This window comes from Myxocyprinus asiaticus, chromosome 47 (genome assembly GCF_019703515.2).
Source record: "Myxocyprinus asiaticus isolate MX2 ecotype Aquarium Trade chromosome 47, UBuf_Myxa_2, whole genome shotgun sequence".
Lineage (NCBI taxonomy): Eukaryota > Metazoa > Chordata > Actinopteri > Cypriniformes > Catostomidae > Myxocyprinus > Myxocyprinus asiaticus.
In genome coordinates this window covers 29,179,714-29,251,727 of record NC_059390.1, presented here as the reverse complement: position 1 = coordinate 29,251,727, position 72,014 = coordinate 29,179,714, and the positions used below count along the sequence as shown (strand labels likewise).

At 39.7% G+C, this 72,014-nt stretch overlaps 1 protein-coding gene across 8 annotated transcripts; it reads right to left on the bottom strand.

Moving 5' to 3' along the window:
• Positions 1–26,194: 26,194 nt before the first annotated feature.
• Positions 26,195–69,335, bottom strand: LOC127437017 (rab-3A-interacting protein-like). 8 transcript variants are annotated; one of them, XM_051691640.1, is made up of 13 exons: positions 69,040–69,335; positions 56,336–56,431; positions 55,473–55,729; positions 50,334–50,502; positions 48,088–48,183; positions 47,580–47,657; positions 46,516–46,716; positions 45,227–45,355; positions 38,224–38,336; positions 31,524–31,541; positions 31,193–31,292; positions 30,206–30,275; positions 26,196–26,819 (listed from the first exon to the last, which is right to left on the bottom strand). In XM_051691640.1, exons 3-13 carry the CDS (start codon positions 55,700–55,702, stop codon positions 26,737–26,739), a joined length of 1,287 nt encoding a protein of 428 aa, XP_051547600.1. In that variant the 5' UTR covers positions 55,703–55,729; positions 56,336–56,431; positions 69,040–69,335; the 3' UTR covers positions 26,196–26,736. The 8 variants fall into 8 exon arrangements, 6 of the variants coding, with proteins under 6 accessions (XP_051547604.1, XP_051547600.1, XP_051547601.1 ...); XM_051691641.1 differs by having other exon boundaries at positions 26,196–26,816; XR_007896498.1 differs by lacking the exons at positions 26,196–26,819; positions 31,524–31,541 and adding exons at positions 35,234–35,347; positions 35,449–35,906 and having other exon boundaries at positions 30,237–30,275.
• Between the last annotated feature and the right edge of the window lie 2,679 nt (positions 69,336–72,014).

Here is a 72,014-nt window from a genome sequence, read left to right as displayed (position 1 = left end):
TCTATATACAGACTTGACATTTTTTAGAATCCTAGCCCACACTCCCTCCTCCAATACCAAGTTAAAATCTTTCTCCCATAATCTCTTGATAGAAGTTAAAGCTCCGTCCCCCAGACTCTGAATTAGCAGGGAGTAATAAACTGATGCCTCATGACCTTTTCCAAATGCAGTAATCACCTCTCCCAGAGTATCTGCCACTTTAGGGGGGTGTATACTACTCCCAAACAAACAGTACAGAGCAGATGGTGCAGCTGTAAATACCTAAAGAACTGAGGTCTGGGAATCCCAAAATGTTGAACCAAATTTTCAAAGATTCTCAACACTCCACTCTCATATAGTTCAACAAGCATATTAACCTCCCTCACAATCCACTCTGACCAGCAGAAAGGGGACATAATTTTGGGTTCAGCCATATGCTCGAGGCAACATTTAAATAAATGTCCGAATTAAATACTCTGGACACTTTTGTCCATACCAAGTGCAAATGCGAGATAACAGGGTGTAACATAACTTCTCCGATTAGTTTGATAGAAAGGCTTTGCAATGGCAAAATAGGGGCAAGAACTTCCTGTTCAATACAAAACCAGGGAAGGGCTCTCTCTCAGGTGGAAGCGACCAATGAGCCAAATGTCTGAGACCGAATGCATAATAATAAAACAAAATCTTGGGTAGGCCTAGCCCACATTTGTCAATCAGCCTTTGTAACTTATTGAAATGCAATCTGGAACACTTACCATTCCAAATGAAGGACTTCGCTATGCAATCAAATTGCTTGAAATAAGAGAGGAGAGAGATTGTAGCAGGTAGCTGAATTTTGGAATACAATTCATTTAATAACATTAACCTTCCCAATCATAGTTACATGTAATGAAGCCCACCTGCCCACATCACTCGAAAAACTTTTTAGTAAGGGGTCAAAAATAACACACAAATTTGCTGGGAATAAAATGCCCAAATACTTAATGCTATGTTTGGGCCACTGGAAGACCCCGGCTGAAAAGCCTTCATTGGGCAGTACGCTGTCAGAGCCAAAGCGTCAGATTTAGACCAATTGACTCCTGAGAACTTAGAAAAGGAATTAATAATTCTGTCGAGGCAAGGCATAGATCTAGTGGGGTCGGAGACGAATAATAAAATATCATCTTCATAGAGCAAAAGCTTACTCATGGCTACTAATGGTTCCAGGGCAAGACAGAACAATAATGGGGAAAGAGGGCAACCCTGCCAGGTGCCCGTATGCAGAGTAAAATAATCTGAAATTAATCCATTTGTTTGTACCGCCGCTATTTGGGTGTCTATAAAGTAACTTAATCCATCCAATAAAAGTATTCCCGAACCCGTATATTTCCAAAATCTTAAAAAGATAATCCCATTCTACCATATCAAACGCATTTTCGGCGTCAAGTGAGATGGCAGCGACCGGAGTCTGATCATTAGCCACTGACCACATGATACTGATGAAACGTCTAATGTTATCAGAAGAGCTGCGGCTCCGAATAAACCCCACCTGATCTATATGTATAAGAGATGTCATAACCTTACTTAATCGGTTAGGGGAAATTGGGACGGTAACTCTTACACTCATTTGGATCTTTGTCCATTTTAAGAATCAGACTGATCTGGGCTTGTGTCATGGTTGGCGGAAACTTTCCATTCTTTAATGATTCAGCAGCAGCCATCTGGCCCCAGAGACTTGCCTGTAGGCAAGTCCTTAATTACCTCGCCAAGCTCCTCCAAGGTTATCTCAGAATCAAAAGGAATTTTTTTGCTCCATCATCAGTTTAGGGAGTTCTAATTGTTCCACAAAGTTTCTAATATCTTCATCAGTAGACGAAGACGTGGAACTATAGAGATCAAGATAGAATTCTTTAAAAGCATTATTTTACCACCAGCAGATTTCACTGAAGGAATGGTAGAAAAAGACTCTCTCTGCTTTATATATCTAGCCAAAATCTTCCCTGCTTTGTCCACCGACTCAAAATGCCCTGAATAGCCAAATATCCACCTTCCACGACAAAATAGTGTTATATCTGTTTTTCAATCAGGTCAATTCTCTGAGGCCATCAGACGACATTCGGCACTTCAGCTCTGCCTCAACACTTTTAATATTCCCTTCCAACTCCACGAGTTCTCATGCTTTGGATTTTTTGGTGAATGAGGCATGCTGTATGATCCAACCCCTAAGAACTGCCTTAAGTGCCTCCAAAGCCATGCCCACAGAGGATACTGAGGACCAGTTGGTCTCCATATAAACATTGATTTCAGCCTTTAACATTTGTTGGAATTCAGGATTTTGCAAAAGGGATACATTAAAGTGCCAACTATATGATTTCTTTTTCTCCATATGTGGCAACATCTCTAAACTCACCAGGGCATGATTTGAGACTAAGATGTTTCCAATTGAGCAATCAACAACAGATGAAATGAGGGACTTAGTTATATAAAAAAATCTATTTAAGAATAAATCTTATGGACTGATGAAAAAATGTATAGTCCCTACCAAATGGGTTCAAAAGTCTCCAAATATCTGTAAGACCAAGATTTTTACACATCCTGTGAAGCGTCAATATTGCTCTAGGGTGCTTATACATTTTTCTTCACTATGACCAAGGACTGAGTCCATCAATAGATTAAAGTCTCCTCCCAATATTATACCATGAGGGGTGCCAGCAGCTTGCAACATCACTTCAAGATCTATAAAAAAGCCCTGATCATCAGCTTTAGGTGCGTAAATATTAGTCAAAATCAGGCGTTGCCCCTGAATTTCTGCTAAAACAATAATGACTCTTCCTAATTTATCTTTAATCTGTTTGAGACATTTGAACTATAGATGCTTACTTGTCAGTGTAATGCCTCCCCTGCTCTTACTTGAGCCAGCACTAAAGAAAACATGTCCACTGCATATCTTCCCAAATTTTTCAGTTTCCTGTGGGGAAAGATGCGTTTCTTGAAGAAATACTATATCATATTTCTTATGTTTAAGAAGAGAAATAACCTTCCTTTTATGGGGTGCCCCAATCCATTCACATTCCATGTGGAGAGAGACAATCCACTCATATTAACATGTGACATTTTGACATATGAGAAAAAATAGATTGTGTCAAAAATACAATTTTAAAGACCACATTCCAACATTAGTGCAACAATCAAACCCCAAACTTCCCCCCGAACCAAACAAACAGAACAAAGAAAAACATGCGCATTAACCCAGCGCACGGCAGCACCAACTGGCATCCATCCCTCTAAACTCAAACAGTCCATGTATGCCTACGAGAGCCCCCGCAACAACTTTGCTGTCGGATTGCTCAAGTCCGGTGTTTTTATAAAGATTTTGAGACAGAATTACACAACAGAAGATAATCTATAAAACAAACCCAGCCAATAGCTTTCCTCGGTCAATCAAGCAAATTCGAATTCAGCACATTCGACTGCTACATGAGTGCAAGAAATGACCCTATCATTCCAGTGTCCTGCAAGAAATACTTCACAAAACAAACTCCAACCAATAGGAGGCATAAGCACAAAGAACATGCAGACTCATCCACAACACTGTCCTGAAGGAGTGTTACTACACAAAACAAACTCCAGCTGCTAGGCCGAACAGCACAAAAAGAAACAAAACAGGTGCTCAGTTTCCTCTGACGGTCAAGTGAATGTTCAGCGAGTCGGATCACTTGGCTGCAATGTGAGTACCACAAAATAATTTACCCAGTCCACTGACTTTATGAAGGACATCGCTTGCTGGGGGCATGTAAATATTCTGCTGCCATCCTTAGCATCTATTCTAAATTTGGCTGGGAACATCAGTGCAAAAGTGACACTCCGTTGATGTAAGAGTTTACAGAGTTACGTTTCTCTCTTGTCAAATTCGCAAAGTCTGGGAACAAGAAAATTAAGTGGTTCTTCCAAGAAAGCCTTCCTTTACTCCTCGCCTCATGTAACATGAGATCTTTATCGGATGATCTCAGAAATTTGGCCAGAATTGATCGGGGCCTGTCTCCCTCAGTGGATCGCCGAGCCGGAACCCTGTGAGCTTGCTCGATTTCCAGCTTATGGCCTGTTATGTCGAGCAGAATCGGGAAGAGCCCATCCAGGAATTTCACCATATCCCGACCTTCTTTGTCCTCAGGAATTCCAACAATTCGGACATTATTCCGCCGGTTATGATTCCCCAAATCCTCCAACTTCTTCCAGACGCACTCCAAATCCACCTTGGTCGCTAGCGGATTAGCAGCTAATTCCCTCTCTGGTGACTCCAGATAATTGATCCGTTTCTTCATATCCCCCACTTTTGTAACCACCTCAGTGAATCTCCATGGCAGTGATTGATCGATGTATTACAGCAAGATCCTCCAAGTCAGCAACAACCTTCGTCAGCATTGCCGACACGTTCAACAATTCTTGCCGAATTTCCTTCACTTCTCCGGCCAAATCGGCTCCTGGGCTTGCGGTCTGCTGCTCGGGGGTGTCAGCTTGAGCACGTAAGTGTCTTTTAGTGTCTCCAGAGCCCGAGGATTTTGAATTCTTTGACATTTTGTCTTCCTAGAATAGTTAAGGATCAGGGTGTATCGAATCTCACCGGTTTATGACATAAAAAGTATTAAAACTAGCAAAGTGCGCAGAGCTCGCCGCTCACACATCCAAACCCCACATGGCATCACATGACTCCTCTCATTATATTTTTTGACCATAAGCTAGTGTTGTCCTGAAGCTTGTTGAGCACCTTCAGGGCATTGTGCCGATGATACATACAGAGTTTCGTAACGATACGCCAATACGTTTGTAAAATACAGCATTTTAAAACTAAATTAAAAATAACCAACGCCCAAAATGGCAGACATAGGCTAAATAGATATAATTCGACATGGTATGCCACAGAATCTAAAGTTTTCGTTTTGTGATTTTAGGACAAACCATTCAGAATTTATAAGCAAAAATAGCCGTGTTTTATACTGACCCATAGGGGACACTGCACCAAAATGCTGCAGGTCAACTCAGAGCATAATGGCTATGACACTGTGGTGATGGGGGCGTGGTCATGTATCTGTCTGCGGGAGAGAGCGGTAAGGCTTGTCACCTGGGTTATTATCTCTAACTCCTGTTTCTTGTTGTAGTGATGGCAGTAGGAGACATAAAAAGGCACACGAGGCGTCAGAGTGGCAGAGAGAGACTGTACCTGTGTGTGCTCGATAAGAAGCCTTTACTCGTTTGTGTGTTTGACTAATTGGCCACTGAGTGCCTTTTTTGTTTAAGTTTTGTGAATGACGCTGAAGAGTAATAAAAGTATTTTTTTTCAAGTCATTTTTATTTGTATAGCGCCTTTCACAACACACATCATTTCAAAGCAGCTTTACAGAAGATCATGCATTAACAGAAAATGAAACTGTAATATCTATAATGTCTTAGAGTCATCATTGTGTAGTTTGATAAAATACAATTGTGAAATGTTTAAAAATAAGTAATTAAATAATAATTGTATTTATAACCCCAGTGAGCAAGCCGTAGGCGACTGTGGCAAGGAACACAAAACTCCATAAGATGTTGGTTAATGGAGAAAAATAACCTTGGGAGAAACCAGACTCCCTGTGGGGGCCAGTTCCCCTTTGGCTAACATCATGAATATAATGCCAATATTACTTATGTATAGTGCAAGTCATGGTTTATAATTATTAAACTAAGTAAGTGTTAAGGGTCAGTGTTTAAACAAAGATTTTGTATGAACTGTAAGATTAATGATTAATGTCTTTGAAGTTCATCCTGGATTAACTGCAGAAGTTCACATAGATGCAATTGTCCATATGAGTTGGCTGATGAAGGGTTTTGTTGGCAATTAATTGGTAGTCTATGTATTCCATTTCAAGAGTGTAATCCATCATTAGACCGAGGTGATGCAGGCAGAGATCAGTTAGGTGCATCGCAGTTCAAACTGGCCGGTAATTTCGGTGAGGTCTATCCTAAATCCAAGTTTCAGGCAATGGCATATGAGGTATCCCATGTCTTATGGTTGGAGTTGGCATCAGTTCATCCTCTGAAGTCCATCGTTATAGGGTTAGGAGTGGGCTGAGAACACAGCCCTGTGGGGCTCCAGTGTTGAGGGTCAGTGATGAGGAGATGTTGCTGCCCATTCTAACCACCTGGCGTCTGCTTGACAGGAAGTCCAGGATCCAGCTGCACAGCGAGCTGTTTAAGCCCAGTGCCCGGAGTTTCACATCAAGCTTGGAGGGCACTATGGTGTTGAATGCTGAGCTGTAGTCTACAAACAGCATTCTCACATAAGTGTTCCTTTTTTCCAGGTGGGAGCGAGCAGTGTGTAGTGTAGATGCAATGGTATCATCAGTGGAGCGGTTGTTACGGTAAGCAAACTGCAATGGGTCCAGTGAGGGAGGCAGCACAGAGCAGATGTAATCTCTGATTAGTCTCTCAAAGCATTTGCTGATGATGGGGGTCAGAGCAACAGGACGGCAGTCATTTAAGCAAGTGATTTTGGATTGCTTTGGTACAGGCACAATGGTGTATGTTCTAAAGCATGTGGGGACCACAGACAAGGAGAGGGAAAGGTTGAAATTGCCCATAAATCACCTGCCAGTTGGTTCACGCATGCTCTGATGACGCGGCCCGGAATGCCGTCTGGACCAGTGGCTTTGCGGATATTCACCCGTCGGAAGGATCGGGTTACATTTGCTACAAAGACGGAGAGTGAACTAACCTCTGTTGCTTTGGCTGCAAGAGCTCTCTCCACGAGGGCAGTGTTATTTCCCTTGAAACGATCACAAAAAGTATTTAGCTCATCCGGGAGAGAGGCAGCGATGTTCACGGTGGAGTTTTTATTCCCTTTGAAGTCTGTGATGATATTAATTCCCTGCCACATGCTTCTAGAATTGGTGGTGTTAAACTGTCCTTCAATCTTGTCCCTGTACTGGGGTTTTGCTGCTCTGATAGTTTTGCAGAGGGCATAACTGGCTTGTTTATGCTCCTCCGCGTTCCTGGAATTAAAAGCGGAGGTCCGCACATCAAGTGCCGCGCAAACATCGCTATTTATCCATGGCTTCTTGTTGGGGTAGATCCGTATTGTTTTGGTTAGAACAACATCCTCTACGCACTTTCTGATGAAACACGTTACGCTATCAGCATAAATCTTGATGTCTTCATCGGAAGCGGACCGGAACATCTCCCAGTCCACGTGATCAAAACAGTCTTGTAGCATAGAATCTGATTGGCTGTGAACTCCCTCGGTAGCCAGAATGGTCAACACAGAAGCATGAGAAATTCCAGATCAGGAGAGCAGAAAGACTTGATAGAATGTACGTTCCTCTGATCACACCAGGATTTGTTGATCATAAAACATACACCACCACCTCTGCTTTTACCTGAGAGGACTTTTGCTCTGTCTGCTTGGTGCACGGAGAACCCCGCGGGTTCGATGGCTGAATCTGGAATCTCAGCAGACATCCAAGTTTCTGTAAGGAAGATAATGCAGCAGTCCCTCGTCTCTCGTTGGAAAGAGATCCGCGCTCTCAGCTCGCAGAGCTTGTTGTCCAGAGACTGAACATTTGCCAGTAGAATACTGTGTAGTGGGGGTCGATTTGCGCGATGTCTTACTCTGATGAGAACGCTGGCTCAATTTCCCCTTTTCCTTCTGCGTTTCCATGGCCGGGCTGCCCAGACAAAGGGCTCCGCTGTAGTGTTTGTAAACGGCAGGTCGGCATTGAGGAATTTGAAGTCCGGTTTATGGTGTGCAATTGCAGAACCAATGTCCAAAAGTGTTTTTCTGTCATAGACAATAAGGCAGACAACATTCAAGACAAAAAACATAAGAAACAAAAGAAACAAAAAACTGCAATGATGTGTCGGAGCCCGCAACGCAGCAGCCATACTCGGCGCCATCTTGAGTCCAAAAATATATACTGTATATATAATATATACTGTATATATTGAGTCTATATACTGTAGCAAGGGTAAAAGATGACAGAGTTTTTTTTATTTATATCTATATCTGACAGTATCACATTAAGCATTAGTTCAAAAGACTTACATTTATATCCTGTCCTCTGAGTAACACCAAAAACTTCACTGTATATTGTAGCAACACCTCCTCCACGACCCTTCAGACGAGGCTCATGTTTATAACAATAACCTGGGGGAGCAGATTCATTTAAACTAATATATTCATCCGGTTTAAGCCAGGTTTCAGTCAAACAGAGCACATCCAAACTATGATCTGTAATCATTTCATTTACAATTAGTGCTTTGGTAGAAAGAGACATGTTTAGTAGCTCTAACTTTATATGATGTTTATCTTAATTTTTGTTTTGTTTTGAGTTTGACCTTAATCAAATTTTTTCTAAATGATTTAGTGAGAATTTTGTGTTTGGTAGTTCGGAGATCAGACACAGTCTCTATATGATATCTAGGTGATATGGTCTCTATGTGTTGTAGTTTATGTGACCTGTGTGACGTCTCAAGGCAGCTAGCAGACGTTCAGATTAACCAGTTTGTCTGCTTCCTGACCTGGGCCCCAGTTAGTCAAATACTATCATTAAGACTATGAGCCAAATTACTAGGGAGGAGAGCGGCACCTTCCCTGGAGGGATGGAGTCCATCACTCTTTAGCAGGTCAGGTCTACCCCAAAAACTCTTCCAATTGTCTATAAATCCTGTTCTATTCTCAAGACACCACTCAGACATCCAGCCATTCAGTGACACTAATCTACTATAAACCTCCTCACCACGACAAGCAGGGAGGGGGCCAGAGCATATTCCAGTGTCTGACATCCTTTTTGCAAATTCACACACCTCTTTAACATTATCTCTAGTGATTTCCGACTGGCAAAGCTGGACATCATTGGTGCCGACATGAATAACAATTTTAGAAAATCTACATTTAGCATTAGACAGCACTTGTAAATTTGATCTGATGTCAGATGCTCTTGTACCCGAAACACATTTAACAATAGTGGCTGGAGTCTCTATTTTCACGTTCCTTACAACAGAATCACCAATAACAAGGGCTCTTTCAACATGATTCTCATTGGGTGCATCACTGAGTGGGAAGAATCGATTGGAAACCCTAACAGGAACGGGAGAGTGGTGTCGTTTGCTGAGCGAGTATGCCACTGAGACGTCACCCAAATGCCCTGCTACTGGGGCTCTACAGCCGGAACCAAAGTGTGTGTGTTGCTCGCTGTACTGCCCGCACCTGAAACAGTATCTACCGGCTTCTCTTTCTCACTGACCTCCACTAGTGTTCGGATGCGTGTCTCTAACTCATAACCTTCTCCGTCAGCCTGACTAATTCCTTACATTTATCACATGTGAATCCCTCACTGCTGACGGAAGAGGCTATTGTAAACATGTGACATACAGTGCAGGAAGAAATAACATGAGTGGATGCCATGACTTACCGCAGTTGTTTGTTGTTGTTGTTGGTTGTTCCTGAGTGGTGAGGGTTTGAGATCGATGTGAATCCCTCACGCAATTGTTTGTTGTTATGGTTGTTCTTGATAAGTGGTGCTTTGAGATCGATGCAATAATCCGTGTAACACAGAGGAGAAAAACGGGTGCACGCTGTAAAATGCACGCAGTTGAATCGTGATAAGAGAATAATGCGGGGGAAAACCCGATGCGCGCTGAAAAATGGCAGATGTTAAGGATTAAAGGCTGAAAACATATAGATAAACGATGCTAAAAAAGCTAGCAGGCTACAAACACAGACTTGAGCTAGGCGCCAGCAGCAACAGGTAAAATACACACAGATGAAACAGTAGAAAAGCGGAAAAACCCAAAACACGCGGTAAAATGACAAAGGATAAAACGATGAATGTATGAGAATAAGAATAAGCAATGCTAAGCAGGCTAGCAGGCTACAAACACTCGTGCAGCATCTCGTCAGCAACAGGAACAGGAAGTCCAGTCAAATACTCACGCTGACAATTTGCTGCCCCTGACTCCTTCATTGCCCAGACAACGAACCTGCTACAGTGGTGCCAAAACATGGGATTGATTGGAGGATAACGTCGTTATAGAATCTTCACCACTGAACGAAGTCATCAAATCCCTCGCCAGCATCCAGCAAACACAGCACTATGCCCTCATGGAGTTATGCCTGGAGCAGAAGCAGCGTTTCCAACTCCTGCTCCAGGCTCAAGCGGCTGACCGACAGGTGTTCCGGAGCCTGATGGACCAAGGGGGGGGAGCCCACATTGCCTGTGACCCTCGTCAAAATTGGGACCAAGCGATGATCCCGAGGCCTACTTCGACCTCTCTGAGAAGACCGCTGAGGTGTGGAAGTTGCCTCCTGACCAGTGAGTGGCCCGCCTGTTACCGCTACTCTCCGGGGAAGCACAGCTAGCGGCCCAGCAACTTCCTGCAGCCAGCCTCCTCGAGTACAAAGACCTGAAGAGGGCCATCCTGCAATGAGTTGGCCGTAGTCCCGAACAGAGCCTCCAGCGTTTCAGGTCCCTGAAGTTCGGGAAACACGGCCACCCATTTGCTTTTGCACAACAGCTCTGGGATGTCTGCCGGAAATGGTTGCTGGTTGAGGGAGCCCACAGCACCGTGGAGATCATCGACCTGGTGACACTGGAGCAATTCATCTCCCAACTTCCTCCAGGAGATGGCAGAGTTTGTCCAGTGCCACCGCCCAGCATCGCTGGTGGAGGCCATCCAGCTGGCCAAGGACTACATGGCAGCATTTCCATGAGGCAGCAAACCAGAGGTTCTTCCTTCTCTCTCTTCTCTCTCTCTCTTTCCCCTGCATCTCGCCCCTCCCCTTTCTGTCCTGTTCCGGCTCCCCGAAGGTGGGGAGGAACCCCACCCAAACTCCTTCCCCAATCTAGGGGGTCCTTCCCCTTGTCTGTGTCCCCCACTTCTCCTGTCTCTCTGCTCTCCTCCCCAGGTTGATGGGTCCGCCCCCACAAGTGAGGTAGGGAAGCCTAGGCCAGTCTGTTGGGGCTGCAGGGAAGCCAGGCATTTCCAGGATCAGTGCTCGGCGATGGAGATGGTGACACTGATCCGGATCCCTGACACTCTGCGGGCCGCCCCCGATCGGGCAGGGGCATATCGTATACCGGTGAGTCTAAAAGGGGATACATACCAAGCTTTGGTGGATTCAGGCTGTTCTCAATCCTCCATTCACCAACGCTTGATGCAAGGTGGGGCATTTCGCATGGATAAACAGGTGAGGTGTGCACGGCAATATTTACATGTATCATGTGGTTTCCATTGAGATACTATTCAGGGGAAAAAAGTATAGAGGCCACGGTTAATTCCCGCCTCATCCATCCACTGATTTTGGGAATTAATTGGCCTGATTTCAAGAATCTATTAAGGGAAATATGTGTGGATGGGTCCTGTAAAATGTTGTCTCGGTGTGTGACGTGCAATGCTATGGCTGGAGAGGTGGTGCCAGGGCCGTCTATGTCTGTTCTGCATCAAGATAATGCAAGAAAGAGAGTTCCCGTCCTCAGGGGGTTCCCTGAGGGGGATTTCCCTCTAGAGCAGTCACGTGATGAGTCTCTCAAAAACGCATTTGACAAAGTGAGAGTAATTGATGGTCAACAGCTCCAGCCTGACGCCGCACTCACATACCCATATTTTTCAATTATCAAAGATAGGTTGTATCGAGTGATGCAGGACACTCAAACAAAAGAAAATACAACGCAACCTAGTACTGAAGAGCCATTGGGAAAACCCCTTCCAGGTGGTTCACCATAATCCAATGGTTGGCCATCTAGGTCATGAAAAACAAACCGGATAATGGCCCATTTTTTTTTGGCCAGGCATTCACAGGGGCATTTGCAGGTGGTGTGTGGCATCCTGTGAATGCCAGTTGGTGAATCCACCGGCCACTCCAAAAGCGCCATTGCACCCTCTGCCCTCTCCTGTTAATTGAGGCCCCTTTAAAATTACTGGCATGGACCTCGTTGGGCCATAAGAATGGACTGCATGTGGGCATCACTTTGTGATGGTTCTGGTGGACTATGCAAAGGGATATCCGGAAGCAGTGCCCCTGCGCTACATCTCAGGATGTAGTGTTGCAGAGGCACTCTTCAGAATGATCTCCCGAGTGGGGATTCCAAAAGAAATCCTCACTGATCAAGGCACTACATTTATGTCACGAACACTATGCGAACTGTACGAATTATTAGGTATTAAATCGATTCGCACCAGTGTTTACCACCCACAAACAGATGGGTTGGTGGAACGATTTAATAAAACCTTAAAAAATATGATTCATAAGTTCGTACATGAGGATGCTGCATAAATGTGATCATCCCCCATTATCAAACATACAGCTGAATTTTCATCAAAATCATACAATGCACACAGAAGATATAAGGAATTTCCTGTTTCATGTTTTTGCCCTTAATTTATTGCCTCACCATGGCAACACCATTCGATATATCAAAAAACCTGTTCGCAATTTAGCATCTTCAATCTTGTGGCATAATATTGCCAATCACATGGTGACAATCACACGAATCCCCTAGGAGGAATATTCAAAAGTTCAGGGCCTGCAATTTTCAAAAAATGAACATTCAATCCAAAATGGCCAACTTCCTGTTGGGCAGAGCTAATGACTGTATTTTTGAAAGTTGTCTGGCTTGATGAGAACAATATATGTACCAAGTTTGGTGACTGTAGGTGAAACTGACCCAACCACTTTAGTCAAAACGTGGTGCTATAAAGCCCCCCTCCACACACGTGTTCAATTTTGCCCAGGCCTAATGGCTGATAACTCTGATGTGGGTGTCAAATATCATGACATTTTAAGCAAGAAAAGTGCCTCAAAAACACATGAATATACAAAGAAAAGAATAACATTTAATGTGTTGCCATGACAACACTATTTAAGACATTATTCTAAACAATTTTGTAGCAATTCAGGTAAATATAAGAGGTCTATTTTAGAGTTGTTGGCCATTAGTCCTGGGCAAAATTTAACACATGGGTGTGGAGGGGGGCAGTGTAGCACCACCTTTTGCCAAAAGTGGTGTGGTCAGTTTCACCTACAGTCACCAAATTTGGTAGATGTATTGATCTCATCAAGCCGGACATCTTTCATAAGACACTCAGTAGCTCTGCCCAACAGGAAGTCATTTTGGATTTTATGAAAATTGCAGGACCTGAACTTTTAAATACTCCTCCTATGGGATTCATGTGACTGTCACCAAATTTGGGCAACATTATGCCAATACTTTCAAAATGTTGAATTCTGAACTGATTTGTATATATTGAACGGTGTTGCCATGGCGAGCCAATAAATTAATGGTAAAAAAATGGGAAACAGGAAGCGTCTCATTCTGCGTGCATTGTGATTTAGATAAAAATTGAACTGTATGTTTGGTAATGGGGTAATGGATGTAGCTATTGTGGGTCATGGTCATAGTGCCACCAACTGGCAGCAGGAAGTGTGGCACTTACAAAAGACTTTGAAATAGTCCTCTTACATTTACCCAAATCGCTTCAAAATTGTTTAGAATAATGTCAAGACACTGCTGATGTAAAATTATGAAGGGATTCCTGATATCTTAGTGTTGTCATGGCAACGGATCAAATTACATGATGTTGTAGTGTATTTGGGTGTATTTGACACACTCAGCCATGTTTAATCATGCTTATGACATGAATGTGGCTATGGGGGTCAAGGTAATAGGGCATCCAAAAGACTTTGAAAAAATAACCCCTCTTATATTAACCCCTATCACATCCAATTTACTCAGAATAGTGTCAGCTACTTGATTAGTCGACTAAATGCATGTGTCCATCATGCTACCGAGTGGAAACGGACCCATGGCACTTGGGCCCGTCATCGCTGCTTGCAGATAAATGTATTATTAATAATAATATAAAAATGTATTATTATTATTATTATTATTATTATTATTATTATTATTCTTTTCCAGATTTTGGGTGCTTTTGGGACACTTAACATGCTAAAAAAAAATTGCACACACATCAGAGTTGTAAGCCTTTAGGCCTGGGTAAAAGTTCACACATGGGCATGTGCGGGGGCTCTGTAGCGCCCCCTTTAACATTGGTATGTAACGGGGGCTCTGTAGAACCCCCTCTTTCCAGTGGTGATTTTAGGGGGTGGCCTGTGGTGGCCTGGGCCACCCCTGAAATCTCATTGGCCACCCTGTGGCCACCCCAGAACTGATTGGTAGTTCATCATGTTCATCAACACAAGAACGAAGAACCAATAGAAACACCTGTCAATCAAAGATGACGTCTCAGGTCATTTGTTGATTTAGAGCCACACTGACCCAGGGTCAGTTTTATATTTCTGACCATTATAGTAGTGGTGGGACTGAAGCTGTGTGAGCTGATCTTTGATCAGTGGAGGGAAGGGTAGGCCGTGGGTGGCCAGGCAGGTGCCGCAGGTCGCGGGCAGCGGGTGCCAGGACTGGAGTATAATGGTTGGTCAGAAGCACGAAGCTGACATGAGCTAGCGTCTACCTCCAACTTCCAATGAGTTGACGACGTCGATTTGTGGTCAAAAAGAAAGCTGTTATTTGAGAGGTATGTTCATCTAATCTAACGTTTAATTTATCCCGGATTTCAATGTGAAAATATTTTTTCATTATTACAGTAGCTAGGTTAAAGAGTAAGCTACACCACATTCAGCATGTTATCTTTATATTGACATGAAATATGAAATGCCATGTTTTCTGATTTAATGACGGAGGTGTGTAAAGCGTTTTACAGATGTATATGTTCAATAGCTAAAGTTATATATATGGCTAACCTGTGTGTGAAATGGAAGGGTTTGTGCTGTGACTGTACTTTAAATCTTTACATGAGTTATTTATGAGCTCTTTATTTGTATTATTGGTCAGTCAGACCAATAAAATCTTCAAAGTTTTTATACCTTATTTGACATTTTAAATATGCAGAGGCAGGGCAAATTGCACTTACATACCGCAAATGATTTGACTAACTATTTTATTTGGTAATATTCAAAGTAATTGAAGCTATCAGAATGTGGAAAATAAACCTGAGTAGACACTGTAAATAGAGTTTTGTTTTTTACTGTATTCAGAGCTCAATCTGCAATTTTGGGGTTTCCAGACAGACACCTATAAGCCCTCGTAGCCAATTTCACACACTGATTTGTACCCAATTTAACAATATTTCTGCTGGACAGTGCAGTTATAGCTAATAAATGAATGAATAATTGATTGAATGATTGATTGAATTGCGCCTCAATCAGTTATCACCTGTACTTGTATCTTTTTATGATTATACACTATACCTGATGTTATACGCAGATTAATTCTCTACAATGAGAATAGCTCTTAAAAATGAGTAACTGACTTTTCCTAAACAATTACTGATTTAAAAATGGATGTTATGTTAAAATAACCAGAGATTCCCAGAAACTGTAATAGGCTGAAATAGAACAGGAATTGAAAACTGTCAAATGTCAAAACAACAGTCTGATATTGAATACAAACAATTCAGTGAATGCTAACATGAGTTTAAGAATTAATTTATTCTACATGTGTAGATGTTGAAGCAAAGCAATGCGATATTTGCACATTTTGATCATGTGCCATTCATAAAGGTTCTCCCAGTATCGCCACCCCACACTAGGTCTGTGCCCCATCTTGGCCACCCCAGTAAAAATGTCCTGGATACGCCACTGCCTCTTTCACCTAGTCACCAGACTTGGTACATATATTGATCTCATCAAGCCGAACAACTTTCATAATTACAGTCATTAGCGCCGTCCAACAGGAAGTCAGCCATTTTGGATTTAATTTTAAAAATTTGTGAAAATCACAGGTCCTGAACTTTTAAATACTCCTCCTAGGGGATTCATGTGACTGTCACCATATTTGAGCAACATTATGCCAAGACATTGAAGAAGCTAAATTGCAATGGATTTTTGATATATTAAACAGTGTTGCCATGGCAAGGCAATAAATTAATGGTAAAAAATGGAAAACAGGAAGTGTCTTAAATCTTCTACGTGCATTGTGTGATTTAGATCAAAATTGAGCTGTATGTTTGGTAATGGGGGCTGATCACATGGATGTGGCTATTGTGAGTCACGGTCATAGGCCCTTCAGCTGGCAAGAATAGATGTGACACTTCGAATAGACTTTAAGAAAAACAACCCCTCTTATGTTCACCCCTGTCACATAAGACTTACTCAGAATAGTGTCAAATTTAATAAGGTAAAAGGATTCTTTATATTGTACATGATATTGTCAAAGCCACAAGTCAAAAAACAACATTCTTTTTTGGACTATTCAAGGGTGTTTCAACTCTTGCCATAATAACACATTTATTACATTTGCCACACACATCAAAGTTATTAACCATTTCGTCTGTGCAGAAGACATAAATACACACATTTTGGCATTGCCCTCCCCTGAATATTATTGTTCCTATATATATTGTTTTGTTAATAAAAAATAAACTATTTTCTAATTTGATTGTTGTTGTTGTTGTTGTTGTTGTTTGAAGTGCTGGGAGCGGGAGATTGGAACATCCTTTCTCTCTCCAACTTTTGTTCTTTTTCTTTACTTTGTTACTCACTCCCTTACCTCAATCCAATTTGTGGGCAGAACTGAAAAAGCATGTGCGAGCAAGGAGGCCTACAAACCTGACTCAGTTACACCAGTTCTGTCTGGAGGAATGGGCTAAAATTCCAACGACTTATTGTGAGAAGCTTGTGGAAGGCTACCCAAAATGTTTTACCTAAGTTAAACAGTTTAAAAGCAATGTGAGCGATTTCAGACACAGCGATCGATTCTGATAGCATAAAAATGTATTAGTATCGATATTTTATTGAAATTATACATTTTTGATTACATCTGCCTTTGATTTATCAGTGGATCCTCATGTTAGGCTCATTTGAGATGCCAAATGCCTCTCCTTGAAAGTAGATGAGAGCAGGCTGGTGCAGTCTGGGGAGGAGTGAAATAAGAGCTGTCAAGTCAGACAGTTCTCACTTCTCGTAGTAGATCAGCCACTATAAGATCAAAGGCAGATATCACGTGGTTCACTTTCAGGTGCTTTGTCGTTAATAAAGTCGATGCAATTTAAATTCTGTTGCTTTTAAATGAAAATAAATATGATGAACAAAACACTCAATGTACCTGTTATTTAATTCCCCCCATAAAACGTGTCTTTCCATAAATGTTTAGTTTAATAAAGACATTTTAGATATTTCAGAAATATAATACCAATCACATATCCCATACAGAGATTGCACTGTTGGGAATATTCACATGATATTTGAGATAAAAAAAATCAAACATTTTAAGAGAACAAAACAACACGGTTGTTTAAGCCAATGCGCATTAAGCTGTGTCATCAGCAAGTCAATTCCCATCGTGCTTACAGTTTGCACAACTCAGAAAAAGCAATTGTGCCGCCTGCCTGCTACAACTGAGGCCGCCTCGCACTCTCCGGAGTATTTTTGACATACGTGGTCATGATATCACAGCAAGTCAGACATATTTCTAACCGGCATGCACCTGTAAGTGATCACCGGTGATTGGTTCTGCACGGAACTTGCTCATCTCAAATGAGCCTAATGAAATACATGCTGTTTTTTTTCTCCAAACAAGCCTCATGAAATGCATGCTGTTTTTTCTTCAGTGACTGGATTCGATCATAAGCAGAGTGCATGAAACATAAGTAGCCTACTGTTGCTCACATGTCGCAAGTTTTAAAAATGCACTCTTTTAACATTTTAAAATATGTTTTTCACTGTAATGTTCTAATTGCAAAATAGACTGCAAAAGATGGAAGTTGAGTTTTGAGTTTTTGATACCAAGTATGTGAACATTGATGAAGTTTTTTTTTTAGCCACACTCAAATGGCCCATTTGTTGGCCAGTGACAGTTAACAGGTTTAAAATCGGCATGTAAGACGGCCTCTGTAGCACCCCCATTTTCACCTACAGTCACCAAAATTGGTACATATATAGTTCTCATCAAGCCGGACAACTTTCATAATTATAGTCATTAGGTCCGCCCAAAAGGAAGTCGGACATTTTTGATTATTTTAATATTGCAGTCTCTGAACTTTTAACTCTTCCTCCTAGGGAATTTATGAGAATGTCCCCACATTTAGACAACATTATCCAAGACACTGAAGATGCTAAAACAACAGACTATAAAATAGTCCTCTTATATTTACCTGAATTGCTTCAAAATTGTTTAGAATAATGTCAGGACACCGTAAAATCGTGAAGGGATTCTTGATATTTTAAATAGTGTTGCCATGGCAATGCATAAAATATTATTATTTTCTTTGTAAATTTATGTTTATGAGGCACTTGTCTTGCTTAAAATGTCATGACATTTGACACCCACATCAGAGTTATCGGCCATTAGGCCTGGGCAAAATGTAACACATGGGTGTGAAGGGGGCCTCTGTTGCACCACCTTTTGACTAAACTCAGTTTCACCTACAGTCACCAAACTTGGTACATATATTATACTAATCAAGCCAGACAACTTTCATAATTAAAGTCATTAGCTCTGCCCAACAGGAAGTCGGCCATTTTGGATTGAATTTGAATTTTTTTAATTGCAGGCCCTGAACTTTTAAATACTGCTCCTAGGGGATTCATGTGACTATCACCAAATTTGGGCAACATTATTCAAGGGCATTGAAGATGCTAAATTGTGAACAGATTTTTGATATATTGAATGGTGTTGCCATGCAAGGCAATAAATTAATGGCAAAACAGGAAGTGTCTCACATCTTCTGTGTACATTGTGTGATTTAGATCAAAACTTAGCTGTATGTTTGATAATGGGGGCTTATCACATGATGTGGCTATTCTGGGTCATGGTCATAGCACCACCAACTGGTAGCAGGAGGTGTGGCACTTCCAACAGACTCCATAGTCCTCTTACATTTACCCAAATTGCTTCAAAATTGTTTAGAAATGTCAATGCACCGCTGATGTTTTATTGTGAAGGGATTCTTGATATCTTAAATAGTGTTGTTGGGGCCTGGGTAGCTCAGTGGTAAAGATGCTGGCTACTACCCCTGGAGTTTGCAAATTCGAATCCCAGGGTGTGCTGAGAGACTCCAGCCAGGTCTCCTAAGCAACCAAATTGGCCAGGTTGCTAAGGAGGGTAGAGTCACACGGGGTAACCTCCTCGTGATCGCTATAATGTGGTTCGCTCTCGATGGGGTGCGTGGTGAGTTGTGCGTAGCTGCTGTGGTGGATGGCGTGGGCCTCTACATGTGCTATGTCTCCGCGGTAACGCGCTCAATGAGCCACAAGATAAGATGCACAGGTTGACGGTCTCAGATGTGGAGTCACTACGCCACCACGAGGACTTAAGAGCAAACTGGGAATTGAACATTCCAAATTGAAAAAAAAAAAGGTGTTGTCATGGCAACGGATCAAATTACATGGGGTTGTAGTGTATTAGGGTGTATTTGACACACTCAGCCATATGTTTAATCAAGCTTATGACATGAATGTGGCTATGGTGGGTCACGGACATAGGGCCTCCAGCTAGCAACAATAGATGTGACACTTCAAATAGACTCTTATTAAAACCTCTTATATTCACCCATCACATCAAATTTACTCAGACTAGTGTCAAATTTAATAAGGTAAATGGATTCTTGATATTGTACATGATATTATAATAGCCACAAGTCAAATAACAATATTCTTTTTTTGACTATTCAAGGGTTCACACTTGTCATAATTACACATCTATTACATTTGCATCACATCAAAGTTGTTAACCATTATGTCTTAGCAGAAGGTAAGACTTGGTGTCTTACTTGTTTACTCAACCAAATGCTTGTGTCCATCATGCATTGTTTTCTGAAAGCCACCGGATGGAAATGGAGCCATGGCCCTTGAGCCCATCATCGCTGCTTGCAGCTATATTTTTGTTGTCTGTTCATGTATTTATTTTGAAAGTTCTTGTCTCTTGTCACTGTCATGTTCTTGCTCACTAATCAGTTCTTATGTATCAATATCCCATGTGTTTCCATTGTTTTCTTCAACCTTGTCAAGTAGGTCTTCTACTGTGATTCATTGTCGTGGTCACAGTTATGTCAGTTTTTCACAGTCAAATCATGTTTTAGTAGTCACCTTTTTTGTGTTCCTTGATTATTTGTATGTTTCTTTTTCATATAAAAAGACTACTATTAGGTTTACAAACATACAGCCGTCCATTATCACAAAATAAACTCAGAAATCTATACAGTAGTTTTTATTAATCTACAATCCAAGTTACTTGGATTAAAAAATAAAAATATATAAATTATACTGAAGTCCACCAAGGCCAGTTTAGCCAGCTAGCCGTTTTGAGTTGCAAGATACACCAATAAACTATTCTGTGTGAATCGATATGAGAGACATGAAAGTAACTGGTATGTTGCGGTGAAAAAGTACACTAGCTGACTTCATAAAAAAAATATATGACCACTCAGTCCCACAACTGACCAATCAGAATCAAGATTTCCAGAGAGTTGTGTAATAAATTGCAATAAATGTTACAGTTGTTTTATTTAAAGAAAGAGAAAACTGGGGGGGCCTGGGTAGCTCAGCGAGTATTGACGCTGACTACCACCCCTGGAGTCGCGAGTTCAAATCCAGGGCATGCTGAGTGACTCCAGCCAGGTCTCCTAAGCAACCAAATTTGCCCAGTTGCTAGGGAGGGTAGAGTCACATGGGGTAACCTCCTCGTGCTCGTGATTAGTGGTTCTCGCTCTCAATGGGGCACGTGGTAAGTTGTGCGTGGATCGCGGAGAGTAGCATGAGCCTCCACATGCGGAGTCTCCGCGGTGTCATGCACAGCGAGCCATGTGATAAAATGCATGGATTGACTGTCTCAGAAGCGGTCCACCACCCGGATTGAGGTGAGTAACCGTGCCACCACGAGGACCTACTAAGTAGTGGGAATTGGGCATTCCAAATTGGGAGAAAAGGGGATAAAAAGAAAAAAGAAAAAAGGAAGAGAAAACTGTCAACTGTGAGCATTTTACAGATCATTTTATGGTGGATCTGACTAATATATTGCATATTCATCAAGGTGTTATGTAATAGAACAACACTTATTGACAGCTGGTGGACCCTTGTGACCCTTAGATACAGAACAAAAACAAAAATATTTACATAAAGTAGTACTCACAGATTGATGGCTTGACACAAACTGGTTTGCCCTACCTGTGTTGCTCTGTGTTCCCATCAAAAGAGTTTGACAGTTTTATTTTCTTATTTTCATGTAAGGTATTTCTGTTATGGCAGGTACCACAAAATGTGAATATATTGAATATGTTGCATAATTATAAATTCACACAGGAGTTTTGACTAGAGATCAATTTTCAGTATTCCTTATTAAAGAGGTGCAGGAAAATTGCTCTTAGCATTACTTTTGAGCAATTTTTGGAGACCCAAATTCCACACCCATATGTGCTTGTTAAATATTTAATTGCAAAACCATGTCCATTAATAAGGAGTTGGTCTTCCCTTTGCTGCTATAAGTTCCACTCTTCTGGGAAGACTTCCACTAGATGTTGAAAATGGATGCAGGGATTTGCTCTAAATCAGACACAAAAGCATCAGCAAGGTCAGGCACTTGTGTCAGGTTCTTCCACACCAGACTCAGTAAATCATTTTATTGGTGCCATCCTATGACAGTGCTACATTGAAAGCCACTGAGCTCTTTGGTACACCCCATTCTACTGATAGTGTCTAAGGAGATTGTGTGGCTGTATGTTTGATTTTAGCACCTGCTGGTAATAGGTGTAGATGAAATAGCCAACCCATTAATTAGAAGGTGGTGTCCTCATACTTTTGGCAATGTTGTGTACTAGTGTGATAGGTTTTAAAAGACTTCTCCAGCATGGTACAAACAAACATAACAAACATATCCTTACCCAAGATGTTGGTCTTGTTTTGGAGTCATATATGAATACACAGTCTCTGGGCATGTGGCACACTTGGAGAGGAAGTTGCAGAATTAACGGATGTTTGGCCCCCTGGAAGACCCATTAGTGGGCCCTGAGACTGCTGCTGGACACCATGGATGTGTGGATCATTGGATGTGTTAGCGTGTATGTAACTCTCAGTTGTGTTAAGGTACTAAGGCACAGTACAAGAATCGTAGGAAATGTGAACCAATGCAGGTGAACAGGCTTTGATGTGATTCCCGTGAGTTCTGCCAGCACCATATGTTTGTTCCTCTCCTGTACCACAACAACTCTCTTGTTTCATGCCTTGAAAGGGAGATGATGATGAAGATGTAGTGAAGGAGTGTTCTGCTTGACTAAATGTGTCCTGGTTAGTATGTTCAGTAGACCATCTGGAATCTAGTGAAAAAAGAAAAATGGTGTTATGACAATACAACAATTCTGTTATAAATTGAAAATATTTTGTGGTTTGTGATTTTAAATTTGAGAAGAAAGATAACACCTAGTATTTGTGGAGGAGAACTACGTTCTGATCATGAATCTGGTGGTGACTCAGGTAACATGCTAAGAAAAGCAAAAAACATTATGTGCTAAGTAGACAATGTTGTGTGCTGGGAAGTAAACTCTCATTTAAGAGAAGTAAATAATAATTTGTCAGTTAAGAAAGGTATGTATTTTATCCAAATATAAACATATAAGAGGTCACTGTACTATTAAAACATACTGTATGTTTCAGAACTAAAAATATCCTCTCCATCCCAAAAAAGAGCATTTCTTTCTTTCCACCCTGCAAAAATGACTCGTTTTGAAATCAGCTACATTGTGATGTCACAGCGCAGTGTCATTTGCATAGTCCCGTCTCCATTACATACGTAATCGTCTCGGTGAGTTGACAGAGAGAGAGAGAGAGAGAGAGCGTGTGGGATACTGCAACACTGAAAGTGGCACTATTGTAACTGTAGTTTGCTTTTAACCAGCAAAAAGAGTAAAGTTAGGTCTCCAGATGCTGTTGTGTTACTGGTTGTGGAGAAACTGCATTTCTGATAGATTTCTAAAGGGTCTCAACTTTAGGAATAAGAAACTAATTCAAATGAAGTTCCATGTCAATATGTGAATAAATGTTTGGATTAATGGATGAATTCTTCTGAGAACCAAGGATTCAGTCTTTGCAAAGACATTTGTACTGAAAAATGTAGCAGTGGCAACAATATTGGACACGACAGTAATGCCGGTGAGTAACAAGTGTAATTCTAATGTTTCATCTGCCTGTGTAAGATTATTTTAAAATAATTTAAAGAAAGATTCTTTGTTTTCCCTGCTGTACCGAAACTGTATCAAACCGTGACCCCAGAACCTGAAATATGTACCAAACCATGAATTTTGTGTACCGTTGCAGCCCTAAATTACAGTGACGACCAACAGATTTCTTCTCCATAGATCCATCAAGTATGTTCATGGTTTTTATAGGGATATTGTTTGGTTCGTTGGTGCATTTGGTCGGATTGCATTCTCACCACAAGCGAACCGCTCCAGAGTTTGAGCGATTGTTTTGGTGTGGTTGCCATGTATATTCCTATAAGAACCAAACCAAGAGAGAAAATACACCAGGTTCTGAAACAAAAGCTCCAAATGAGCCAGATGTGAAAACGTCATAAGCAACTGAAATGTCCTTCATGATGATGATCTTTGATCGGTTTCCGGTTCACAGGCTCGAAGATGGAGGAGTAAGGAAAAAAGGATGCACAATTAGGGTATTGAGAAGCACTCCATTAATTTGTCAAGTAGTTCTTCTTCTCATCTGTGACAGAAAGAGGGCAGACCAACTGAAACGTGTGTTAGGCCACTTACTGTAATGGCGTGGATGTACTAACGGCAATCATTCGCCTGAATTTTAATGTGAATGGGCCACTTTTCTGTGATTCTTCTCTCATTATTGCATTGCCTTCATATTGAAAAAGCATTTAGACATTTAAAACATACAGTATATTTAACATTGTATGAGGTAAATCAGCTTTATCAGTGTTCTTCAGGTGTCCTACCACTGAAGAACTGCTGCAGAGCCTCATTTTCTCCAACAACATCCATTGGATCTTCTCCAAGTCTCTTAAAGTTCAGCTTCTAAATTCAAACCCCTGTGTGAATGACACAGGACAGGCTGGACGTTTGATATGGTGAGATAGCATTAACTGACCTATATACTAATCTGTCAACCTTTCCCCAATTAACAGAAACTGAAAGATGGCAAGGACTGAGCTCTCATAGCACATTCAACATGTGTCTAATGTAATCTGACTGAGAGACACATCGACAATAATCTATTTTATGATCACACAAAGTAAAAGTGTTCTATTGATCTACTGAGTTGGATCTTTCTTCTACTTTTGAAATTCATAATCAACTAATTTTGATCTAGATTAGTGTGGATTGGAGTTTTGTTCTGTGATAATTTGGATTGATCCAAATGACACTTCATTATAAGCCATATTGAGTTGTATTATTATGATCTGATCACATTTGCTAATTTTGTCTCTTGCTGTGGAATTTATAAACGTATGTAAACATACAGTATCTTAAATGCTTCTAAATTTGAACTATAAATTGCTTAAACATTAAACATTGTAAAGTCAAAGTATGAAAAAGAGCAAAATAACCATGTACCCTCTCTAGACAGACTCATACACTCTGTTTATGGTCTGGAATGGTGACAGCCATTTTACTTGATCTAACTCAATCTACACATACAAATCACATCACCATAAATGACTACGTAAGAGATTATTTTATACTTTCTTTCAAATTCCTATTAAAATTTAGATTTCAATTCCTAAATTAAAATCTAATTTAGGTGCAAAAAAAAAAAAAAAAAAAAAAAGAACATCATTAAAAGATCATTACTAAATTTCACAATCTGTCGAATCACAGATAGCACACGAACATCTCTGAGATGTCTGTTTAAGATCTTTTCATCTGGAACATCTGCAAAACATCTGAAAAAGATCAGATTTACAAACATTCTAAATCATAAACATCTCAAAGACATCTGCTGAATGTCTTATTGACAACCGAGAGAAAACGTCTTATAGATGTATTGAAAATGAACAAACAACAAAGATGTCTGACAGATGTAAACACACAAATCAAATAGATGTCTGGGTGATGGATGTGTGCTATCAGAGTATGGGAATATATTTTCTTTTTTACTTTAATTTCCTATTAAAATTTAATTCTAATTTAGGTGCAAAACAAAAATGTTTCATCGAAAGATCACTATTAACATTTGCAAATAAAATAACCATGAATGAAATTTTTTTATGCAAATCAAATTAAATGAACCATCTGTCAAATATTATAGAAAATTGAGTTCTTCATCCAGTATGATCAAATAAAAGCGTTAGTTCTACCTTTTCCCCCCAAATGTAAATGTGGGTTCTGTTGGTTTCAACCCATTAAAGTTCAGATCTCATGAGCCGTCCATCTGTAACTCAAGTGCAGAACATTCTTCAAACTCCACTTCATATATTCTCTGGTGAAGGCCCCTATAGATGCTTACAATAGAACAATAATTAATAATCTCTGTTCCATGAAAATGGCAGTCACTGTGTCTTCCGAGTGTAACATGAACTTTGAACACTGACCCGAGAGACAGAATCCAGCCACAGCCTAGCAAACACCTGCAAATATATTTCTGTCCTTGAAGGAAGACATAAAGCTTGTGTTCTACATGAGGTCATCATACAGAGACATGTTTATCTGCCTGTTTCTGTCCAAATAGACCAGTAATATCCTGGACACCTGTGATGTAAGAAAGGAACAAATAATGGAGCAAAAGTGAATTCACTTGAACTGTATGGTGCACGGGCCAACAGTGGCGACATTTCAGTGCCAGACACGAGTACACAAAACAAACCCACAGAATAAAGACGCTTATATGGCTTTGTCATAACTCTTATGATGTGTGCGCAATCCTGGGAGGCATTTTATCCATTTATGACATATAACAATGTCTTTCTTCATAACCATTTGAAAAAAAAAAAGTGTGATTAAAACAGCAAAATCTGATGCTTTTATCATATAATAAATAAATGCACATCTATAATTGTGATTGAGCGAGAGAAAACAGAGGCTCCTGCTTCTCAATCCAGTCAAAAAAAAAAAATAATAATCCTACACTTTGTTTATTTACAGGTTTAAATTCGATTTGGAGTCTCAGATTTTCAATGTTGTCTCAGACTTCTGAACCCCACTGTAAAGCACTGAAAAACCTTCAAATACTGAGAATCAAAGGTTACGAGGTCACCAGGACAAACAGAAGTGTTTATTCTCCTCTGGATGTGTCAAACTTTATTTCAGAAAGGCACTCAAATAAAAATGAAGAAGCAAAATGAGTTTGGAGACTTATTAGGGGATACACACACACACACACACACACACACACACACACACACACACACACACACACACACACACACACACACACACACACACACACACACACACACACACACACACACACACACACACACACACACACACACAGAGGGAGAGAACATTCCCCATACACAAACACAACACACCACTAGCTAGCATTTAATTGTTGCATTTCATCGTCAAAGACTTTGAGACAGCTTTATTTATGTGTTTTCAACTTTCATTGGTAGAATGAAATACAGATTCTCCAGAAAGATCAATGCATGTTTTTGTATGGTTTCTGTACAAGCAAACTGCTGCTCCACATTTCATGTCCTCTGTGTGGTGGCTTCAGCCTCTTTAACAGGACGGGTGAAGTCCATGTAAAGGACCCGGAGGGTTAGGGTCAGATAACATTCACAGTTCATCTTTGTAGTAACCTAGTTTGGTGTTGGACATCTCCTTCCGTAGCTGCATGACCTCCCAAAACATCTGCTCTGCTTATGAAAACACAACATCTCACACACATTAGTGAGGAAACATCTACAAGAACAAACATCAAACTACAAACATCTGCTGCTATTACTTTCAAAATACCTCTTCCCATAACGCTATACATGTGGGGGATTATTTCTATTTTGTAAAATTATGTAATGTACATTTCATGAGGTTTGACATGGCCATTGACCCCGTAATATATTTGAGCAAAACAAACAGTAAAATACTCATAAATGCCCATAAAGACTTTATTGCATAATTCCCTAGTATACAGCAGCTATAAAATAATTTACTTTCTTTTTTTTCTTACATTTTATTGTTACAGCATTAAACCCAGAATTATATAACAGCAATGCATTCTGTTTTATATATATACACACACAAACACACACACACACATACATACACACTACCGGTCAAAAGTTTTGAAACACTGATCTGAAGGCATATGCTTAAATGTTTGAAATTAGTTTTGTAGACAAAAATATAATTGTGCCACCATATTAATTTATTTCATTATAAAACTAAAATTTAATTAAAAAAAAAAAGTTTTTGAAATTGATGACTTGGACCAAATAATAAAGAAAAAGCAGCCAATAAGTGCCCAACATAGATGGGAACTCCTTCAATACTGTTTAAAAAGCATCCCAGAGTGATACCTCAAGAAGTTGGTTGAGAAAATGTCAAGAGTACATGTCTGCAAATTCTAGGCAAAGGGTGACTACTTTGAAGATGCTAAAATATAACTGTTTTGATTTATTTTGGATTTTGTTTAGTCACAACATAATTCCCATATTTCCATTTATGTTATTCCATAGTTGTGCTGACTTTACTATTATTCTAAAATGTGAAAAAAAATTATAATAAAGAATGAGTAAGTGTTTCAAAATTCTTGACCAGTAGAGTGTGTGTGTGTGTGTGTGTGTATGTATGTATGTATATATATATATATATATATATATATATATATATATATATATATATATATATATATATATATATATATACACACACACATATACACATACACATACATACATATACATATATATATGTATATATATTTATATATATATATATATATATATATATATATATATATATATATATATATATATATATATATACACACACACACACACACATATACACACAGTTGTGTTCAAAAGTTTGCATACCCTTCGAGAATTAGTAATATATGTACCATTTTTAAAGAAAACATGAGTGAGCAGGCAAAACACATTTCTTTTATTTCTTATGGGATTCATATTCAACTGTAGATTATAACAGAATGGCACAATCATAAAACAAAACATGGCAACAGAGAAAAAAATGAAATGACCTCTGTTCAAAAGTCTGCATACCCTTAGTTCTTAATACTGTGTATTGCCCCCTTTAGCATCAATGACAGCATGCAGTCTTTTGTAATAGTTGTCTATGAGGCCCCAAATTCTTGCAGGTGGTATAGCTGCCCATTCATCTTGGCAAAATGCCTCCAGGCCATGCAAAGTCTTTGGTCGTCTTGCATGAACCGCACGTTTGAGATCTCCCTAGAGTGGCTCGATGATATTAAGGTCAGGAGACTGTGATGGCCACTCCAGAACCTTCACCTTTTCCTGCTTTAACCACTGGAGGGTCAACTTGGCCTTGTGCTTAAGGTCATTGTCGTGCTGGAAAGTCTAAGAGCATCCCATGCGCAGCTTTCGTGCAGAAGAATGCAAATTGTCTGCCAGTATTTTTTGATAACATGCTGCATTCATCTTGCCATCAATTTTCACAAGATTCCCCGTGCCTTTAGAGCTCACACACCCCCAAAACATTAGTGAGCCACCACCATGCTTCACAGTGGGGATGGTATTCTTTTCACTATAGGCCTTGTTGACCCCTCTCCAAACATAGCGCTTATGGTTGTGACCATAAAGCTCTATTTTGGTCTCGTCACTCCAAATTACAGTGTGCCAGAATCTGTGAGGCGTGTCAAGGTGTTGTTGGGCATATTGTAACCGGGCTTTTTTGTGGCATTGGCTTCTTTCTGGCAATTCGACCATGCAGCTCATTTTTGTTCAAGTATCGTCATATTGTGCTCCTTGAAACAACCACACTGTCTTTTTCCAGAGCAGCCTGTATTTCTCCTGAGGTTACCTGTGGGTTTTTCTTTGTATCCCGAACAATTTTTCTGGCAGTTGTGGCTGAAATCTTTCTTGGTCTACCTGACCTTGGCTTGGTATCAAGAGATCGCCGAATTTTCCACTTTTAATAAGTGATTGAACAGTACTGACTGGCATTTTCATGGCTTTAGATATCTTTTTATATCCTTTTCCATCTTTATAAAGTTCCATTACTTTGTTACGCAGGTCTTTTGACAGTTCTTTTCTGCTCCCCATGGCTCAGTATCTAGCCTGCTCAGTGCATCCACGTGAGAGCTAACAAACTCACTGACTATTTATACACAGACACTAATTGCAATTTAAAAAGCCACAGGTGTGGGAAATGAACCTTTAATTGCCATTTAAACCTGTGTGTGTCACCTTGTGTGTCTGTAACAAGGCCAAACATTCAAGGGTATGTAAACTTTTTATCAGGGCCTTTTGGGTGATTTCTGTTATCATTATGATTTAAAAAGGAGCCAAACAACTATGTGATAATAAATGGGTTCACATGATCATTATCCTTAAATAAAAGAAAGTTTTTTTTGCATGATCAGTCATATTTTCAAAATCAATGCCAACATTTCACAATTTCTGCCAGGGTATGCAAACTTTTGAGCACAACTGTACACACACACACACACACACACACACACACACACACAAACACACACTGTATAATCTACTACCTACTGTATATGTACTTTAAAAAATATGTATTTTTATTTTTTTAACATTTATTTAAAATACCAAAGCAGAAAATAAATAGTTTATATTTTGATTGTATTCACAATTTATTTATTTGTTTTATTTAGTCTGAGTCTAGTTTTCATCAGCAGGAATGGCTTCCTCTGTCTGTGACGACACACACCACACTTTAACACTCAAACTAATACCATCAGCGTTTAAGTTCAAAGTTCTCTTTGTCAGATTAACAAAAACACAGCACACTGCAGCATCTGCAACAATGAAATGAGCTCTAAATGTGCCAGTAACTCTGGCAGCTCATCAGCAGCACTCAACAGGATTCAGTAGTAAACCAAATTCGTTTGCCAATTTCATGACATAGAATCTTTGAAATATATTCAAGAGTTTTGTTTGAAACCTTTGAGGACAACTTAGCAATGTTTTTTTGTATTTTTATTGAACTTTTTCACTTAAGTTTTAGTATTTTCAGACTCAGTTTTGTCCTGTACATTTCAGAGATGTTAGTGTACTAGAGAACCGAGTAATCATCTTACCATCTTGCTGTTTGACTAGTCCTTGAACGATGTAACGGATGTATGTGAAGAAGTTGCATACGGAGGTGATCTACAGTACATATAGAGAAGAAAATTATTATAGACGGTTAATTATATTTTATACAGAAGTATGTGTAATTCCTATAAACACTAGTACTATGCAAACCAAAATAATAAACTGTTAAGTCTATTTTTAGGTCAATTAACACAATTTTGTTTGCATTGTTATAATGCAATTATACTTTAATGCTAGTCTCAGTATTTTCTTTTAATGCGTTCCAGGTTTTGACATGTACAGAAAAATATATTACATTTAATTTTAAATGTAACATTGTTTATGTTCTCTGTATTCTTCTTCTGGCACAGATGTCACAAGATTTGCAGAGAGTCAGGACCCAAACGCAGAGTGAAAAAACAAAAGGATTTATTTGTACAAAAATAAACAAAACCAAACAAAAACTACCCATAGGGGGAAAACACAATCCAGGCTTGGAGCCCACTGAAGCTAGGCTGGGGAGGACGAGCTAGGTAGAGGACCAACCGGAACCGACAAGGAACGGGGACACGAACAACACCGACATCGACACGAAACAAGACGAATTGGCACTGGACATCACACAGCTTCTCAATCACTTGATCATTGTGATAGGACAGTCTGATCGTAGTACCCTCTGGCTTGTGCTATATTGTTAATATTATATTTTAAGTTTATAAGTATAAAATGATATAGAATTACTTCTACCTCCCTTAGGTGACTTAAATGTGCTTTAATTTGACTGTTCAACACAACAGAAAGAGCAAATGCTGCTGACATTTTCTGAAGGTGTTACATTTTACTTTTATGCTACATGCCAATTGAAGCTGCCATATTTCACTAAACACCATGGCACATTTCTCAATACACTGTCGAATAGTAAATAAAGTATGTTGTGTAAACAAGAGTTGCTGCAGCTGAAACAAGCCATTCACTATGATTAAAATACTCACCCTATAGCGACAGAACGGAGACACGTAATAATAGTTGCTGGAGTCACCAAACTTGATTCTGTGCTTGCAGGTTTTGGTTTGACCACAGAGGGCACACTTCCTGTACAGACAATAAACAATTGAAAGCTTTCAGACAAAAGGACTGACACTTATGGACATTTTACAGGAACTCTTAAAACTGTAAACTAACACTCGGGGAAGTAAGGAAACAAATCTTTCATATGTACGCCTAAAGACACAACTGGCTCTATTCGACATCGGTGAGGGAGATACAGACTGCAGGACTGTACAGGTCATTTCAGGGGTGATGTGATCATGATTATCCACTTACACGACGGTTTGTGCCATTCTGCCACGGCAAGAGAACAAAACAAAGAAATGCTGACAAACGAACAATCAAAAGCTTTTGAAAATGAATTTGAATGTGCAAAAACTGTCAAGCTACATTACAGAGTACATTGTTAGATTTGTCAAACTTCAGAAATAGATTTAATAAAAAAATATATATTTATATATGTAAGGATAATGTACAGTCAGCCGGTTGTTATCCCACAATAAACCCTGACAGGGTGATCAAGACTCCAATGTGAAGCGGAGGCTCTTGTATCAACCTGAAGGGGTTTAGTTTGCGATAACAACTGGTTGACTGTACATTATCCCACTTATTACATTGCTACTAGCCAAATAAATAAATATATGGACATAAAATATTGATTTGCGTTGAAATTATGTAATTTGAGAAGAAACAAATCGCTGAACAGCTGGAATCGTCCTCCGAGTTCTGCTGGTATTTATTTTGTGAAAATGACCATCTGACTCCTCATTATTCAGTCTATTACAAGACTACTTACCAAATAAATCACTAAAATGGACATGAAACATTGATTTGAGTTTAAATTATTTTATTAGCTTACTTGTAGAGATTGCACAGTGATCCGAAGAGCAGGAAAGATGACTAGCAATACCCGGATGAGCGGTCTGATACGTGGATGTGCGGTTGTTACTCAGAGATTTCAGACCATTAGATGTGCCATTGACCAATCAGAATCAAGTATTCCAGAGAGATGTGTAATAAACAGTTTCACCACATGCATTCAAGCCAATCAGAATAGAGTATTCTAAAATGTAACTTTTTTTTTATTTTTATAAATCAGGATTTCAGGTTAAAATTTTAGTGAATGAATAAGGGAAAGGTTTTACAAATCATAAATAAATACAAATAAATGTGACCTGCTCCCTAATTTTGAGTCAGTTTTAAGCTTTCTAATGATATAATTATCAGAATCAGAATCAGAATGAGCTTTATTGCCAAGTATGCTTACACATACAAGGAATTTGTCTTGGTGACAGGAGCTTCCAGTGTACAACAATACAAAACAGCAACAAGACTTTTAAAAAATAATTAAAAATTGAATAAAAAATAAATACATATTGAAAAGAAAAAAGTATATATAGAATACACAGTAGACAATATATATATGTGATGATGAACCTGGATGATAACCTTCATCACTAGAGTGTTAGCCTTGTACTATTTTATATTTACTTGTGGTTTGTATTGATTTCACAAAAAGTTATTATTTGTTGCATGTTCATGTTGTATATGTGTTGATGGACAATACCAACATCAATTGTTCAACCTGTTAATGTTATGTAAGAATAACAGAGTTATGGTTTGTTTTAAATTATTTTCTTTATTGGGTAATTTTGCATATTATGGCACATGTTAGATCTGTGTTTTGGGGGTGGGCTCTGGTAGTGTGCGTAGCCAGAACTTACTTTGTGATTGATTGTACCATTTTTCAAAATGGAGAGAGACATGAGTGCTATGACGTGTTAAATGTCTTATTTATTTTGTGTTTGTTTGTATTATGATGATTATGTGGGTAAGAAATGAGTTTTTGAACATGCATGTATAGTATTTGTGTAACAATGTTATACTGTGGAATTCCATGATGTGTGTTATAGGGAGAGGTCTCCCCCATGACAATGGTCCGTCCCGCTAGTGTTTTGCGGGAAAACTGGGCTATTTAAGCCATTGTTTGAGCATGTTTGAAGAGGAGAGAAAGGTTGTATCCTGTAACCTGTGCAAGCTTTTTGAATATGTTTCTCTGAGGTGAGACATACAGTGTTTTCTGGTGGATGAACCACTAGGCATTGTTTAGTGCCAGGTTTTGCTGCTTACAGCACCTTTTCTTTGTGTTTTTTAGCACAAGTAAAAGTGGTATTTAAGCAACAATTTTGTAAATTTTGCAATTTTTGCACTTTGTCGACTGCACTTTTTTTTTTAAATGCAGCTTGTAAAATAAAATAAATCACCTAAGGCATTTGGAAAACTACTCTGTTGTACTGAGCCTTCCTAACTCCTCCCTGGTCTCTCGGCAACACACTACGTGACAAAATATATATATATATATATGCGCATCACGATGGCGCCGCGGATGGCCGCCTCGGTGTGGAGCGCTCCTTCTGTTTTGTTGTTTTTGTTTGTTTGTCCTGTGTTTAGTAATCTTTTTCCAGTCAGTTTTACCAGAGACAAACTGCTGAACATTCGACAGCTTATACCAGACAGTCTTTTCCCGGTTTTTGACTATTCAGACGTTTTGCTAGACATTTTAGTTGGAAATTAAGTTGGAATTTAGTTTGTTGTTCAGGAGACGCAGGCGAGGAAGATGAGCCAGTGCGCTGGTCAAACTCTTTCGGCGGGGTTTTCGAACAACGCTGCCGAGCATTCATCTAGCGAATCTCCGCTCTCTTCCTAACAAAACGGACAAACTACATCTCCTCACCCACACAAACAAGGACTTTTCAACCTCTGCTGCCTTGTGCTTCACAGAAACCTGGCTGAGTGAAGCCATTCTGGACAGCGCGTTACATCTGCCGGGCTTCCAGCTGTTCAGAGCGGATCGCATTGTGGAGTTAACGGGGAAAACGAGAGGCGGTGGAACATGCTTTTATATCAATGAAAGTTGGTGTACAGATGTAACAACGTTAAAGAGATTGTGCTGTCCTAATTTGGAAGCGCTCTTTATTAACTGTAAGCCGTTCTACTCGCCGCAGGAGTTTTCCTCGTTTATTCTGGTGAGTGTGTATATCGCGCCAAATGTGTGTTTGAATGCAGCGCTGCAACAGCTGGCTGATCAAATCACAGACACGGAACAACAATACCCGGACTCAGTTATAATTATTCTTGGGGATTTTAACAAAAAAAATCTCACACGTGAACTGGCCAAATACAAACAGCACATTACATGCCCCACCAGAGACAGGAACATACTGGATCATTGCTACACAACAATAAAGAATGTATATCGCTCTGTCCCTAGAGCAGCTTTGGGACTCTCTGATCACTGTCTGGTTCATCTTCTTACAACCTACAGGCAGAAATTAAAATCAACCAAGCCAGTAGTAAGGACTGTAAAGAGATGGACCAATGAAGCAGAGCGGGAACTACAAGCCTGCTTCGATTGCATGGATTGGAGTGTTTTTGAGGCTGCAACCACAGACCTGGATGAGCTCACAGATACTGTTACAATCATATATCAGTTTCTGTGAGGATATGTGCATTCCTACTAGGACTCATTTAAAGTTCAACAACGACAAACCGTGGTTTACAGCAGAGCTCAGGCAGCTTCGTCAGGCCAAAGAGGATGCTTACAGGGGTGGGGATAATGTCTTGTACAATCAGGCCAGGAACACACTGAACAAGGACATCAGAGTGGCTAAAAGAAGATACTCAAGTTTTCAGCTAACGACCCTGCATCAGTGTGGAGTGGCATGAAACAACTCACAAATTACAGGACTCCTACCCCCAACCCTGCGGTGGACCAACAACTGGCTGACGACCTGAATGTGTTCTACTGCAGATTTGAAAGGCCCAATCTCACACCTCACACCCACTCTGACCTTCAATTCACACAAACACCAACACCTCCTGCAACCCTCCTGCTACTCAACCTGCACTTAAGATCTGTAAAGATGTGAGCCGCGTCCTTCGGAAACAAAAGACGAGAAAAGCTTCAGGCCCAGATGGCGTCTCACCAGCGTGTCTTTGATCCTGTGCTAACCAGCTGGCCCCCATCTTCACACAGATCTTCAATAGATCACTGGAGCAGTGTGAAGTCCTATGCTGCTTCAAACGCTCAACCATTATTCCTGTCCCAAAGAAACCAAAAATCACAGGACTTAATGACTACAGACCTGTCGCCCTGACGTCTGTGGTCATGAAATCATTTGAGAGACTGGTGTTGGCCCACCTGAAGAACATCACTGGACCCTTTCTAGATCCCCTTCAATTTGCTTAATCGAGCAAACAGGTCTGTGGATGATGCAGTCAACATGGGATTGCATCATATCCTGCAACATCTGGACAGACCAGGGACATATGCAAGGATCCTTTTTGTGGACTTCAGTTAGGCTTTCAACACCATCATCCCAGCTATACTCCAGAATAAATTACACCAACTCTCTATTCCCATGTCTACCTGTCAGTGGATTACCAGCTTTCTGACAGACAGGCAGCAGCTTGTGAGACAGGGGAAACTCACTTCCAGCACCTGTACAATCAGCACTGGTGCCCCCCAGGAATGTGTGCTCTCCACACTACTCTTCTCCCTCTACACCAATGACTGCATTGCCAAAGACCCCTCTGTCAAGCTCCTGAAGTTTGCAGATGACACCACTGTCATCGGCCTCAACCGAGATGACGATGAGTCTGCATACAGAAGGGAGGTTGAACAGCTGGCTGTCTGGTGCAGTCAAAACAACCTTGAGCTGAACACGCTCTTCAAGAACAATACACTTCCAGAGTGAGGAAAAAGGCAGGAAAAATCACTCTGCCCATTACCTTTTTGAACTGTTGCCTTCTGGCCGATGCTTCAGAGCTCTGAGCACCATAACCGTCAGCCACAGGAACAGTTTTTTCCCTCAGGCTATCCATCTCATGAACAGTTTAATTGCCAAATTGAGCAATAACTATGTGCAATACACAGTTTAGTCTTTTTTTATATTTATCCAACACATCCAACCTCTTCTGCAAGTCAATGTGGGTCTCCCACTTCAGGTCCTGTGAGATGGTAGTGCTCAGGAACCTGAATGACTCCACTGCTGCCACAGTGCTGTTTAGAATGGTGAGGGGGGACAGTGTTGGGGTGTTCCTCCTAAAGTCCACTATCATCTCCACCATTTTGAGCGTGTTCAGCTCAAGATTGTTTTGACCGCACCAGACATCATGTTTCTAATCCAAACCACTGTTGAGATCATTTAAATTATTTCCTTTGAACTTCAGTGAATACATTCTAAATGTGTTTCTGGGACAAAGTGAGTCAAAATGATAGAGCAGGACACAAATACAAAAATTAACATAATTATTATCTACAGTCGAAGTCAGATGTTTACATACACTAAGGTTTAAGTCATTAAAACTATTTTTTTTTTACCACTCCACAGATTTTATATTAGCAAACTATAGCTTTGAAAGTCGTTTAGGACATCTACTTTGTGCATGACACAAGTAATTTTTCCAACCATTGTTTACAGACAGACTGCTTCACTTTTAATTGACTATATCACAATTCCAGTGGGCCAGAAGTTTACATACACTAAGTTAACTGTGCCTTTAAGCAGCTTGGAAAATTCCAGAAAATAATGTCAAGCCTTTAGACAATTAGCTTCTGATAGGAGGTGTACTGAATTGGAGGTGTACCTGTGGATGTATTTTAAGGCTTACCTTCAAACGAAGTGCCTCTTTGCTTGAAATCATGGGAAAATCAAAAGAAATCAGCCAAGACCTCAGAAAAAAAATTGTGGACCTCCACAAGTCTGGTTCATCCTTGGGAGCAATTTCCAAATGCCTGAAGGTCTGTACAAACAATAGTATGCAAGTATACTGTAAAACCTCTCCTAGAGGTAAGTAAGGTGCGAAAAGTGCAAATCAATCCCAGAACAACAACAAAGGACCTTGTGAAGATGCTGGAGGAAACAAGTAGACAAGTATCTATATCCACAGTAAAACGAGTCATATATCGACATAACCTGAAAGGCTGCTCAGCAAGGAAGAAGCCACTGCTTTTTGGAGAAATATCCTCTGGTCTAATTAAACAAAATGGCCATACTGACCGCCGTTATGTTTGGAGGAAAAAGGGTGAGGCTTGTAAGCCGAAGAACACCATCCCAACCCTGAAGCATAGAGGCGGCAGCATCATGTTGTGGGGGTGCTTTGCTGCAGGAAGGACTGGTGCACTTCACAAAATAGATGGCATCATGAGGAATGAAAATTATGTGGATATATTGAAGCAACATCTCAAGACATCAACCAGGAAGCTAAAGCTCAGTCACAAATGGGTCTTCCAAATGGACAATGACCCCAAGTATACCTCCAAAGTTTTGGCAAAATGGCTTAAGTACAACAAAGTCAAGGTTTTGGAGTGGCCATCACAAAGTCCTGACCTCAATCAGATAGAAAATTTGTGGGCAGAACTGAAAGAGCATGTGCGAGCAAGGAGGCCTACAAACCTGACTCAGTTACACCAGTTCTGTCTGGAGGAATGGGCCAAAATTCCAGCAACTTATTGTGAGAAGCTTGTGGAAGGCTACCCAAAATATTTGACCCAAGTTAAACAATTCAAAGGCAATGCTACCAAATACTAATAAAGTGTATGTAAGCTTCTGACCTACTGGGAGTGTGATGAAAGAAATAAAAGCTGAAATAAATCACTCTCTCTACTATTATTCTGACATTTCACATTCTTAAAAAAAGTAGTGATCCTAACTGACCTAAGACAGGGAATATTTTCTATGATTAAATGTCAGGAATTGTGAAAAACTGAGTTTAAATGTATTTGGCTAAGGTGTATGTAAATTTCAACTTCAGCTTAGACTTCAACTGTACATTGGATGGCACCGTTCAGTTCATTGAAGCTGAAAGTGTGATTCTGCAGGATGTGTGGCACAAGCGTGCAATATTAGGAGATCCAACTCAAAATCTGCATAATTGTAATATTTTGAATGTATAAGTGTGTGCTGATACTCACTTGGGTCCTCCACACTCGACGGCAGACGCTTTGACCACCGGCAGTGTCTGAAAGCCCACCGGCTCCACGCTCAATGTGTTCTGCTCCACCGCATCTAGAATCGCTGAGCCCAGCTACACACACACAAACTATAAGTAACTCTACAGGAATAAAATAAACAATTACTCTTTATTTAGCATTAGACTAAATATGTTTTGTTCAATCATTTCATGGAATGGGCAACTGCTGTAGGAGTTGCATTGGTGTAAATATGTATGCATAAACACTGTGTCAGTTATTAATAATGCTGCTGAAACATAATACAGCAGTTCAATTTAGGGTTTGCCAATCTAGGAGTCAACTGAACTATTTGAATTAAAAAAGAAATAATTATTCATGTTTAATTTAACACATTCACTTCCAGTGTAGAGCAAGAAAACAAAATTTGTGTTGAGTTGCAACTTGTTTTAAACAAGTTATCAGTTACTTTATCTACAGTAAATAAGTGCACTTCATTTGGATGCTATTAGCTGGGACAAATATTCATAAAATGCTAAAAGTGTAAAATGCACGTGTTTGTTCAATGTATTTTTATTATTGCATTGTTTTTCCCTGACGTGTATCATACATTTAAAGCAGGTGTCACTTGTGTAAAAGGCCGGTAAACACTGCAAATATCCAGGACCAAACAATCCCTGTGTTGTGTGATGTTGTGCTATATGGAAGGGTGAAATACTGCAGAATCAATAAAATCCTGAATCTAATGAATATTAAAACATTGTAATGTAAAAAAAAAAAAAAAAAAAAAAGCTGCTATGAATGAATTCATATTCTACAGTGAGCTGTATAAACACATCTCACTCATTTCATTTAGTTTGTCTATTTTTTAATGCTGTCAAGAGAATGTTTAAAGGCAAACTAATACAGTTATATGTCTATTAAGACCTTGAGCTAATGAATAAATGCAAGACATTTGTTGTTCATTGTGGTTCACTTCACACATACATTTCAGGTAAAAAATATTCTTGTAAAATGAGAAAAATCTGTTGCATTATATTTAGTTTTGGGAACATTAATTAATGTGTTCATCCACTAGACATCAGCTGTTCTTCTTCTGTAGAGCTCTCACAGGGTTCCCACTCTTTTTCAGGACATTTGATGTGCCACACGGTGTAAAAACACACAAATGGTCAATAAAATTGTGGCTATTGGAGGGTTATTTTTTCAAAATTCAACATTCGTCAGTTTAATTACATTTCATCATCAAAATGGGGTCTAATCAAATGAATTTATTAAAACTTTTGATTTGTTAAAATCAAATGAAAATATAATTATTTTAATTCATTCATTTTTACAACATTGCATTCTTTTTATCTAATGAAGTGCTTTTCTACAAAATCCTCACGGCTGAATCCGAAACAACACTCAAGATATTTTTGTCAAATGATGTGCTGCACAACAGAACATCACAGATGTGAGATATTGCTTTAATACTTTATTATTATTTAACTACATTGTTTTTGACGGCAGTTTCGCACCTCCAGATAAGTAGTTTGCTACATGGTCCAGTGCAATTATTAAAGTCCAAAAAGCTATGATTGTAAAGGCCACATCAGCATGCTACCACCTCGGGGTGTGAATTCCTTTTTTTTTTCTTTTTTTTTATCTGTGTTCCGATCGTCGTCATTGTCTAAAGTTTACAACAAGATGTTCTTTTTAGTTAACACTACAGCAAATGTCACTATGTTAATACTTCTACATGTAACAAAAAACCCGAAAAAAAGTTTTATTATACGAAAATATTTTCCAGGACAAATAATTATTTTCCAGGACATTTAGGTATTTTTCTCATTTTCCATGATTTGAAAACAGCATTGTAAAATTCCAGGTTCCCTTACGACTCAATACACTCGACATTGCGAAGAATCACATATGGGGAGTGCCTTCATACATGACCTAGTTGAAACCACTCTACAATAATGGCAATATTCTAATATTGGCTATGGTGTTTGAGCCCTGCCTGTTTTGGCGTGAAACTGTCCGCTATAAAAACAGGTGCACAAACACCATATCCTCAGAATTTCTTCCTTCAAGACAGCGATCATCTCGTCTAGAAGCCCCCTACCTTCGCTGTCAATATACACAAGTCAGTGGGCGGAATCTTCACGGGAAGACTTTCCGCTCTCCTGCAGTGCTCCGGCGAACATCACACCACCTCGCCATTTGACGCTTTGCTGGTGAAAGGGCCTCAGCATCCTGATTCCCTGCAGCGCTTCGGCAGGGTTTGTGTATCCTTACAAAGCAATTGTATATTGTATATTGTGTGATATAAATATAAATATATATTTATATATCTAAAAGAGTCACTTACATGTTCACGTCTTTTTAAAGATGTTTTAAAAGATGTGCAAGAGGCACATCCCGCCGTCAGAACAGCATGAGAGCTGCGTTTACTGTCTGGGCCGCGCCCACGCAGAGTCAGCTCAAATGGAGACAGACTGTCCTCACTGTGAAGGCATGAGTCTCAAGACGCTTCGCTCGTGAATCACCCTTGTTCTGAGGGATGATTCAGCCTCACGCACCCTCCCACCCGCCTCTCCTGTGATACCCGAGGATTCACAAGAGGAGGCACGGCGGGGCCATGAGGTCGAGCAGGATGACTTTGAGGTGGTCCTCGTGGCAGCACACGCTCCACGAGCCCCTCAATCTCTATGAAGGGCATGTTTTCCAATACGCTATGTGCGAGACGAGCTCCGACCTTCTGAAAGAGTGGGCGGCCTCGTCTCTTGCAGCGATTCTGACAATGACGAAGTCATGTCTCTCACTGCATCAGGCGAGTAGTCAGTGGATGATGCTGCAGTGGAACATGCACGCACCATTGACGGAGAGATGCTCCGCATCCTTACAAGGGCGGTCAAAGAGCTTCACCTTGAGTGGTCTCCCCCAAAGGAACCTGAACAGTCTCGCCTCGATGAATGGTTCCTGCAGTCCGGACGCCATCAAATGGCAGCGTCCCGCAAATCTGCCCCATTCTTCCCCGAAGTTCATAATGAACTAAGTCCTGGAGCGCGCCCTTTTCGCCGCACTCGCGCAGTGACGCCATCCTCTTTAATGTGGATCACGGGGAAGAAAACGATTATGCCCAATTACCCCTGAGGTGGAGACGGTAGCGGCACACCTCTGCCCAGCGAGTAATAGGCCGTGGAAATCACGCCCCATACATCCTTCAAAACCGTGTCAACAAATGTCCGTACTGGCGGGAAAAGCTTACTCAGCGGCAGGACAAGCTGGATCAGTATTCCACGGAATGGCGGTGCTCCAGATATTTCAAGCCAAGCTCCTCAGGCAAATGGACGAGCACGGCTTCGACCCAGAGACATTCAAAGAGCTCCGCACCGCAACAGATTTAATGCTGCATGCCACGAATGTCACTGTGCAGGCCATCGGCAAGTCCATGGGCAACTTGGCAGTTCTGGATCGACATATATGACTGACCCTCACAGAAATGAGTGATAAGAAAAAAGGCCACTCTGTTGGATGCTCCAGTGTCTCCAGCCGGCCTCTTTGGCGGCTCTGTGAATAAGTTTGCTGAGCGTAACTTCATGACTCAGCAGCAGTCACAGGCTAGGAGACACTTTATGCCCAAACGGAGTATATCACAGCCGGTTCACTCTCGCTCGTTTCGAGCCAGGGCGTACCGGCTGCCTCACCGGCACCTGCGTATCAGCACACGCAGCAAAAGCGCTCCTGATGGGCACAACACTTTGAAGTGGAAAGCAGAGCCCCGTGGTTCCCTCCGGGTCTGCTCCAAAAAAGAAAAAAAAGGGCTCGATTGGAGACACAAAACTCTGTGCCTCATCTCCCCACTACTGTTTGCCAGGAAAGGAATACTGTTGTTCACAATATTGTTCAAAATGTTGTTTCTGTGTCTTGCACTCAAATAAATGCAATAAAAAATGCAATAAGTGCAAAAAAGAATACAGCACTTGTTGCAAATGCATGAGATGCTCACACATTCTCAAAAAGGAGCCCTTTTCCTCTTCAAAGCACACATTATGTGCAACCACTTCCCTATAGTGAGCGTCGCATCATATCATACAGTGAGCAAACCAAACTGCCCTATGTCCCATAACGCGGACGCATGGCGAACCCTAACGGGTATTTCAGAATGGGTGCAAAAAACGATCGAACATAGTTATACAATCCAATTTGCATGTCGGCCACCCCGTTTCAATGGTGTTCTGTCTTCCACGGTTTCGTCCGAAGACGCGCCAGTGTTACGAGCTGAAATACACAGTCTCATCGTGAAAAACGCAATAGAGTTTGTGCCAAATAATCAAGCACAAAAAGGGTTTACAGCCATTATTTTCTTGTTCCAAAGAAAGATGGCAGACTTTGGCCAATCCTGGATCTGAGACATTTAAATCGCACACTCATAAAGCGGCCATTCAAAATGATTACTCACAAACGGATCTTATTGCATGTACGCACACACGATTGGTTGCGCTGATAGATCTGAAAGAAGCGTCCTTTCATATCCAAATTCTATGACATCACAGGATGTTTTTGAGATTCACATTCGAGGGAATAGCGTATCAATTAAAATTAAAATGTCTCTGGCTCCTTGCACATTCACAAAGTGCATCAATGCGGTTCTCGCCCCTCTGAGACTGAGCGCCATACGCATCTTGAACTACCTTGACGATTGGCTGTTACTGGTGCAATCAGAGGCTTTGTTATACCAGCACAGAGACTTACTGCTTCAGCCATTCTACAGTGTCTGTCTCAGTTCAAACTGGGGAGAGCACTTCCTCTGAAGCTGTTTCAGAAAGCATTGGAATTCAAGAGACTTCATCCTCAAACTGTATTGAGGATTTGGGAAATATTCGGCAAAGCAGAAATCGATCTGTTTGCCCCAGTGGAGAATACCCACTGTCCCCTCTAGTACTCGAAGTCCCAAGTTGTCAGGTGGAAAGTGGTGACCACGGATGCTTCCAACACAGGCTGGGGGGCGGTGTGCGATGGACGCCTGACTTTCGGCACCTGGACAGGTGCGAGGAGGGCGTGGCACATCAACCGCCTAGAGCTATCGGCTGTATTTCTAGCCTTAAAGGTTTTCAGTCAGAAATAGCGAGCTGTCATGTCCTGGTTCACGCAGACAACATGACAGTTGTGGCACATATAAACCGCCAAGGCAGAATTCATTCACCGCCACTGTTGAGACTGACGAGTCTCCACCTCCTATGGAGCGAGCATCATCTCCTCTCCCTGAAAGCGACATATGTCCCGGGCAGCCTGAATTAAAGAGCGGACCTACTGTCACGCCAAGGGGTGATGCCGGGCGAATGGAGACTTCATCCTCAAACAGTATTGAGGATTTGGGAAATATTCGGCAAAGTGGAAATTGATCTATTTGCCTCAGTGGAGAATGCCCACTGTCCCCCTCTGGTACTCGAAGTCCCAAGCCCCGCTGGGAAGGGACGCAATGGCACACAAATGGCCGGTGAAAGGCAAATATGCGTTTCCCCCGTTATGCCTGATTCACTCTGTCATATGCAAAGTCTGAGAGGACAAGGAAACGGTTCTATAAGTTGCGCCAAAATGGCCCAACCAGCCATGGTTTCCGGAAATTATGGAGATGCTGTACAGCCCTTCAAAGCGCAGGTGGTTCACCTTCAGTCCTTCTTCCCTCCATTTAATTCGGATGAGGAACAATCATTGCATTTGTTATGCCCTGTGTGGGCACTACATGCATACGTTGAGCATACTTTCCAGTTAAGACTGTCTGATCAGATCTTTATATGCTATGCTACACACAACAGGAATGTCCGTCTCCAAGCAAAGGCTCTCTCACTGGATTGTCGATGCAATTGCCCTGGCTTATAAGTTGCAGGGTAAGACTTGCCCAATTGGTGTTAAAGCACACTCAACTAGAGGCATGGCCTCCATGGGCATGGATGAATGGTGTGTCCTTACAAGACATGTTTTGCAGCAGGATGGTCTGCTCAAAACACATTTGCAAGGTTTTACAACCTAGATGTAACACACTGTATATATACTTATGCCCTTCCATTTAAGTACGGGCTCTCCATCATTTACACAACCGCCTGCATTCAGGCCGTTATAATTTACCATAAACTCCCTTCCCGACTGGGTTCATAAGGAGTTAATTCATACTATATGACTATAGTTAATATATTCTTTATGAGTGCTCCCCTCCTGACCAACACGAGGATCACTCACTGCGGCATACTCATGTCGGTCGCCGTCTTGGCGCCATGTTTCCTATCTGGGAAGTTATGTCGTATAGTGCGGCGTGATGGGATTCTGTTCCCCAAATGCGTTACTACGCAATGTTCGAGTGTACTGAGTGGTAAGGGAACGAGACATTGCGAACGCTAGCCACACTACAAGAGTTCTTGAGGCACGAGCGATGCGCTCCTTGTTCTCAGTCAGAAATTCTGAGGAAAAGGTGTTTGTGCACCTGTTTTTATAGCGGACAGTTTTGCGCCAAAACATGCGGGGCTCAAACACCATAGCCAATATTAGAATATTGGCGTTATTGTAGAGAGGTTTCAACTAGGTTGTGTAAGAAGCCACTCCCCATATGCGTTACTACGCAACATCGAGTTCCCTTCATCTCAGGGAACAGAGGTTACGTACGTAACCGAGACGTTTTCCAGGACATGTGGGAACGCTGTCTCAGTTATTAGCTCTCATACTAAAACATCAGGCAAACTAACACTGCCAAAAATCACTTTAGGGGTGTTTGACTGAAACAATATGCTAACATTTAAATCCCATGAAATCCCAATACTTTGCACAAGAACAATAAAGTATATGTGTATTTTAATAAATGAATGCACCATAAATTATAAAAAAAATACTATTTGATATGCTCAGTTTTAAATTATATTTCAACTGGTATATTGGCCACCCCCAGTTGTAGCTATGTTTCTATATATCCATTACTGTGAAACTCAAGAGTATGAAGAGTTAACAACAGTCCTACACAGAATGATACCTCGCTCTTAGAGAATGTCAGACAGGGATAAATGTCCTCTCTGTAGATGCGCTCCAGGAACAAGCAGCTCTTCTCTAGAGTTGGTTCTTCTTTCCAAACTTTAAACTCAGTGAAGAGCAGTATGTCCACCTGATAAACACACACATACACTGTAAATTACTGTAAAACAATACAGTATATACTTACATTTTATATTTAATAAATATTGTATATTTTATACAGTATAAAAAAGTAGTAAAACACTGTAAAATATTGATTATTTTATTTAAATCAGCATAAATTAAAGATTAATTGAATATATATATTAAAACAGGTGTTTTATCCACAGTTTTCTTGACCAATCACTTGATTCTGATCGCCACTGGACTGTTTTCTGGTTTCGGTCTCCAAAAGAAGCATGTAAAAACTACCAAAATGAGCGATCCAGATGGGGAACAACAAACAACATAAGTGTTATTTGGAGTAAAATGTGGCCATCACTTCATGTCATCTACCCACTCTGGTGAGGAACTGCCAAAACACTGTCGCAACTTTTAAGTATCGGCATTATGGAGCACGTTTTTTAATTGGTAATTGAATATGCTAAACATCACATTATCCACTAAAAACAGCCGATGCAAGTGAAAACACTGGAAACCGTAAAATGAAAACAGGCTTTCGTTATGAATCGTGGAACATTTTCGCATTTAGGAAAAGGTGGATAGTGGGGGGGATTTTGATTAATTCCAGGGAGTCGAATCTGTTCACCAAAAGATTTGTTCAGCAACAAATTAGCGTCTTTTATGTGTTGTGTCACTCATCGAATTATTGATTTAATTGATTCATTGAAAAAAAAACAACACTGAGTCGTTTGCGACCAACACAGAGGAAGTGAATGAGAATGATTCTTTCACAAACGAAACAAACACTGATGGTACTGTAGGCCACACTCAAGTGACTGAACAAAATGACGGATGTATAACGATCAGGACTAAAATACAAATTCACGTGCATCATGTTCAGTAATGAACCACGTCCACAGTGTGTTGTAGGTTTGTAAATGACAGTTTAAAACACTAACTATTAAGACACTTATAAATCAAACATCTGGTGTTCAAAGATAAAACCGCTTCACTTCCACCATGTAAGCACCACACATATACAGTAAATAATATAACCTTATAATAGCTTTAACACATCAGTTATATTATTTTAAAAGTATGTCAGTGTGGGTTTAAGGGACATATATTTGGACATGTTCAAGCTTTGAGATGCAGTTTTTAAAAAAGGCGACATGTTTAGACTCAAACCTCTTTGGACTCGCGTATAATGGGCAGTGTCAGTGCGATCTCCTGGCTGCCCAGCATGGCACTGCTGGTGCTCTTGTTGCGAGTGTGGCCTTTCTTAAATGGGGCTTTGTGTCCAGGTGGCATCTCTTTACAGGGTGAGGTGGGTGAGGTGGACAGAACCAGCGTCTTCAGAGCGGACACCTCTGCCTGCAGAACATCAATCTACAACACACACAGGAAGAGCTGGTGACACACACACCTCGGCAAAACAAGGCAAGACACATCGTCATTTTTCCCTCAAAATGGCTTGAAGATTTTGTTTTGTTCCAGATATACTGTTCTAATTTTATAAACTAATTATATATAATCAGATACTTCATATAATTATATAACTGAAAAAATATTCAGTAGCTTCAACGATCCTAAGTTCAGTTATGAAACTCTACATGTAATTTGTTAGCCAATCTGCGCACATACTCAATGGCCATATCTGATAGGTCCTCTCTCACTTTGTAACATTTATATAGCTGCAGTTGTTTGCAGGTAAGCTGGTCTCACTGCAGCACACTATAAGAGTTTCCTCTCTGATACCCTCCTTCACCCCAGCATCACTGTCTATTTGGACTGTATGCATGTCGAATTGTGCAGCAGCAGCATGTACACATGCTCAACACAGCATGTCTGTGTATGTTCTAGCAGTAGAAAGTCTTCGTACTTGCTCTACAGCAGCAACATAGCAGATCTAGTCTGCCAACACCAAACCTACCAACATGTCATATCTATTATACCACCTTAAATCTATTCTGACAGTTGTCATGACTGAAATGTAGCTAGCTAGTTTTTGTTAGTTTTTTTGTAATGGCACTAGCAACTTTTCCAAAAGTGCAGCTTGAATGTCGTTGAACTACAGTCAATTATGTTTAGCCTGGTGTTTGACAAACTTCAACACTGATACAAAAGTGATAGAAAACAGTTTGTGATTTTGGTTTGCTGAGTTTACAGTATGTGGCATTCAAGTTGACTGCTTCTTGGGAAGGTTAAGCTTCTCTTCATGACTTAATGTTTTTAAATAGAACTGAACTCACCTTTCCCAGAGCTTCCTTCAGCTGCTTCTCTGCAGTGGCCTGCTTCAGATTCGCCTCGTGCACCATCTTATGAGCTTCCTGTAGAGAACATCACAATCAGATCTACATCACACTCAAACCCACACCACCAAGAGACCTCCACCAGACCAGACCAGACCAGGGCCACCGCAGATCAGTGATACAGGAGGTAAGATTATCAAACACTTTAATAACATAAAGGACAACAGGAAGGAAGAAATGAAGAAGCAGAAGTATGAAATGCATAACAGAAGACGGGAGGTGCAACTAACTAGAGTTAACTAACCACTCAGCACATCTGGATTCATCTGTGTAGTGTGATCTGGAAGATCTGTGGACCTCATCTAACCATTAAGACTGGATTGAATCAAGGGCTTCATGTATATCATGTGCCGAGTGTTCAGAGTAACTCTATGTGTTAATTACTCACAAACACACAGAGATCTACACCTCTATTCTGGTCTGATGAATGTGAAGAAAGCAAACGAACCTCAAACAGGCTCGCAGTGAGATCTTCCAGCTCCTGCCCCAGCTGATCTCTCACTTTAGAAAGTCTCTCACACTCTTCGTCTTTTAACTTAAGCTCCTTCACACACATGCAATGACATGAACAAAACACAAATGAAAAATGTGACAGAAAACGAGGGAATGTGTGGCTTATTCTCTGTCATGTACCCCATGAAATCAATGTAAGAAACAAAGAGGTGGATGATAAAACAAACTGCAATATTCATTTACAAAGCAAGAGACATAAATGCATTTTTGGGGTAACTTTTTATTAACAGGAGACCAGTTCTTGACCGAAGTGCACTGGATAAAGGTGTCTGTTGAGTGAAAATCTGACCTGTTTATGTTTCTCATATTCTATAAACCTTGGCTCTAATGTTTTTTTTTTTTTTTTTTAAATGATTGAAATTCATTTTGTAGACAAATCTAAATTGTGTCTACATAAGAATATCTTTACAAAACTCAACTATGAATTATTATTTTTAGTTGGAGTGGATAGTTAAGGAAAAAAATAACTTTTTTCTCAGATGTTCTTTTGAAAAGTGTGCTATCTTCTATCTAACGTACTGACACTCAAGTATTTTCAGTGAGGCTTGAGAGAGAAATTGTAAGTGACAATGTGCAGATGATTTATTTCAATTCACCGCAAAACAATTTCTGAATGAATAGAAATTCATTCGTTACGAGAATTGTGTTTTTTAAAAAGCTTCTCAATCTCCAAAGTTGTATTTAAAGTTCTATTTAAATCCATATTATACCTTAGGAGACACGATCGCCAAATTAGCACGCTGGGATTCAGACGTGTGTGTTTGAAGCATGGGGAAACCTCACACTGAAAAATAAACAATACCATATAAGGGGCAAATTCTAAACAGCATTTTGCTCTTAAAGGGCACTGGGTGAAGGGGACGCCACTCGAAAAGACTATATTTTTTAATGTTATTGCAGACATACTGTAGGTCTGATTCAAATGAAGGTTTTAGCAAAAATAATATTTACTATCACATATTCAACACTACTTGCGTATTAACGGTACTAACATTTTAAAAAAATACTGTGGCACCGCCAGTATTTTGAAGCTTTAGTATCGCGATACTACTGTAGCACCGGTATACTGTGCAACCCTAGGAGCTTGTTCATTTTCTTCAGATCGCGTTTCAAATATGGCTGTATTTGAGGGGCTGCATGAAGTTAGCCAATCATAACAGTGGGTGTTTACACTGAAGTCTTCAAGGGCCAAAGAGCTTAAAACTGAGCGTTTCAGACAGAGGGCCAGAGACAGGGTGGAAAATTATTATATATTACTAAATTATGACCTCAGAAAAGATTATATTAAATTAAATTATATTTAAAAAAAAAAAATAAAAAAAAAAAATAATAATTAAGAGTATGTCATGACCCCTTTACGCACAGCACTAATTCCACATTACTCCACACCTCTTTCAACCATATTTCATCATCATAGTCATGAAATGTAAACAATTAACCAATTAAACACTGAAAATCAAAACAACAAAATGGTGTAATTATTAAACTGCAAAATGTTCACATATCATTCACAATAATTCACATGAACTCACTGAGTTTGGTCCACGGTGCACTGTGAAGGCAAAGCAGGTTCACTGTATTCTCATATTTGTGTAATTCCACATATCTGTCCATTACAGTACAAATCTAAATGTAACACATAGACACTGGGGTATAAAACAGGATGAGATGATTTGAAATTAATGAAGAGCATTAATTATAACTATTATCAGTTACAATGTGAAACTCAAATTTCCCCAGTATTTGGCCAAAATAAAAACTTGAGGGTTTTGCTGCATAAAAGTGAATACATTTCAACTGTATAAAAAGAAAATTCAATATTCAGTATAATATTTAACAATGATTCTGAATATTTAATTGCAAATTTATAATGAATATTCAATAATATTCATTATTATATTACAATAATTTACTATTTATGTTTACTGAGCTCCAAAAAAAAAGTGCGGACAACCGAACAAGAGACTCAAAAGAGGGTTCAATCTGAATGCAATGAGAACTAGATTCTGTTTCAGTTAAACACTGAATTAATTGAAAAAGGTCCAAGTTTGATTCCTATAAAGATGACTACAGTTTGTTTACGTTAGTGGGTGAATATGTATGTTTATGGTAATGAGCAGGTGAACATCATGTGTATGTTAATAAGCAGGTGAATATCATGTGTGTGTTTATATCTCTCACCCATTGTGCTTTGGAGAGCTCCTCCTTCAGTTTCTCGTAGCCCTTCTCTCTCACTTCTATCACTGATGGACTCCTGAGATGTGAAAGACTGTCAGTGCTCACGCTCAGAACATCATCTGCGTCACATGACGGGACACCGCCGTCCACACAGACTGCAGGATCATGTCCACTGTCGACACAAACAGGCAACGTCATTTCAGCTGATAATAAGATGCCATTACAGGCATTAAATACAGGTGTAAACAGGGTCAAAACAGATCACAAAACCACATATGGAGGAAGTCAAAAAAACATGTGGCTGTGTCACATTTAAGGTGTAAGCGCTAATCCTGACTCCTCCCGGATAACAGCGAAGCACCATGCCTCAGCGAAATTTTCAGGTATGACTTTCAATTGCGTTTTTCAATAAAACTGCTCCTTCAAGACTTAAGGGGCTCTATTTTCGTGAGCAACGACCATGCAATGACCATGCCCAAAGTCTTTTCAAATTTTCATGAGAGTGCTAATTCAAATAGTAATTTCCGTGCCAGCGCAAAGCTAAAATGGGCATGGGTGGGAGTGTTTGCATTTCTGTGGGTGTATGCACGCAAATTGTGGGTGTATTGTATGCTTTTTCTTTTTTGCAAATATACATCACAAGACAGAGAATATTCAACAATGCTAGACACAACCACAAAGATAAACAGAAAAACTAAATAATTAAATAAACAAAACCAAAACAAACAGAAGGTAGTACAGATGAAGAACAAGATTTAGGACAGATTGGATAATGAATAAAGACACTAAACCAGACTTCACTAAAACAAATGTTTTGACATAGAGGGACAAAGTTTCAGTCTTTCTATTTATTTAGTTTTTTAAGTATTTCCACCTCTCAAAACACATTGAAAATAACATTGCAGACTGTAATATAATACAATGTGTATGTGTGTGTGTGTGTGTGTGTGTGTGTGAGTCTTTGTAGTTGTGTAGAATATTTAGTATCTTTAGGTGTATATTGAAAGCAATGTTGGAGTATTAGGAGAGAAAGGAAAAGGTGCATATTTTGCATATGTTCTGTCAGGATCAATACCACCCCCATGTGCCATATTTTTGTCCTCATTATAAACTTCTCAGAATTCGCAGTGGCCTCCCTCCATTTGGGTAACCACAGTCAGTGTGGCCACCACCTCCGCAATCCCATCTGGAGTCTTCCCAAGCCAAGTCTTCAGAGAGCTGGTTTGTTGTCTTAGGATGCAATGGAGTTCCAATAATATTCAATATGGATGGAGTCACTGCAGCCGGTGCGGCCAATACCGCTGCTACCAAGGGGAGTACGCTTGCGGTATGTAATTGTGCATATGGCACTTAATCTTACAGCTCTTTGATTGCAGAGGTAGCAATGGATTGGATTGATCAAGAGAGACGCCAGGACGCAAGTGGGTGTATTGTATGTAAATGAAGTGACGCAAAGCACAATTTGCAGTTTTCCTGAGAAATAGGTTGTTGCGCTAAGATGACGTTTGAAAACCTAGTCTTAGCTTAGCGCAAAGTTTAAATTCAGTTCCTGCATTTACAGTTTGTAGATTCCACTAGCAGGTGGTAATAAAGTTAATGTCCAAACTGTGGAATAGTGGAACATCAAATAATGTCCATGACAATCAGAGTTGTAGCCGTCTAATATGAATAAAAAATGTAGAGTGATTTTTAAGTCACTGCAAAACGGGCCGGTGGTAGAAGTTGGAGAGAGTAAAATGTTTGGAATAGGCTACGATTTTTTTGACCACTTTGTTATTTTGATTATGTTTTCGTTTCTTTTTAAGTGAAATTTCAATTTAGAAATATTTTTGGTTTATTTTTAACATGTTTAAAATCAATAAATAAATTTAATTTATCAAAATCGTCCAGTAGAAGTGACGTGCGTACTGATTCAATCACTGTTAATACTAGCCATGATTTGTGTGTCAGTAGATGAAAATGATTAATAATACTTACATTCTCTGTAATAGAGACTACTTCCTAATTCTGACGAGAATCAAATTTCCATGCATATAAAATGATCGTGTCACTGTCATACAAATATGCCCGATAATCATCAAGGATGCATTTTAATGCACAAAATGGAGTTTTATAAACTAGGTTCGGGAGGAGCAAGTTAATTTAATTCGTATAATCACATTGCCAGAGTAAGCATAAACAGTTATGCTCAACTTTTGCGGCATTGGTGCAGTAAAGGCTTTTTCTGGCAACTCGACCATGTAGCTCATTTTTGTTCAAATATCGTCATATTGTGCTCCTTGAAACACCCACACCGTCTTTTTCCAGAGCAGCCTGTATTTCTCCTGGGGTTACCTGTGGGTTTTTCTTTGTATCCTGAACAATTCTTCTGGCAGTTGTGGCTGAAACCTTTCTTGGTCTACCTGACCTTGGCTTGGTATCAAGAGATCCCCGAATTTTACACTTCTTAATAAGTGATTGAACAGTACTGACTGGCATTTTCAAGGCTTTGGATATTTTTATATCCTTTTCCATCTTTATAAAGTTCCATTACCTTGTTACGCAGGTCTTTTGACAGTTCTTTTCTGCTCCCCATGGCTCAGTATCTAGCCTGCTCAGTGCATCCACGTGAGAGCTAACGAACTCATTGACTATTTATACACAGACACTAATTGCAATTTAAAAAGCCACAGGTGTGGGAAATTAACCTTTAATTGCCATTTAAACCTGTGTGTGTCACCTTGTGTGTCTGTAACAAGGCCAAACATTCAAGGGTATGTAAACTTTTGATCAGGGCCATTTGGGTGATTTCTATTATCATTATGATTTAAAAAGGAGCTAAACAACTGTGTGATAATAAATGGCTTCATATGATCACTATCCTTAAATAAAATAATTTTATTTTGCATGATTTTCAAAATCAATGCCAAAATTTCACAATTTCTGTCAGGGTATGCAAACTTTTGAGCACAACTGTATAAACAGCTGCTTACCTCTACGTGGCGTTGAGTCTTCCGGGCATCCCTCTACCTCCCCTTCTCCTCCTATCTATTCTTTAATAGCTAATCTAAGTCTGGGGGGGGGTATTCGAGTTCAGGTCAAGCCTCGAGCTCGAACCCTAAGCCCAGGACAGCGAGCCACACACGTTTACACTAACCTCAAAGCAGGATTACATTAACTTGCGAACTACTGAAAGAACGTAATTTTCAATTCTTCTAATTCACTACATACAGTCCATTTACACTGCCAACTTCTTATGAATGTGTGGTCTTGGTTTATATTGCTGGTACTTGATGGAATGGACTATATAACAGGACACAGACGGTAGAATAATAACCAGAGAAAAACACAGAATTAAATTGCACTTAATCCAGCCCATTTGTGCGTTGCGCATGCGATTTCGCCAAACCTACTTGCGCCCAAACAGCATGTGATTACACGAAAATACCAAAACTTCCTGGCCATGCCCACTGACTTTGTTCTTTTAACTTATGGCATAGCACCATAATGCTAGAGCTCTTAAAATAGGGCCCTAAGACATTTAAGTCATGTTCTGTAGAGCTGCTTTAAAACTATGTGAATTGTGGAAAGTGCTATACAAATAAAGCTGACTTGACTTTCCACATACATATACACTGGCGGCCAAAAGTTTGGAATAATGTATGGATTTTGCTGTTTCAGAAGGAAACTGGTACTTTAATTCACCAAAGTGGCATTCAACTGACCACAAAGTATAGTCAGAACATTACTGATGTAAAAAACAGCACCATCACTATTTGAAAAAAGTCATTTTTTATCAAATCTAGACAGGCCCCATTTCCAGCAGCCATCACTCCAACACCTTATCCTTGAGTAATCATGCTAAATTGCTAATTTGGTACTAGAAAATCACTTGTATCAAACACGATTGAAAGCTATTTGGTTCGTTAAATGAAGCTTAACATTGTCTTTGTGTTTGTTTTTGAGTTGCCACAGTATGCAATAGACTGGCATGTATTAAGGTCAATATTAGGTCAAAAATGGCAAAAAAGAAACAGCATTCTCTAGAAACTCGTCAATCAATCATTGTTTTGAGGAATGAAGGCTATACAATGCTTAAAATTGCCAAAAAAAAAAAAATGAAGATTTCATACAAAGGTGTACACTACAGTCTTCAAAGACAAAGGACAACTGGCTCTAACAAGGACAGAAAGAGATGTGGAAAAAGCCACTTTTGAAACAGAAAACAAAAAGAAAAGGTTAGAGTGGGCAAAGAAACACAGACATTGGACAACAGATAATTGGAAAAGAGTGTTATGGATCTTAACCCCATTGAGCGTTTTTGGGATCAGCTAGACTGTAAGGTGCGTGAGAAGTGTCTGACACTGCTACAGGAAGTGTGGGGTGAAATGTCACCTGAGTATCTGGACAAACTGACAGCTAGAATGCCAAGGATCTGCAAAGCTGTTATTGCTGCACATGGAGGATTTTTTGATGAGAACTTTTTGAAGTAGTTTAAGTTTAATTTTTTTTCAAATTGTAATAGTAATTTTTCATGTTATTAATGTCCTGACTATACATTGTGATCAGTTGAATGCCACTCTGGTGAATAAAAGTACCAATTTCTTTCCATAAGAGCAAAATCGGTACATTATTCCAAACCTTTGGTCGCCAGTGTTCCTGCTCAAGAACTTCTTCAGCATGTCTCGTATAAACGGAGTGACACTGATCATGTGAAGTTCAGTTAATTCAGCTGCTCGACTAATATATCTATGAGCATTCTGCTGAAAACGTCCCGTTTGTGGTGAGAATCCATCGGTTTCAATTAATGCATTTGGAAGTGTGCTTTATTTATTTATTTTTTGTATCATGCAGTAACACACTGATGTAGTGACTGATGCAGAGACTCTTCCTATTAAACTTCAAGTTCTCACAGGAGGCACATTTGAGATGCATGTTAACAGCAGGTGTAAACAGGGTCTTCATTGTCTATGTGAAAGTTTCACTGCTGTTCTGGAGAAAGAGTTTGATTAAAAGAGGAGTCTTCACATTCACTGTAAGCTATTATCTGCTGGAAATTCATACCAAAACATGTTTTTAATGTTTTAACTGAGGGATTATTGGGGGTTATTTTTGTCATGGAGTCAGTAGAACCTTGTTGTAAAGTGTTGTGAAGTGTTGGACCTGCAGTTGTGAGTGTCATCTGAGGTCAGGTGTCGCAGGGTGGAGTACACGGGCTGTGTGGGTAGCTGGTCCACTATCAGAGCATTGGAGGTCAGAGAATGTGTGCGGTACAGGGCACTGGGTGGAGCGTTGTGCTTCGGTGGAGTCGGCTCACAACTGCCATGAGGATCTGGAGTGGTGGGTGACGCCAGATTCACCTCATGAAAACCTTCCAGGGGTTCACTGGCCATCGCTGCTAAATCGCGTCATATATCTCTCTGTGCAAACGTGACCAGAAGACATCGTTAAGTACAAACACAACAGGCTAACGTCTACACCAGAATTAAACATCATCATCTCCAGTCGGTGGTGTCTGAACAATTAGTCCACTAGTTGTTGTTAATGAAGCCTCGTAGACACCGATCATATGCTTTTCTTAATGGGTGTTCACACAGAACACATTCTTGAGAAAAGCGTTAAAACAAGGAAAGTTCTCATGTGAACAGGCGTGCTGCTGTGAATGAGCTTCTCTCATAGCGCTCATGAATGCAACATGTACATTACGATCTTCACTGAAAAGTGAAAAGTTTCCCACCAAAACATATTGAATTGCTTCAGAAGACTTGGATTAAGATGCATGGACTACTTTTATATTCCTTTTGGGTCCTTTTTAAGCTTTCATCTGACATTGTATTGAAAAGACAGACCAGGATGTTCATTAAAACATATTTTTTGTTCTGCATGATATTTTTTTTTTTTTAGATAAACTCACTAGCTCACATAACTACAGAACTAATGGACCATCCTGCTCCATCACTTGGACAGACACTGGCATATGATGCTTGTTGACAATCATTAGACACAACATGTTCAAACTATCGTACCATTCTGATGATGTGACGTTTAAAGCTCGAGAACATAAATCAGCACTGAATGAAACTCCAGCGTCTTCAGAAGCACCGTCTCATTCCTTCATTCACCTAAACACAGACGAAACAAGAAAAATGTCACAGATAAATGAAAAACAAGCCTCAGCTTTGATATCAAACAAGCATTAGTTGAGTGGATTGTGAGAGACATTGTCCAGAACACAGAGACTAAAACTACACAAGTCTTAAACGCTTTGCACATCACATGTACTTGCATGCTGTAAGTTTATATGTTCTGTTCAGACTTCTGCTTTTAGGATTGCTTCCAAATAATAACAGATGTTCCTCAGAACCGAAGATCAGATCAGAGAGAATCTGTTGGAGGAGATGTGATCTCAGCCTGACCCCAGGTCATCAGATAATTATTGTTCAGCCCATATGGTTGATCAAAATCAACAATGATAAACTTACAAATAAAATGCACTGCATAATTTTCACCCCAATCATTCATGGCATGAATGTATCGGTGCAGAAACACACATGTACATTAACACTGTGGGTGTGTGTTCTACTCTCGGGTCAAACTACTCGTGCTTGTGAACTCAGTAATAAACTCAACAGATATCAGAGAGCCTCTGTAACAGGTTCAGGATGGGCAAGGAGGAGGTGGGAACCGGCAGAACAGTCAACATAACTTTAATGATGTTGCTGAACTTAAAACAACATAAAACAACATAAAGAAACATAAACACACACACACAGTGGCTGTGTGTCTCTCTCTCTCTCTCTCGAACTGGCATCTCCAACTCCCCTTTATCTCTCTCTCCCGATGATTACAAGACTCAGCGCCGGCCGTGCACCCTCACGGCCCTGCCACACCCTCCTCCTCGTCACAGCCTAATAAAATATTGAGTCCATGCAGCATGCAACTCGAACCTGCCTAGCCGCTTACTGTCACCAGCCGAAAATCACCTGAATAAAATTCATTATTTTCACATGCAAATGAGTTTTGCGATTTGGTGAACCTGAAACAACAATGGACAATGTGCCACTACTGCCAAACACTTCAATGACAGACCTGTGACAACAATGAAGAGTTTGTGAAAAAGAGTGGCAAATGTGCCAGAACTCGAGATCAGTTGGGCAACATGTTATCTTGGAATGAAGAAATGAGCAGAGTGGATTATAACCTCTTGAGTGGATTAATGTTTTGCTAGCTGGATTCATAAACAATATTCTTACTGGGAAGAGAAGACTCCAGCACATTCTGCTGTCATCATGGCTGTCTATTATTGTGCACACTAGAGGTCGACCCATAGTGGATTTTGTGGATACAAATTGCTAAGCTGGTGGGAAAAGCAGATAGTCTTTCCACAAAAATGTAACAAGAGTAGTGGTCGACCAGTATGGGTCTTTTAATAGCCGATGCTGATATCCAGAGAGCAGGGTGGCCAATAGGCTGATACAATGCCGATATATCACACAATTTAATATAGTAAATAACAAACATAAAATTGCTACAAAATAATAATATTAAACTCTTATTTAGCACTATATTTACTCAACTTCACACAAAACTAAAAAATAATATTGTATTTTAAATGGTAGATAGCAGTTTCTTCAGATTTCTGTTTAGTCATCAAAGTTTAGTAATTTATTTGCACATTAAGAAATTGTTAAAATATTAGGAAGAAGGAAATAACAGTACACACAGTAGTCCAGCAACCATGGATGGCATGTCCATGTTAGCAATCACATTTACTCAAAAAATATTGAATCAAACCAATTGTACATACAGTACATAGTGAATAAGACATTTACTTATAGCACACGTGAAGCACTTTTACCTTAGAATGCATCCGAAAACGTAGGCAGCTGACTTGCTAACTTGCTGCCTAATCAGTTAATGCCTTAACTGACATCTGTTTTGTATTAATGGAACTCTTAAGGAAACTGGTCTCAGAACAGTTTGAAAAGAACCTTATTTTCATCGTAACTCCGTATACAGCCTCCAGAGGCAGCATTTTCCTGGTTTCGGACGCAGCCCTGAAGTTGCACTCACGTGCACATGCAGATCCAGCTGCGAGCCTCAATCTCCTGACAGTTTAAACAGCCTGGATTGCCTACTTGGATTGTCACAGACGGACCATCATGATTTGTGAATGAGAGGAACTTTGGATCCTGAACCTGAAGTTTTGATTCTGGCTGATAGAATACGCACTTCAGAGGAAGATATTAGATGAGCGCTCGATGGGAAGAAAACGCTGGGTTTTCATGAGGTTCATGAATGACATCTGTTTAAATGAGATATCTGCATATTTGCAAATTGTATATAATACAAGTTTTATTGATATTTACCTTTTATCATAAGAAAAGTTACAGGGAACTGTTGAGGAGAGAGTGTTAGAATACATGCTTTAGAGGTAAATAAATGAGCTCTCCATAGGACGCTGGATCTGCTGAAGTTGTGTGAGGTTGGTTTATTACATCTGTTTAAACAAGATATGTGCATATTTGCAGACCGTATATGATATTGGTTTTATTGATATTTGCCTTTTTATCATTAGACAAGACAGTTAAAAGTTACAGGGAACTTTTGAGGAGAGAGAGGGAGAACGTAACATGTGAGCACTTTAAAATTATGAGCTCAAACGCATCTGCCGCGGCTCTGATATGTGGACCGTTTAAATGAGACTGTGTTGCACACAGTCTATTATTGTAGTAACACGATGGCATGTAACAACAAAATGAACCATGACTGGTCGTTTACATGTCTCAGATGCTTCACATGCAAGCAGGCAATTTTCGGCACCCTCAAGAAAAAAAGAAAAAAAAGACCAAATGGAAAAATGTATCGCCCGATGCGATAATTAAGAATATTGAATAAGATAAGTCAGAATATCGGTCGATTTATCAGCCTCGGCGATATATCGGTCAAACACTAAACAAGAGTGTAAAATGAATAAAATCCCAGAGACCGTTTATTGTGTAAACTAAATCACAATAATAATCACAAGAAAAATAATAATAATAATAAAAACAAATTGGATCCATAAAGCAGGACTTTTACTAAACAAGCCCAAAATACACTGGGGACTCTTATTTTGAAAAGTCTGTTCTCCCAGCTCACACAAACACATAAGGGAAGCAAAACATTCACTCTTAGAATCATCTATAATGTATTACAATGTAAACACTATAAATTAAACATTGTCATATAGGCTAATAAATACTGTATGAGGAATAATTAATCAACAGTAGATCATCAGCGATTCAGTAATAAAAACAGACATTTTCCCTTTTCTCTAGGGACACCGTCAGTCAAAATCTACATGAACATTAAAATAAATGAATGATTGATGTACAGTATGTCTACTTAATAACGAAACCTCTTTGGAGCACTCATTTTATAAACTTATAAAAACAAATAATAATTTAAAAAAGGCAACTTTAGGCCTGTCGCGATTATAAAATAATAGTTTATTGTGCACTTCAAATTTCAATCACATTTGAATGCCCAAATAAAGGAATTTTAAGCTAATATATAAATGCCTTCAAATGTTTCTGTCATTATATATAAATATATATAATATAAATTTACATACAAATATATAAATGTTTGTGTCATTCAGTTGAACTCAACCAGAGCAGCGAAAATATATACTAACAAATATAGTTTGATAGTGGGGCATGGGTATCTCAGCGAGTATTGACACTGACTACCATTCGCAAATTCGAAACCAAGGTGTGCTGAGTGACTCCAAGCCAGGTCTCCTAAGCAAACAAATTGGCCCGGTTGCTAGGGAGGGTAGAGTGACACAGGGTAACCTCCTCGTGGTCACGATTAGTGGTTCCCGCTCTCAATGGGGCGCGTGGTAAGTTGTGCATGGATCGCGGAGAATAGCATGAGCCTCCACATGCTATGAGTCTCCACGGTGTCATGCACAGCGAGCCACGTGACAAGATGCATGGGCTGACTGTCTCAGAAGCAGAGGCAACTGAGCCTTGTCCTCCACCACCCGGATTAAGGTGAGTAACCGTGCCACCATGAGGACCTAATAAGCAGTGGGAATATACAGTATATATAGTTTGATAGTGAACACAAAGCGCTCTGGTTTCACTTTAACCTTGTGCGACCACGCGTCCACATGTGTGGACATTGTATTTTGGCTTTGCTATATGCAACGCATAATTTAAATGAATTAAAACCTACTGAATAATATTCATAAGACTCTACACTGTCATTTAAGGGTTAAACTACTGGTGCACCACGTCACATGACACAACAGCATGACATTGATTTCCGTGAAGCGCTCCTACGGGCGCAGCACCAACAAAAGTGCCTCTGCTAAAAAAAACTCAAAGTTTTTTGATTGAAACACGTTTGAATGTAAGAGTAGCATCTCTAGTTCGTTTGATATGTAGCTTTAAAAAATCTGTTCATTTTTCATGTGTCAGCGTGCTGATAAACATGATGTCCACATATGTGGAAATTAGGACCGCATTCCCTCAAAATAAAAAAACATTAAAAAAAGTTTGTTATTTTTTATATTTTTCAACATTAACACATCTGTGGGTCAATTCGCTTCATTTCAATATACATTTTGTTATATTTTACTTTATCACTGTACAATATGGTTCTATTCATTAACATTAGTAAATGCATTCCTATATTCACAGTGCATTTTCACATTGCAAATAAATGTATTCATGCAAAAGCTGAAAAATTTTCCTTTCAGAGGCTTTATATGGAGTTAGGACGAAAATAAGGTGCATTTCAAACTGTTCTAAGACCAGTGCAGACAGACAGCACACTGGAGGTGAAGTCATTTATTAAACAGGGACCAAGAGAACAAGGGTGCATCCTATAGCTCTCTATGCAGCTAAGTGCATTCACTCCTAAAATCTGACCAAAAGTTCAGTTTCAGGATGCAGATGATGTTTGGACCGCTCAACATGTTTGGCAGACATGGGACAATGATAATCAGTATATAGATTCAGAATTTTATAATGCAAATTTTTATTTTAACATGGCTGACAGTGATTTGATGATGCTGGTCATTACTTTTAATCAGTATTAATAATTCCGCTTTATAGAAAATCAGCTGTAATGTCTATAACGTCTCAAAAACATGAATAACCAACACTCCTGGACACATAATAAACTATTTGATGAAAAAATAAAAAAATTAATATCGGACTGGTTTTCTATAGCTTGGTATTACTTAAAATTTCAAAACTTAGTCCCGCTGTCCACATATGTGGACATCACTTTTTATGAAAACTATTTGCTCTAGAATTATTATTATTATATACCAAATGATCACATTCACTCAGCTTTAATCAGTGCCACCTTAACAATACGCACCCTAATAAGAACAAAATGTCTCTCTATTAAATGAACATTAGCCTCTTCCAACAGTCCAACACTATAAACACCATAATGCATTTAAATAAAAAAGATCCAAACAACAAACGAAGACATCGACTGTGTTTACAGAGAATACTCAAGAATATTCCTGAATATTAATCAGAATATAGTCATAATCTGTTTCTACACATCTGAATAAGATAGCTGTTTTACAACGTATTAATCTGAATTCTAAATCATGTAAAACACCTTATTCATAATAACGTTCATTTATATCTGCACATGACCAAACAAAGGGATTCTAGGTGATATTAGATAACACATTTGTGGACATTTACAAACATTAAAATAAATTGTCATGGTCTTTATTATAAATAAATTTTCCAGTTCATTTCCAATAGTGTTATTTTTAAGGAACTTAATGGGAATTAATGAGGTCCAAAAATGACTAAAATGCACCATAGTAAAAATTGTTCTCATTGTGTTGAAAGCCTGAAAAAAAGAATAATTCCTCCAGAGAGTGAAATGTATGCAGTTCAGCATCATTATGAAATGATTAACCTCCATCATCTTGTGAACATTAACACTCAGTCATGAGGATTGACCTGAAACTCACTAGATCATCTAGAGCAAGGGTGGGGAACCTTTTTTTCATTAAGGGCCATTCGAGCATTTACGAAATGATTCGCCGGCCATACAATTGCTTACAATTTCTGATTGTGGGTTGAAATTAACATACGCATTCCGTGAGCAGATGACAATACATCTGACAATGGATAATCTCTTGGCTCAAAAACAGCGAACAAGAAAACAAGTTAAACTGGTGGCATTCATGTTTCACAGTAGCAAGACGCTGCAGCATTGCTATGGGTACACTTGTCAATCATCGCAATTGCGGAGTCAGTCCTGCATTCCGTATAGGTATGTGCGAGACTAGTCGACTAAACGGTTCTGATGCTGCTAGTCGACACTGGAATTACTAGTCAGTTATTATTTTCCCCATTAAAACTGTTCAATATTTTTACACATTTATGTTTGGCTTTATATTTTTACTTTATTTTATCATATTAATGTTACATATTTTAAATAGAATTAATAATAAAAATATTATAAAAAAAAAAATTTTAAATAATAAAGAGTATATCTGGAGCAGATACAAAGTTTATTTCACCTCAGGCTGCGCGTGCTTCTTCCCTGTCTCACTCGTGGTGTGCGCTGGAAAATGTCCTCTCACTAGAAAAGAAAACTCTGCAAAGTAGCTATGAAATCACTTCGGTGGTGGTGCGGGAATCGGATTACCAAACGTTTGAAAGTCCCTATGGATGTTTTCACATTTGAGTCTTCTTTAAATCTGTGTGTGCTTGTACATTATTTTTCTGCTGTGCAGGCTTTTTCAAGCGCAGCATAGCCGCCTCAAGTGAGTCAAGTTCCGTCTTTCAACGGACCATGTCGACGTGTTAATTTTGCTCATCAAAAAATGTATGCTTTTGAGTAAGTAGCCTTGAAAATTACTGTTTATTTTCAACGAGGTGCCGACTGCTTAATGGGTTAAACTGTCTTTTATTCTGTGTGCTCATCATGTTTAGAATACATTAGGTTTATTGTAGGCTACATCACAGAACGTAACTGTTATTTGTTAACGTTCTTTACCAAACAGCTGTCGTATTAGATCAATGGATAATGCACGACGGCATGTCGAATACTCGCAACTTTTCAGGACATTTTTTTCTCTCTCGTAGATTTGGCTTAGTCTACCTGTTAATTATTTTCAACTATGTCCTGACTGTTTTAATATGTTAAGTAACTTTTACGTGATGAATTCCATTTAGAACAGGCCGGGTTGCTCTATTGGTCCTGCACTATTCATTCAATTGTTTTCAATAAATATGCCTGTTAAATATTCGCTAACATTGATTCAGTGAATGCGTGTCATGTTCTATATTTAATGTACAATGATCATATTTCAAGGCCAGCATGTCACAGATAAATCCCCTTTTCAGTGGAATTTAGCTTCGGATTTGGAATAGATTAAGTACTTTAAATTGGTCACATAAACATTGTTTTTTTTTTTTTTTTTTACTGTTTTCTGAAGGTTGGTTACTTTTTAGACTAGTCGACTTCAAAACTTCCATTTAAACGTCAGTGCAATTAGTCGTTCAGCACATCCCTAATTCCGTAAACACAGAAAGATAATTTTGGGGATTAATTCCCGCATTTAAATGTGGTTGTTACTCCCGAAACTTTGTAGTGTGTACGTGGCCTAAAAGGTCTGGCTATTATACAATATTTTGTGTTGTTATCATTTAAAATTATTTTTAAACATCATTTTAATTGATTTTATTTTTTACAGTTTATTGAATCAAGGCCATTTTTTTGCTTTTCAAATTATTTCTCAGTTGGCCTTTCGGGCCGAGTAAAATGGTCTCACAGGCCTTATATGGCCCCGAGGCTTGACGTTCCCCTCCCTTATCTAGATTAACTGGAGTCATATGAACACAATCATATTCAACATCACATCATGTGTTGAACTACACAATACAGGAGTTTATCATTTAACTTGAGACACAGACAGACAATATGTCCAATATTCTGTCACTAGATGCTTGCACACATACAGTGATTTTTGATAATTTAATAATAGGCATTTTTCTTTTTATAGGTAATTTGTGAACTGGACCCGTTGTTGAAATGACGATATCAGCTCAGGCAATTTTCATCACAAACACTGCCATAAAACTTAATATGGAATTGATGCTATGAACAAAGCTGTAAGATTAACAGTTTGAGTGTGTACGAGGTTATTATTACGCTCTGACGTATTTATTCCAAACTGTATAGCCTGTAACATGGAGACAAAAATCGGGATTATCTTTGTTGTAAAAAATAAATATCGTAAAATTGGACAACTGCTGAACTGAAAGAGCTTCTCTCCATATGAAGAAACTGGTCGACAGATTACTGGAATGGTTTCCACACAATTCCCGTCAGGGCATCACCGCACCGCTCAACATGAAAAGCGCTGCAGAGAACATCTTGTTTTGATTGAAGCGCTGGCAGCACCCACGAAATTATGCATTATCAGAATTGTCAGGTTATCATTGCTGTTGCTTCGAAAGTTCAGCTGCAGAGGGTTGAAATATTTTTTTACTTTGGGATTTCCCCCTCACCTAAAAAAAAAACTTCTGAACACCTCCCGGACCAACCCCGAAACACGATCAAGGGGGACCAACCCAAGCAGAATTATCAAGGAGGAGCACCCCCCAGTCCAAAAAAAGATAAACGGTTACCGATCCTAAACATCACATCCTGGTACCGGCTCTGCTTTGGGTGCCAGGGGCAACGCTGAAGCAGATGCTTCACTTCATAGAGTTCATGAATTCGGCACCACAGACTTCTTTTGGAGATGCTCTTGTGATAAAATAACTAGCCTCCTTCAGGTCAGCTATATAAAAGGTAACCTCCAGCAAATTACATCAGTTTTACAGCATTTGCATGTCTACCTTTGCAATATCAAACTCACATACAGGTAAATGTTGGTGTTCTGAATTGGGCCTCATACCAGCTGTGCTCATATTTTAATTTACACAGTTGTCCTAACAGAGAGTGACTTAAAGGCACACTTAATATAAAATCAAACAACAAATGGGCGTGATGTCATTTAAAACCAAATCTGACCAAAACGAAGGTGTTTTTGCATTTGTTTCGGTGGTTCATAACAGCTTGCCAGTGTGAACTTTCAGGAAAACTTCTTACTGCCACTGCTCCATATCATCAGTGGGTGTGACCTGGAGCTCCACCTACTTCCCCTTCAGTCAGTTAAGACCAGTCAACATGAACACATCGGCGGAGTTAATAGCGAACTGGTGCAAACATACCTACATCTGTGTGATCGTTAACGTAGAGACATTTTCCAAGAACATGTCATGCGACTTTTTTGTTTAATTAGTCTACGAAAGGAAATACTCTTAAGTGCCCATTGTCGCTGTTGTTTAATACGTTGCTTCACACATGTACCGTCTGAAGTGATAGCCATTCACACATCTGTCCAAAGATCTGCTATAATCATCATTCTTCTGTCTGTATTCTACCCATTAACACTCTTTTATACATTCATCTTTGCAGTAGTATCAAAATCATCATAAATTACAATAACAGAGTGTAATCGGCACACATTATGGCATGTATAGTGCATTAGCTCCATGATTTCAGAATGCAAAGACGACAAATTACACATTATCTACTGCATTCACTGGTGGCCAAAAGTTTGGAATAATGTACAGATTTTATGGAATGAAATTGGTACTTTTATTCAGCAAAGTGGCATTCAACTGATCACAATTTATAGTCAGGACATTAATAACGTCAGCAATTACTATTACAATTTGAAAAAAACTTAAACTACTTCAAAGAGTTCTCATAAAAAAATCCTTCACATGCAGCAATAACAGCTTTGCAGATCCTTGGCATTCTAGCTGTCAGTTTGTCCAGATACTCAGGTGACCCCACACTTCCTGTAGCAGTGTCGGGCACTTCTCACGCACCTTACAGTCTAGCTGATCCCACAAAAGCTCAATGGGATTAAGATCCATAACACTCTTTTCCAATTATCTGTTGTCCAATGTCTGTGTTTCTTTGCCCACTCTAACCTTTTCTTTTTGTTTTTCTGTTTCAAAAGTGGCTTTTTCTTTGCAATTCTTCCCATAAGGCCTGCACCCCTGAGTCTTCTCTTTGCTGTTGTACATGAAACTGGTGTTGAGCGGGTAGAATTCAATGAAGCTGTCAGCGAAGGACATGTGAGGCGTCTATTTCTCAAACTAGAGACTCTGATGTACTTATCCTCTTGTTCAGTTGTACATCTGGCCTTCCACATCTCTTTCTGTCCTTGTTAGAGCCAGCTGTCCTTTGTCTTTGAAGACTGTAGTGTACACCTTTGTATGAAATCTTCAGTTTTTTGACAATTTCAAGCATTGAAATTCCTTCCTTCATTCCTCAAAACAATGATTGACTGATGAGTTTCTAGAGAAAGCTGTTTCTTTTTTTTGCCATTTTTGACCTAATATTGACCTTAATACATGCCAGTCTATTGCATACTGTGCCAAATAAAAACAAACACAAAGACAATGTTAAGCTTCATTTAACAAACCAAATAGCTTTCAACTGTGTTTGATATAATGGCAAGTGATTTTCTAGTACCAAATTAGCAATTTAGCATGATTACTCAAGGATAAGGTGTTGGAGTGATGGCTGCTGGAAATGAGGCCTGTCTAGATTTGATAAAAAATGACTTTTCAAAAAGTGATGGTGCTGTTTTTTACATCAGTAATGTCCTGACTATACAGTTCATCAGTTGAATGCCACTTTGTTGAATTAAAGAACCAATTTCCTTCCGAAACAGCAAAATCTGAACATTATTCAAAAAATTTGGTCGCCAGTGTATATATTACTTTAAATCATCACCGAGTAGTTAAAACAGCTTCTTTTACTGATCTTACGTGAATTCTGCTCATAGAATGAGGCATGAAGTCTAACACATTTTAATGTCACATTAGTTGATGTTTTACATGTAGTCTTGTGCGTCCTCATATTTAAATACTCCTCTAAACGCCTCCCACAGTGGTATGGATGCTGTCTGAATGTTCACTAACAGTATACAGTTACTCAGCTGTTTCTAACTTCTTTTTGGCTCTGAGCGAAGAACGAGTGAGTGTGCAGGGGCCTTTAATGTGTTGAAAAATACTTTCTGGTGCCACTGTACTGTATCTTTAACCACATTTTAGGCAACATCTAGTTGTCAAGCTGTACTCCATGTGAGTCTGTCTGTCCAGGTCTGCATGTCATTTCACAACCTTCACCTGTTGACAACAGTACACACTCATTCAATATCACAACAGCAGAATCAGTGGGTTATTCTGACTGAACTAAAGACACAACACTTCTACATTCACCTTCTTCAGTCTTATCAGTGCCACTCCTGCTCACATAACTTAACACCTCTATTATCTCCATTATCACTAAACATAACTGGATTGACTGCATTTCACCATTTTATTAGCAACACATCCTTAGTCAACATGAAATCAAAATGAACTCTTATTTACTTAATACATGTTCCTGAAGAAACAATTTTGTCTTTATCATCTTTCATTAAAATGTAATAACTTGCTCCGCCTCCGAAACAGCTTTCTTTTCCAGCTGACATCATCAAGGCCTCTTATTTTTCAACCACCTGTCAATCAAGTCCTGTCCTGCGTTTTTCTCATTGAATATCTTGTTTCACTCCAAAATACGTCACATCATGGAAGTAAAATTAGTTGTGAACTGCATTTTTAGGTTGACTTTTAAACCCGTACGACTTTCTTTCCTCCGTGGAACACAAAAGGAGAAGTTCAGGAGAATGTTTATGCTGCTCTCTTCCATACAATGCAAGTGAATGAGGACTGGGGCTGTCAAGCTCTAAAAGTACAAAAAAGCACCATTAAAGTATCATATAGGTAGTCCATACAACTAATACACTTTTTCCTAATACACTTTTTCCATCTATTACTCACCAAAACTCTTGCCTTAAAAATGTTGCTTGACAGCTGTGGTCACCATTCACTTTCAATGTAAGTGCAGCTTGGACACTCTGCTATAAATAATGCAGCCTGGTCTCATAGAATCACGTTGCTATTCCTACATGATTTTTACGTGTCTCGTTGTACGTATCGCATCAGTTTTCAGGTGAAATAAACACCAGAGATGCTACAGCAACAATGACTTTAATTCACTTTCACACAAATCACCAGTAAAATGGCAGATTATCAGTTCATAAACACTTACCTTTCACTCTGTTCCTCACACAATGCTATCTTATGGCATCTAAACACTATTACTATAAGGCATGACTCATTTTAACATTTGCATTATGTAATCAAGCTTGTTCGAGTGTGATCAAATTGTGCCTCAACTTCCATAAAAGACACTAAAGATGAACACAGTGGCTAGATCAGAATACATAAAGTGTTTTAAGTCTAATGCTCAAGATGTTATTACAAATCAGCCTGAACATTTCAATGAATACTGCCATGAACTTGAATATTTATATGCATGCTATATTTATATATAAACACATACAGTGTGTATGGATGTAGCGGTGCATGCATGTCATGTTATTATAATCACATCACAATTAGAGCACTGCTGGTTTGATATACAACGCTATGCTGTAGATAAAAACACCCCATGAAAAATGCATCAAAGCCTCATTAATAATGTCATAATACATCGGAGTTCATGTTAATGCGATAAATAAAAGCAACAATAGTAGATAAAAGCGCAAGATGGCTGTCTTAATGTAAAGCGTACTCACATGTCCTGAAGGGATTGTGTGTCTGTCATATATTCCGCTAATCCAAGACAGAAATACACAAATATAATCGGTATTAATGCTTCAACGCGTGCACGACCACACAGCTCGCGCTTTTCCTCTCATACTGCATGAGACAACACCGCCGCCGGTTGCCATCATCCTGTTTCATGATTGTCCTGCTGAAAATCACACTCATACTATTGCGAAGGTTATGCTTATAAATAATAATTAGGTTGTGTTGAAGTTGCTACGTAACACTCCATGATCGTCACGTACCATGATTAATATTTATAAGTCAAGCCTTCACTGTTGTAGGAGTCGCTAGCTGTCTAAGCACTCTCCTCCCATGTCTGTTTTGCAGCCAATCAAATTAGCCTGCCGCGTAAACGTAACGTTACGTAATTCGTTTTCATAAATCTTGCCTTCACTATAGTAGGATTGTTAATTTCTCGTACTGTGTCCTGCCGGATTAGGTGGAGGCTCAGACCGCTTCACGCATGCGCTGTTATTATTTATACTGCTATCTGGACGGTAAATAAAACAAAACACTTTTGAGTGTGGTCATACCACAAACTAATTTTTACTGAAGAAAATAAGTATCGTGATATAATATCACAGTGAGTGTCTGTAATTGTTAATCTGGGATGGTTATGATTTAAACAGCGGCGTGCAGCTGTAATTTTATTACAGTAATCTCACAGTCGTAGTTCTACTGTGTATTTGTTTTTTACACACTTTATACTTTTAAAGACATTTAGGATTCAGTTTTGAAAATCTCCTATTAACATAGAATATTTAAAAATGACAACAATCAACCCAAACAGCACAGATACATCTCTGAGATGTCTGTTTAAAAGTGTTTCATCTGGAAAGCATCACTATCTAATTAACATATGCTAAACATGATCAGATTTACAAACACTCTAAATCAGAAACATCTCAAAGACATCTGATGAATGTCTTACTGTCATCAGGGAGGAAATGTCTTATAGATGTATTGCAGATGAGCAAACAACCTAAAGTCATTCCTGGACTCAAGATGGCGCCGAGTATGGCTGCTGCGTTGCGAGCTCCAACACAACATAGTAGTGTTTTGTTTGTTTTGTTCACAATTCTTATGTTTTTTGTCTTGGATGTTGTCTGCCTTATTGTCTACGACAGACAAACACTTTTGGACATTGGTTCAGCAATTTCACACCGTAAACCGGACTTCAAATTCCTCAATGCCGACCCGCTGTTTACAAACATGCAAGCGGAGCCTTTTGTCTGGGCTGCCCGGCCGCGGAAACGCAAAAGGAAAAGGGGAAACAGAGCTGGCGTTCTCATCAGACTAAGACACCGCGCAAATTGACCCCCGCTACCCACTATTCTACTGGCAAATGTTCAGTCTCTGGATAACAAGCTCTGCAAGCTGAAAGCGCGGATCTCTTTCCAACGAGAGACGAGGGACTGCTGCATTATCTGCCTTACGGAAACTTGGATGTCTGCGGAGATTCCAGACTCAGCCATTGAAACCGCGGGGTTCTTCGTGTACCGAGTGGACAGAGCCTCTCAGGTAAAAGCAGAGGTGGTGGAGTATGTTTTATGATCAACAAATCCTGGTGTGATCAGAGGAACGTACATTCTATCAAGTCTTTCTGCTCTCCTGATCTGGAATTTCTCATGCTTCTGTGTCGACCATTCTGGCTACCGAGGGAATTCACAGCGGTCATTATCACTGCTGTGTACATCCCGCCACAAGCCGACACAGACCGGGCAATCAAGGATCTGTATGGGAGTATAAGTGAGCAGGAAACCGCGCACCCTGTGGCCACGTTCATTGTGACCGGGGACTTTAATAAAGCCAGTTTAAAATCAGTCGCACCAAAATACCACCAGCACATTAGTTTCAACACACGAGGGGACCGGGTTTTGGACCATTGCTACTCTCCCTTCCGGGATGGCTACAAATCCCTCCCCCGCCCACCATTTGGCAAATCGGACCACTCTTCCATTCTGCTTCTGCCTGCTTACAGGCAGAAACTGAAACAGGAAGCACCCACCCTCAGAACAATCCAGTGCTGGTCGGACCAATCGGATTCTACGTTACAAGACTGTTTTAATCACACGGACTGGGAGATGTTCCGGTCTGCCTCTGATGATGACATCGAGCTTTACGCTGATAGCGTAATGTGTTTCATCAAAAAGTGCGTGGAGGACGTGGTTCTATCCGAATCATAAACCATGGATAAATAACGATGTTCACGCGGCACTTAATGTGCGGACCTCTGCTTTTAATTCCGGGAACGCGGAGGAGCATAAACAAGCCAGTACAGGAACAAGATTGAAGGACAGTTTAACACCACCAACTCTAGAAGCATGTGGCAGGGAATTAACATCATCACGGACTTTAAAGAGAATAAAAACTCCGCCATGAACACCGCTACCTCTCTCCCGGATGAGCTAAATACTTTTTATGCTCGTTTTGAGGGAAATAACACCGCCCTCGCGGAGAGAGCTCTCGCGGCTGAAGCTACAGAGGTTAGTTCACTCTCCGTCTCTGTAGTGGCTGTAACCTGATCCTTCCGACGGGTGAATATCCGCAAAGCCGCAGGCCCAGGCGGCATTCCGGGACGCGTCATCAGAGTGTGCGCGAACCAGCTGGCTGGTGTTTTTACGGACATTTTCAACCTTTCCCTCTCTTTGTCCCCATTATAACCCCCATTATTTTCCCCTCCCCAACCCCATTCTGTCCCTCAACAAACATCCCTGTGGTAAAAGCCTAAATTACACAATGCACACATATAAACAAACAAACAATAATATATATATTATTTTTTTGAGAAAAAAAAATATAAAAAACAACAAACAAAGAGAAAAGAAAGAATTCCACAATTACTACTACAATTTTGTCTCTCTCCACGTGGTCCTCAATGAGAGCCTTCCAGATAGGTCATGTATTTGTCCCATTTCTTACCATACACGTCCAATCTGCC

What these genes read in the sequence shown, in the direction of transcription:
- LOC127437017 (XM_051691640.1), bottom strand. Translation starts at nt 55,702, where the DNA reads ATGGCCAGTGAACCCCTGGAAGGTTTTCATGAGGTGAATCTGGCGTCA. An exon ending in AGCTCTCCAAAGCACAATGG is followed by an intron (nt 48,184 to 50,333) that starts GTGAGAGATATA and finishes ATGTGTGTGAAG; the next exon opens with GAGCTTAAGTTAAAAGACGA. An exon ending in CTCCGTTCTGTCGCTATAGG is followed by an intron (nt 30,276 to 31,192) that starts GTGAGTATTTTA and finishes TATGTACTGTAG; the next exon opens with ATCACCTCCGTATGCAACTT.